Source organism: Chenopodium quinoa, unplaced genomic scaffold (assembly GCF_001683475.1).
Source record: "Chenopodium quinoa cultivar QQ74 unplaced genomic scaffold, ASM168347v1, whole genome shotgun sequence".
In the NCBI taxonomy this organism is placed as follows: Eukaryota; Viridiplantae; Streptophyta; class Magnoliopsida; order Caryophyllales; family Amaranthaceae; genus Chenopodium; species Chenopodium quinoa.
Window position 1 is genome coordinate 1,424,058 of NW_018745448.1, and position 72,089 is coordinate 1,496,146.

General features: G+C 36.1%; 1 protein-coding gene and 2 long non-coding RNA genes across 5 annotated transcripts; 2 read left to right on the top strand and 1 right to left on the bottom strand.

Moving 5' to 3' along the window:
• Positions 1 to 31,588: 31,588 nt before the first annotated feature.
• On the bottom strand, positions 31,589 to 34,423 carry LOC110713711. 3 transcript variants are annotated; one of them, XR_002510045.1, is made up of 6 exons: positions 34,259 to 34,423; positions 33,391 to 33,658; positions 33,135 to 33,244; positions 32,964 to 33,026; positions 31,899 to 32,296; positions 31,589 to 31,816 (listed from the first exon to the last, which is right to left on the bottom strand). It is a non-coding gene; the product is annotated as an uncharacterized LOC110713711 (long non-coding RNA). The 3 variants fall into 3 exon arrangements; XR_002510046.1 differs by having other exon boundaries at positions 33,391 to 33,435; positions 34,259 to 34,422; XR_002510047.1 differs by lacking the exon at positions 32,964 to 33,026.
• A 216-nt stretch (positions 34,424 to 34,639) lies between these two features.
• LOC110713632 lies at positions 34,640 to 45,235 on the top strand. Its single transcript, XR_002510015.1, has 7 exons — positions 34,640 to 35,410; positions 38,485 to 38,625; positions 38,810 to 39,585; positions 39,677 to 39,780; positions 39,871 to 40,748; positions 40,863 to 44,182; positions 44,283 to 45,235. It is a non-coding gene; the product is annotated as an uncharacterized LOC110713632 (long non-coding RNA).
• A 59-nt stretch (positions 45,236 to 45,294) lies between these two features.
• LOC110713578 (uroporphyrinogen decarboxylase 1, chloroplastic-like) lies at positions 45,295 to 49,931 on the top strand. The gene is made up of 9 exons (XM_021892026.1): positions 45,295 to 45,356; positions 45,586 to 45,877; positions 45,966 to 46,250; positions 47,281 to 47,428; positions 47,663 to 47,901; positions 48,014 to 48,314; positions 48,389 to 48,656; positions 48,738 to 48,917; positions 48,989 to 49,931. The coding sequence occupies exons 1-4, from the start codon at positions 45,295 to 45,297 to the stop codon at positions 47,416 to 47,418; spliced, it is 777 nt and encodes a 258-aa protein (XP_021747718.1). The 3' UTR covers positions 47,419 to 47,428; positions 47,663 to 47,901; positions 48,014 to 48,314; positions 48,389 to 48,656; positions 48,738 to 48,917; positions 48,989 to 49,931.
• The last annotated feature ends 22,158 nt before the right edge of the window (positions 49,932 to 72,089 follow it).

Genomic DNA, 72,089 nt, shown 5'->3' on the forward strand with positions numbered 1-72,089 from the left:
TGTTCAAATAATGTATTTATAGAAAGTTTCTTTTAAATTAAATGAATTTGGAAAGAAAAGTATTTTGGCAAATTCATCTTGTGAATTTAAAATTGGAAAAATTAATTGAATTTATTCAATTAATGACTGAATAATGAAATCTTTTAAAGTCCCTCACATCGCTTCATTAATTATAAAAGCTTATTTCACCTACCTCTTTCACCTCAATGTCAAATCAATTAACCCCTTTCCAGTAAAAAATCCTCTTGAATTTTAAAACCATCTCTAGAACAACAATGGTCATCATTGCTGAAATCGTCTCATCAGAAAACTCTCAAAGCTTCGAAAACACCATTCAAGAGGAAACATTGCCTTTAGCCATGGTGAACCACAAACCTTCTTCAACTTCAACCAAAACCCCTGAGAATCCTAAAACCTCATCTCAAAAACCTAAAGAAGTGGAAAGTAAGATTAATCAAGAAGAGTCATTTGTTTCAAGTGTCCTTCAAAGGCTGAAAGAGTGGAAAGAAAAGAAACAAAGAGGGAATTCTTTTGAGGAGCAAATTGAATAAGTTGACGAGTTTGCTCAAGAGAAACATTCAAAAGAGACGAAAGAAGATGACGAAGAAGGAGGAGATATGAGTGAGGGAGAGGAAGATAAAGAAGATCCCAACATTTCATAAAAGGAAGAATCAGAATAGGAAGATGAAGAAGATGAGGTAATTGATCAGGCCGAACTTGAGTCACAGGCAGGGAGGTATGTTGTAGGACATAGTATTGATCTAGATTGGTGTAGGAAAGCTAGATTCCTAGAGTTTCTTGATTTTATTAAGTTTCAAGGCTGGGAATACTTGTTGTCAAAAGTTTCAGCAAACTATTTGTATCCAATTTCTATGACCGAGTTCTGTCAAAATTTTCAAGCAAAATTAGGGGTAATTTCTAGTGTAGTTGATGGTGTAAAATTTGAATTAAATGTTGAAACCCTAGGTAAAATTCTGAAAACTCCGACAGAGGGGTATGAAACATACATTAAGGGAAAAGCTAGTGTCAAAGTAGGAAATTACTTGACTGGTGACATTGTTGAAGCCCTAGGTGGTCAAAGGGGGAAGAAGATCATGAGTCACAATGATTTGAACCCGTTAAACAAGCTGTTGTTCAACTTAGTTAAGAAAACCATCTTGCCAAGAACTGCAAAGAAGGGAGAGGCATGCTTGATGGATATGGCAGTAATTTTTTGTATGTCTAAGAAAATTAAAGTTAATTTCCCTGCATTGATGTATCAGCACTTAGCACATTGTGTTCCAAGTAGGACAAAAGTGGGCTATGGAGCCATTTTGTCAACTGTGTTTGAAAATGCTAGAGTGGTTCTGAAGGGTAGGTATGGTGCTCTGGCTGAGAAGCCAAAGAATGTCCTAAATGAGGAAACACTAGCTGAACTGAGTCTGGAGGTAGTAAAAGGAAAAATTCAAAGAATAGAGAAGGGAGAGAAAAAGAAAGAAAAGGTGACAGGGAAGAGAAAAGAGAAAGAGGTGTCTGAGCAACCTGCAAGGAAGAGCAGGAGGATATCTGCCAGTTTTGTTCCTCAGACAAGCATGGAATAGCCTCTAGAGTTGGATGTTGAGGAGGGTATCCTCGATGGGCAAGTTGCAAAATTAGTGGACATGATTGAAAGAGTTGAGAAGAAAATGAAGGATTCTGCTGGAAAACTTCAGTTGTTAACTTTGGAAAAGCTAGTGTAGGAGCAGGGAAAGGAGTTAAAAGAGCTCAAGAAGCTGGTGCTGAAACAGGAAAAGGAACTTTAAGAGCAAAAGAAGTTTAAGAAAGAACAGGACAAGGCTCTACAAGAACAAAAGGAGGAGTTCCTTCTGAAACTCAAGAGTCTTGAAGATAATCTGGAAGCTTCTTCGTAACAAACAAAGGAGGACTACAAGAAAATTCTGGAGTTCCTTGAAACCTAGCCTATCATACCCTTTCTAGCCTATATCCAAGCCTAGCCTATTTTATGTTTCTCTATTTCAGTCATGAACAATTTTAATTTCTGTTTTAGTGTTTGAACAATTAATTTTGGTTGTAAATTTTCTAAAATTGTTTAACATGAAAATAGATCTTTTGGTTTTAATGAATAGTTGGAACTTTGCTTATAGTTGTGTTGATAAGTGACTTTTATGTCACTGTTAGGGTGTTTATTGAGTCGTTTTCCGGCTTATTTTTCCAATAATTTAACCCTATTTATCCTTTATTTCTTTTATTCGCTTATTTTCTTATTTTCCTTATTCGTTCTCTATTTTGAGTATTTTTGCATTTTTATTAGTTTTTAGTTTATTTTTGTAGTTTTAGTTAATAATTTCCCGCTTCTCTCATTTTATTTATTTTCTTTTAGTTTTTAGTTTGTTTTATTTTATTTTATTTTATTTCTTTTTATTTTATTATTTCTTTAGTTTTAGCATTTTATTTTACTTTATTTATCTTGTTTTATTTTATTTTAGTTTTTGTCCCTATTTCTCTCGGTTTTCTTGGTTTGTGTAGGATTGTGCTCGGAGGTCCAAGGTTTGAGGTTCAATATTCGTGTCACAAGTTTTGAGTCATAAATGGAGTCTCGAATTCAAGCCAAGCATCATTCACAAGCTGCTGCCCCTAACCAACCTACTGCTGCCAACTTATCATACACCCCACTAGCACCTAAACCTACACCACACACTCTTCACCTCAATTCCCCTGCTCCCAGCTTCCTCACGTATTCCCACACCTCCAATCACCACCACGCAAACCACCAGCCTCCTACAGCAGCCCTGCTGCCAGCCGCAACTCATACCAGCCCACCTTACCACCACCGCGTAACAGAGCAGCCACCTCCAGCCACCAACCCGTCAATAACAACAACATCAACTAAATCCACCACTCTCACCAGCCACCAAAATCACAACCACATTCATCCACCCTTAACACCATTCCCCTGCTCCCATAAACCGCACCTTCCAAACATAGCCACCGTCACAATCAACCACCCAAACCACCGTCCACCAAAAGCCGTATCAACCAACATCAACACCCCACATTCCCTCACATCAACCACTCTCACAACCGTGCACATCACCACCAATTACCAACCTATCCGCAGCGCAACTCGAACCACCTCACCTCCAACTCACCTCAAATTCATCTCCATTCACCACCTCCAACTCACCTCAAATTCATATCCATTCACCACCTCCAACCAAACCCACGCAAACACCACCCACGCTGCTCCCAGACACCACAATTACCTCGCCTCCAGTCCGCCACATACAACACCACCTACCAATAAAAGAAGCCGCTCCAATCGAACCTTCGAATTCGCCCAAATTAGCATCTGTAGCAACCCAGACCACCGCGGGCGTGCAGCCCTGTCAGAAGGCGCACAAATTGGAGTCCAAAATCGAGTTGAGGCAGTAGCTTTGCGCGACCTGTGCGGGCGCACAATTGTGGGTTAATCACGAGCTTTTCACGTGATTTTTATGAAAATTGGACGACCACGATTTCTTCAATTAATCCAAAGGCCAAGAATTTGGTGATGCTAGATGATTGTGGTTGATGAATGGTGGTGATTGAGTGATAATTATTGATGATGATGGAGTATGAACGGTGATGATGATGCGTGAATGGAGGATGAAAGTTCAGAGCAACCATGAGAAAGGGGGAATTGGGGGGTCTGATGAATCATGGGTTTGGGTTGGAATTTTGGGGGTTTTTTGTGTTTTGTTTTCATTTTTATTTCCTTTTTATTTATTTTAGTTTCGTTATTTTAATTATTTTATTTAGTTTCATTTTCATTTTATTTTCTTTTGTTTTATTTTAAGCCTTGTATTATAAATACCCCTTTTGGGGTTATTTTCTGAAAACTTTCAATCAAAATTTTATTTTAGATAGATTAGATTAATTTTGCCTAATTTTATTTTCTCTCTCTTAGGGTTAGTTTAGGAGTAGTGTAGAGAGAGAAAGCTTGGATTTCCATGGAGTTTTTGAGAGGTTGAAGAAGCAACTTTGTAGAACTTCTTCTCATTTATTCAATGAGCACTTTCTAAATTTCTCTCATCTTTATTTCTTTGCTTAATTATTAGTTTTATGCTTTTTGTTTGTTGATTTGAGTAGATTAATTAGTTTTTTTGTTTAATCTTGTTTTTATTCTTATTTTACCTTGTTTTCCATGTCTTTCTTCATTATGTTAGCTTAGGTCTTGTTCTAGGGAATTGGATGAAGGTTATATTAATGAATTGAATGATTGATTGTGATTAGTATGAAATTGTTTCTTGATTATTGTGTATGGGTGATTCTTTTATGGATTAGAATCTTTCTAGCTAATCGATTCTATGCTCTTAATTGTGCTTTCAATCAATTGTGCGAGAGTGAGTTGGTTGAGAGCCCTAAATTCTTCCATACCTTTGCTAGGCTAATTGCACGAGAGTAAATTAGTTTAGTAGGATAATTAACATGCTTAATTGTGCGAGAGTGAGTTAAATGTGTTGATATTCCTAATCAAGGTCATTTTCATCTATTTGTATGATGTTGTTTAATATATTGGTGTGATTGGATTCCACTTTCCCTAGTTTTAGTTAATTGCTCTTAGTAGTGTTTAGTTTAACCTCTCTCTATCTCACAACCTTTCCTACTAGTCTAGTTAGCACAAATTAATACACTTAGTCCTTTTGGGTTCGACCCTTTACTTGCCACTAACTAGTTTAGTGTAAGTTTAGGTATTATAAATTTCTAATTTGGTTAGGGTTAGTAGTCCCAACGACCTACTTTTACCCGCGATCATGTGTGTATATGTATGTAATGAACACTTATACAGGAAAGTTGAACTTGCTTAAGGTAACTTAGCAGCGCTGCCTTCAGTTTCCCAAACTCGATGAATTGCTTGTGGGGCTGTGGCTAGATGCTCAATAACTTGTTAAACAGGACTTTTTGATAATGCCAAAAGGGGGGAAACGAAGAAGCAAACTTGGAGGCTAAAGTTGTTCTTGGTTCAGGTTGAGAAAGTATCAGAAATTTCTCTGATATGATGCTGTAGTAGTTTTGTTCATTTCTGTTTTGTTTGCTTTGTTTATTTTTGTTTTGTTTTGTTCTTTCTGTTTCTGTTTTTATTTCAGTGTGTGTTTACTTTTAGTCAATAAACCAAAAACACAAAAATACGACCTTCTATTTTGTTTAACTTGTTTCTAGAGTTTGCTTAAGTTTGTCATCATCAATAGGGGGAAATTGTTGAAGCATAAAGGTTTTGATGATGAGGAACTTAAACTAAAGAAAACTCAACTAATAAAGGTTTTCAAGTGTTTGATTAGTTTAAGTGAAGTCGATCGTGGCGATGGAAGAAATAGCTGGAACTAAGAAAACATGAAAAGATCTTTATTGAAGGAGTTAAACAAATCAGAAGAAGATTTCTCTAACAAGAACTAGTTCTCTAACAAGAACCGAGTTTCCTAACAGGAACTTGAAGACAGCGAGCTTAAGTTCTTTGGTGGAACTTAATAAGCTTGGAGCCCAAGTAACCTACCTGAACAAAAGCGCGGCGCAGCAATTATATTTAGTTAAGGACCCGGCTGGCAGGTTGCCAAACCATTGTTGGGCAATGCCCATCAATGTAGCCGGGAAGCATCGACACCAAGTGGCATCATCCAACCCTTGTAAGTACACGAGGTTGGTGTATGCCAAGAGGTGATCTTCCGGGTTGGTGGTACCGTCATAGGTACCTACCAACACATTTTTAACCTTGGTCGGCTGTGCTGCTCGATTATCTCCCGGGTGAACGCAGAAGGTTGTTCACTCAGGCGGAGCAGACGGAGCTGCCAATCCAATGGCGGGACATTGTTGTATGTCGCTTGCCCTCTAAAGAAGGTCGGCTGCATGAAATAAGGAGGATACTGACCGTAGACCTGAGAAGGTACATATGGTGCAGTCCCAATCATCCAAGGGCCAGAATGGACGGTATTACCGTCTGTCTGGCTCTCATGCAAGGAAGGTGCATTCCTTACAGAGGTGTTGTTGAAGCTGTCTGGAAAGTTCGACATAGAAGCCGACTCAGACAACTGTTGATTCCTCTTGCGGGTGATGATCTCTCGGGCATCAAGAGTTGATTGTTTGCTTCCCACCGGCTGTTGAGTCCGGCGGGGATTGTTGGTATTCCTCTTAGGGAGAAGAATTTTAGACGAATCAATGGTCCCGGATGCCTTCTCCTTTGGATGGGGAGTTGGCTGCCGATCTCTGACTGACTTCCCCTTCTTCAGTGGGTTTTTTTTTGCCGCCTGACCCCTACTCGGGCCAACCCGACTCTTAGAGATCAGATCTTTGATTTCACCCATGAAACTTGTCATGAACTTCATGAGTTCGTCTCGGGTGACGGGAGCTGATCCACCTGCCGTGTGGGTTTCCCCTTCCAGCTACCCAGGAGGTCGATTTGTACCCGCCTGGGTGGCACCTCGCTCCAGAGTGTCTCTGGGCCGGATGCGCTTGGTTATCAGAGAGCCATCATCGGCTGTATAGGTTTCAACCTGAGGATCTTCATCCTCTTAGTCTGTGAAAACTTCAAAGTTATCGCCCAGACGCTTAGGGGTTGGTACAGACTCTTGAACCATCTTCGAGGTACTCTCCCCACAAACGACGCCAATGTTTTGGATATTTTTGTCCATTGGGAGAGTTACGTCACAAAGATTGGTCCGGCTGAGTTGTACGTGCAAAACAACGGAGACTCCGGGTGGTTGGAGCTCCGCCTCCGAAGATCAAGTTAGTAACTTGAAAGGGAATAAAGAGTTCAGAAATTTAGGTGGGGATCTTCTTGGATTCCAAGCTCAGGTGTTTCTCTGATGAGAGAGAGTGTGGGTGTAAAAAATGATTGAACGTGTCCCCAAAGTGGGGAAATATCTCCCTATTTATAGGGTCTTTGGAGAATGTGCCCCTATCTAGGACACTTAACTAGATTTTAGTGGGTTGTACCGTTTTACGGCGCTTCTAGGGATTTGGGCCCTTGAAGGCCGCCATTTCAGAGGTTTATCCAAGGGGGCCATGTGTCATGAGAATATTAGGCCACGTGGGCCATCCTGAATTCGACACGTGTCCTCCTCTTATTGGTCCACGTGTCTAGGGTATTTTTACCCTAAACACCTAGCGCTAGTGCCAACGTCTGGCGCTATAGCTAAATATGCGGCGCTAGCAATATCTTAGCGGCGCCAGACTGTCCATCTACTTGGTGCGGTTGTTCTAACCTCTTGCAATATATTTTGGGTTCCTTGGTACGCCAGTTAGCCCCTCTAAGCAATTGACATGATTCAAATCGGTTTTAATTACAATTACATAAAGTGATTGATCTGGTGAATGATCGTCTTACTTAGCTTAAAGCGCCTAAGCATTGGCTCATTATAAAGCACCGACATAATGGTTCATGTAGCAAAGTTATTGAAGCATAAAGGTTTTGATGATGAGGAACTTAAATTAAAGCAAACTCAACTAATAAAGGTTTTCAAGTGTTTTGATTAGTTTAGGTAAAGTTGATCGTGGTGATGGAAGAAGTAGCTAGAACTAAGAATACATGAAAAGATTTTTATTGAAGGAGTTAAACAAATATGAAGAAGAGTTCTCTAACAAGAACTAGTTCTCTAACAAACTGAGTTCCCTAACAGGAACGTTCCCTAACAGGAACTTGAAGACAGCAAGCTTAAGTTCTTTGGTGGAACTTAATAAGCTTGGAGCCCAAGTAACCTACCTGAACAAAAGCGCGGCGCAGCAATTATATTTAGTTAAGGTTTTTATCTTCTAGATTATTGTTAATATGATAAGTAGGTTATTACACGAAATTTATTAGAAGCATGACAAGTTGACTTGGTAAATAAAATAATATGGAAAATATAAACGATAAATTTTAAGAAAATATTTTCTAAAAAGATTATTTTCTTTAAATCAGTTTGTTAAAAAGAAAAATCTTTTTAAGAAATATCTTTTTAATATTATTTTATGGAAAAGATTTTATTCCACTTGATTTACATAAAACTGTGTTTAAAGATAAGTTAAGTTAACTTATTTATCTTGTAGAAAAACCTTCTTTCTATATAAGTGATACTTGTATAAATAGTAGAGAGTAAAATGGTTTAGGTTTTTGTGAGTTTATGCATTGAGAAATCACAGTGCTATAATTGAGTAAGTTTACCAAGCTTTTAACTTGTCATATTAGTTTCGGATTTAGTCCATTGCTTACCTATGATACTAGGTGTCGTACACTTGTATTGGGTTGGGTTATTTGGGTGAATTTATTGTTTGCTTTACATACAGTTTTGTAAGCTTCTAGATGAGGCTGAGAGTTCTGTACTTAGGTGGTGCAAGCAGTTTGTACTTTGGCAGTACATGTAGTACTTTGGTGGTACGAGTGAATCTAAGCTAAGTGTGGTACTTAGGTTGGGTAGGATAGGGTCCTATCAAGTAGCAAGTCCAGTGAGGATCTTGTGAAAATAAAGGTTTGTGTCTAATAGGTTGTAACTTGGTGTTTGCCCTATTATAGTGAAGTTTGTGTGTTTTAAATCCCTAAGGAAGGGTCGAGGTTTTACTTCCAGTTAGGCCCTGATAGGTTTCCTCGTAAAATCTGTGTGTTCTAGCAAGTTCTTATATGCATTGTTTATTAATCCGCAAAAAGTAGTCATTTCGAACTCAATACAATTCAGCCACTCTTGTATTAATCGTCTCAACTAACAAAAGCACCGACATAATGGTTCATAATGGTTCACAATTTAGAAGGCACCGACATACAGGTTCAAAATTCAGCAAAAGGCACCGACATACAGGTTCAAAAGCAGCAGAAGCGCCGACGTACAAGCATAACGGAAGCAAAGTTCAAGTGAGCTTTTAAAGATCGACAAGCGTGGGTCTTCGGTAATTTTCTTTGGAATATTATCGCAACAAATGAGGATATCTTCAAGCGAGGATATCTTCGGCAGGATTCCCTAGCTTGCGGAGAGTTGTCACAAACAACTGAAGGTGATTTCAAGCGAAGTTGTCTTCGATCGTGTTCCCTAGCTTGCAGAAGATGGTCACAAAATGTTAGTAGGTCGTTTTAAGCGAAGAAATCTTCGATGGGGTTCTCTAGCTTGCAGAAGTCTATCATAGAGGAATTGGAGGCAGTTACAAGCGTGGCAGTCTGCAGGCGGCATTCTCTAGCTTGCAGGAGATCGTCAAAAAATATAAAAATACGGTAATACGGCAATAAATCAGTTACTTTCAGAGACGTGTGCTCGACGATGCAAGATACGCGTTTCTTAACTCTCTTATCTGTTTAACTAACGCTGGTTTGCAGGTATCGGCGTTGCAAGAATGATTTAGGATCGCCGAACGTTCTGAATCATTCTCCGTCCCTATCGATACTTTGACTTTTGTTTTCGAAACTTGCTTTCTCCAAACTCAGTCAAAGTAGGGGCTTCTGTAGACACCCATTTTTGTCTCCCCAAAACCAAACCCGATTTAGGGAAAGTTGTCAATGCTTCGTAACAATCCATCCTTGGAAGTGTTGCCACGATGAAGCGACAATCCATATCTCGAAAAATTTGCCAAAATTCAATTTTGGGAAAAGTTGTCAATTCTTTGTAACAATCAGTCATAAGAACTAAGCTACTATCGATAATCCACATCTTGGAATATAACTCTTGAAAGCAATCCTCGGAAATTCGCCAACGCTATGCAACAATTCTTTTAGGAAAATATTTCCACAATTGACAATCCGCGTCTTGGAACATTTACAAAAAAGAGTCGGCCAACAATCCACTTCGGAAAAATTTGCCACTTATTGAAATGAATGACAATCCACGTTGAGGAACCTTTGCCGTAATTTATGATGAATAGAGACCTACAACAATCCTTTGGGAAATTTTGCCATAGGGAACTAGGTGTATGACAATCCAATCTCTGAAAACTTGCAAGCGATGACAATCCGAACTTGGAAAAAATTTCCAAACAGAGAAGGAGCACGACAATCCACGCTTGAAAACTTTGCTAGAGATGACAATCCAATCTTGAAAAAGTTGTCGTTAAAGAAGATGCACGACAATCCATTTTTGGAAATATTGTCAGTTGGAGATGACAATCCAATCTTGGAAAAGTTGTCGTTGAAGAAGAAGCACGACAATCCATTTATGGAAATACTGTCATTTGGATATGACAATCCAATTTTTGGAAAAATTTTTGTTTAAGAAGAATGCGCGACATTCATATTTGGAAATATTGTCGTTTAAGTGCTTGCTTTTAAAGCGATACGTTGGTGCTTGTAATGAGCCAGTGTTTTAGGCGCTTAAGCTAAGTGAGACAATTTTTTGTCAAGTCAATCACTTACTATGATTGTAATCGAGCCGACTACTAACCATGTCAATTTGCTTATAGGGGCTTATTGGCGTACCAAGGAACCCGAAATTGCTGAAAGAGGTTGAAATAACTGCTCTGAGTGGTTGAGCGTTCTGTCGTCGCTGCAATGCCTCTGGCGCTGCGATTTGGCTCTGTCGCAAGACGTTGGGATCTAGCGCCAGGCGCTGAAATCTGTTGCCAGACGCTAGATGTTTTCGTCTGGCGCTGGAGTAGTGTCTTCCCTATCCTTCTACACCTGTATTTATCTTTGACTATAGGACTTTGCTAATCTCTTTAATTATTTTAGGGTCGACCTAAGGTTTAATGTCGCTTGACTCATTGACTTGAAACGACTCAGGGCATGAACTTGACTTAATGATGACTCACTTCGTGTGACTCGAGTCATGTATACATTGAGTCATGTCGTGTTATCACATTGAGTCATGTCATGTTATCACATTGACTCGTGTGTGCATAGTGTTGACTTAATGTGATAACACGACATGACTCAATGTATACATGACTCGTGTGTGCATTGTTATGTGATCGTGCGACTAGAAAATGCAAAAAAGAAAAAAATTTCCGTCATTTTTGTGGAGGTTGCTGAGTCGAAGTGAAGTTTTTTTAATGGTGCATGTTGAATGAGCTTAATCCGTTAATGTTGTCTATCACAGTACAAGGATTGCAACATCTTAGACCATCCTAGTTGACTCGATAATGAAAGTATATAGGTAACTTAGGCGCAAAGGCTAAGTACTTCATACTTGATGATGCAATGATGATTGATGAGCGATGTTGATATGACAAGGCATGCTTAAGCGTTGGGTTAAGATTCCATGACAAAGGGTTCCTAAGGGAAGTATTTTTGGTCAGGTATCTGTGTAGTCTGTGAAAGTGACACTAAAGTTAGGCCGCAAGGGCTAAGTGTGTGGGAAAATATTATTTCAAGAAGAGTCAAATGATGGTGACTCTTTTGGCTAGGTAAGCTAATGATGTAAGGATCAAGCCCCCAAGTCTAGCTGTAAGTAGATAGGGATGAGCATAAGGGATCCCTTGATATGATCATGGTGTGAGTGTGTGAATGTGAATGTGAATATAAATGCATGTTTATTACGCCCGCACCTCGATGTGAGGTTGCCTACGTATCCGTAAGGAATCAGGCCGAACGTAGCTCTAGCCGAACCTCGCACAAGTGTGTGTATACCTCAAAAAGGTCTTTATAAGGGTTGTAACGTGGTTAGGCTAAAGGTTTGAAGAAGAAGGGGATAAAAGGCTCAATACCCTAGATAAGCCCCCAAGGTGTGCAACTTTGCTTTTGAAATATTTGTATTTTCATGCTTGAGCCTTTTTACTCTTTTTTTTAGCTTTATTTATTTTTGCTCTCTTCTTTTTATTTTTTTACTTTTGCATTTTTTTATATTTATAAGTGTGGGCAATCCCGATCATGCGGTCTATCACTCACTTGGTATTCATGTTTCTCAGCCACAATACCGAACACTTAATAAGAGACGCAATATGAGACGTGTTCATATCGAAGACATGTTCATGTCAAAGACATTGGAACACTTGCCCTTTTGTATACTTTATTTATTTTTTATTGCTTATTTTTTTCTATTTTAATCATTTGAAATTACTCAAGCTTTTTTTTTTAAAAAAAAATGTACACTACAAGAATCGGGTCAAATAACGACGAACCTTTTCCGACGGACCTAAAAATCCGTCGGAAAAATCCATATTTCCGACGGATTTATTTTCCGTTGGATAATTCTGACGAATTTAAAAATTCCGTCGGAAATCCGTCGGAAATTTCCGACAGAAAATAAATCCGTCGAAATAATTGGACGTTTCGACAAAATACTCCGTCGCAAAAGGTCATTTCCGACGGAAAAATATTCCGTCGGAAATTTTCGAGGGAAAAATCCGTCGGAACATGTAATTAAAAAAAAAGGAAAAAAAATATAAATTTACTGCCTAGCCATAATCTTTTCTATCCGCCCCTTTTCTTTTTCCCACACTTCTCTTTCCTCTCTTTCTCTCTCCTCATCCCCCTCCTTTCCGTTCTTCTCTTTCTCTCTCCTGCGTCCGCCCCTTCTCTCCTTCTTTCCTCTCTTTTCGATCATCTTCTCTTTCTTCATTTTCATCACTTCTTTCTTCTATCACCACCAACAACAACATCACTGCCATCACCACCACCAACAACCAACATCACTACCATCACCACCACCAACAACAACAACACTACAACCACCGTGCAACAACAACGACGACTGCAACAACACCGGCGACCACAACAACAACGGAGACCACAAGAAGAACGACGAGCACTACAAGATCTATTTTAATTTGGTTTAGGTTGTAGATCTAGTTAATTTTTTTTTATGTAATTGTAATGTTAATTTACAAATTTTATTAGATAATTTTATAATTATAAATTCCTTTAATTTTTGTGGTTTAATTATCGTTTTTTGGAATTTTCGTTATCAAATTCTTGTTTAATATGTAGATTTAGTGGTTTTGATTTATTTGTGTGGTATTTTTCGATTTTATTGTCTCAATTTTCATTTTTTTGGGTTGATTTTCGATTATTGGGGTTATTTTTGGTTTTTTTTTCGCTAAGTTGTGTTTTTGGGGTTCATTTTTGTTGTGGTGGTGGTGTTTGAAGGTGGGAAGGGGCTGGTGTGGGTGTCGGTGGTGGTGTTTGAAGGTGGGATAAGGGCTGGTGTGGGTGTCGGTGGTGGTTGGTGTCGGTGTAGTGGGGTTTGGTGGTGTGGGGTGGTTACTGGTGATGTGGGCTGGTGGTGGGGGTGGTGGGAGGCTTTTTTTTTGTTTTTTTAAAATAATTTTCCGACGGAAATTCTGTCGCAACATACCGACGGAATACAGTCCGCCGAAAACTTGCGACGGACTTTATCGGGCCTAGAAATCACTTTCTACGGATTGAATTTTGTCGGAATAGTGTTTCCGATGGAAATTTTGTCGGAAAAGGCCCTTTTTCCTACAACATGTATTGCGACAACTAGTTCCGACGGAATACAGGGTGTTTCCGACGGATTTTTTCCGTCGTTATTTTCCTGTTTTCTAGTAGTGGCATAAGTTATACACCATCCTATCCCAAGGTTAGGTAGATGTAGGTTGAAAAATGAAAGGTCTATCGTTAAATGAGGCTCAAAGTGGTTTATGTAGAAAGGATTGTAAATTAGAAGGGTGAAAGGTGATATGATGTGGCTACAAGGGGTGCCTCAAATCATTAGTATACCTTGTGCTTAATTTGACATGGATTTTTTTTTTTTTTTGCAATGCAATGCAATGATCATATGCAAGGAAATAAATGCTCATTTTATTTAAAAAGTGAAGGTGTAAGGAATATTTCAAGCGTTAATCCCTAACTTGTACCCCACTGTGATCATACACTAAAGTACGGTGGCTCCAAAGGGAAAGAAGATAGATCAAACGAGTCGCCAACAAGTTTTAGGAACTTGTAAACCGTTCACGAGGTGAAGGTTACACCCCTTAACGATCCAAGAGATCGTCAACTCCAATAAGGTATTGAACCAAATAGGGTTCAGGGATGAAGGTACTAATCCAACCTAAAAGAGATTGAACCTGCCCTAATAATAGGCCACTACTTTATTCTGATCGTATTTATGTGCGCTTTCTGACTAACATACAATCAATAGGATTAACCCTAAACCTGTTTAATCTATGTTGGTTGAATATTAATGCAAAAACAAATCTATTATTGGCGAGCACTTGAAATAATCAAATTAACCCTAAACAAGATTATTAATTATCTTATTAATCTTGATTACAAGTACAAATTCCCTTTAAACATGCATAAATGGCGTGATCAAGCAATAACAATAAAATCATCAAGAAACATAATAAATAATCATAATAATAATTAAAATAAATTATAACAATAATAATTATATTCATGTTAATATTAAAGCATAGCTAGATCCTAGGCATGATACTAACGAGATAAATAACAAATCGTAGCATGTCGCTAAGCAATAAAAATCAAAGCTTTAACCCTAACGTGATACTAACATGAATATTAGGAAAAGAAAATAGGAAGCATCATAGAAATCATAATTAATATAAGCAAATCACCCTAAATATCATACTAAAGAAAGCATCCTCACATGATACTAGGAACATCCTAAACATGATACTAGGAATTAAAATAATAACCTAAGCATGATTTCTATACCAAAAATATCAATAAATCAATTAAAGCACTTACTTGGATGCCTCGTACCTCTTTCTAATAACAAAATACACACGTTAGTAACTTAAAGGAAAATATAAAATCAAAGAATTAAATTAAATAATTAAAAAAGAGATTTGGGACCAAACCCTCAGAAATTAAAACCTTTCACGTCTAGGGCGAAGACAACTTCGAATATGGCTAGGTGTATCTAATTCTAAGGAATGCGTAATTTTTATATTTGAGAGAAGGCTAGTTTAGAAAAGAGAGAGAGAGTGAGTAATCAAGAGAATCTTGATGAGAGTTGGTGAAAATTGGTGAATAGAAAGAATAAGAATGGATGAGAATTGATGAATGAAAACGAAGTTTTTTACGACGCTATTTATAGAGAAAATCAGCCAAAAAGATAAAAAACCAAAACATAGTTCTGACGCTGATAAAAACTGATTAGCGCCAATGCCGGCCATTGGCACCAGACGCCAACATTAGTGCCAGGCGCTAACGCTAGCGCCAGGCGCTAATGTCTGTCGTTAGGCCCTAATCCCTTTTTTGATGCGTTTTGTAAAATCAGATAGAAATTGGCGTACAGGAGGACAAAATCGTATTTTCCTCAAAAATGTTCTTTGATTCTAATTAAAACTCTAAAAAGTCAATAAAAGTTAACTTATCAATGCTAATTGAATTAGGAATGAAAAGAACCTTCTAGAAGAATCTAGAAGACTAAAACCATTCCTAATTGCATAAGGAATTATAAATCCATATTAGGCCCTCCTCAAGTTCATTGGGCCGCATATAAGGCTCAAACCGGGCCCAGTTCAGTAATTTGGCCACAACTTCCTCGATATTTATGGGAATTAGGCTTATAATATATCGGTTGAAAGCTCTTTTCAACCCCTATCCAACTACACTATTATTAGACTCATATCATGGACCAACCAAACTGGATTGGCTGTTTTCTTAAAATAGGTTTTCAAAAAACAGAGAGAAGAGAAAAGAAATTAAAACTATCCACAACACTAAACTTTTCACACTTTCACTTCATTCGATTACGATTCGACGTGAAAGGTACTCATCAGCGGGTTTGTTTTTGGGGAGACACAAATGGGTGTCTACAGAAGCCCCCACTTTGACTGAGTTTGGAGAAACGCAAGTTTCGAAAACAAAAGTCAAAGTAGCGATAGGGACGGAGAATGATTCAGAACGTTCTGCGATCCTAAATCACTTCTTGTAACGCCAATACCTGCAAACTGGCGTTAGTTAAACAGATAAGAGAGTTAAAAACGCGTATCTTGCACCGTCAAGCACACGTCTCGGAAAGTAACCGATTTGCTGCCGTTTTACTGCTGTGATGACCTTCTGCCAAGAGAATTCCATCCCGCTTGAAAACCGCTACGCTTGTAACTGCTTCCAATATTGAAGATTGCTTCGCTTGAAACGATCCTCTTCCGCTTTTGTGACCATCGTCCACGTCTAAGGTAAGATGATCGAAGACAACTTCGCTTAAAATTACCTTCAGTTGTTTGTGACAACCCTCCACAATCTAGGGAACGCCATCTTGCTTGTTTTGATAATCACTCGTCTCTGAACAAAGAGCTTCTTTTGGATATGTTCACGCGTCTCTGAACAAAGAGCTTCCTTTTTTTTGTTGGATATGTCCACGCGCCTCTGAACAAAGAGCTTCTTTTTCTAATATGTCCACGCATCGCTGAACAATAGAGCTCGAAATACATGTCCACGCTTCTCTGAACAAAGAGCTTAATTTTTGATATGAAATTCTGAATGATGTGTCCACGCATCTCTGAACAAAAGAGCTTTGAATGATATGCCCACGCGTCTCTGAACAAAGAGCTTGAATGATATGCCCACGCGTCTCTGGAGCAAAAGAGCTTTAATGATATGTCCACGCGTCTGGAGCAAAAGAGCTTTGATGATATGTCCACGCGTCTCTGAACAAGGAGCTTGATAGTATGTCCACACGTCTCTGGACAAAGAGCTTGATTGTTTATTGCGATAATATTCTGAAGAAAAATTTCCGAAGACCAACGCTTGTCGATCTCTAAAGCTCGCTTGAACTTTGCTTGCGCTAAAACCAGTATGTCGATGTCTCCGTGATGAGCCAATTCTTAGGCGCTTTAAGCTAAGTGAGACGATCTTTCATCAGGTCAATCACTTATTGTGATTGTAATCAAATTGACAATCATGTCAAATTGCTTAAAGGGGCTATTTGGCGTACCAAGGAACCCGAAATTGTTGTATGAGGTCGAAATCATCTTTCTGAGAGGCTTCGAGCTCTGTCGCTGTTGAAACATCTCTGGCGCCAAGAATTGGCTCTGTCACCAAACACTGTGATCTAGCGCCAGGCGCTAAACACTATTGCCAGACGCTAGATGTTTTCGTCTGGCGCTGGAGTAGGGTCTTCCCTATTCTGCTGCACTTGTATTTTTTTTTACCATAGAACTTTGCTAATTTCTTTAATTATAGTAGGATTGACCTAAGGTTTAATGTCGCTTGACTCATTAACTTGACACAACTCAAGGTATAAACTTGACTTGCTGTGATTGACTTGAGGTTGACTCGACTCGAAGAGTTTGACATAATGTGTTAGACTCAAATCAAAGTGATATGACACGACATGACTCATGTGTGCATTGTAATGTGATCGTGCGACTCGAAAATACAAAAAAAGCAAAAAATTTCCATCATTTTTGTCGAGGGTACCGACTTTCTCCCGAAAAAGAAAGACGCGAAAAAAAAAGAATCGAAGTGTTTGAAGGTGCATGTTGAATGAGCTTAGTCAAATGTTGTTTGATACTATCTCTCAAGGTGCAAGGATTAATCTATCCTAGGCTATTCAAGTGGTTGACTCAATGATGAAAGTATTTAGATAACTTAGACACAGAGGCTATGCACTTTATACTTTGTGATGCAATAACGATTATGATTGATGAGGGATGTTGATATGACAAGGCATGCTTCAACGGTGTGTTAAGATTCCATGACAAAGGGTTCCTAAGGGAAGTATATTTGGTCATGTATCTGTGACGTGTGTGAAAGTGACACTAAAGTTAGGCCGCAAGGGCTAAGTGTGTGGAAATATACTGAAAAGAGTCAAATAATGGTGACTCTTAAGCTAGGTAAGCTAATGATATAAGGATCAAGCCCCAAAGTCTAGCTCTAAGTAAATAGGGATGAGCATAGGGAATCCCTTCATATGATCATGGTGTGAGTGTGTGAATGTGAATATGAATGCATTTTTATTACGGCCGCACCTCGATGTGAGGTTGCCTACGTATCCGTTAGGAATCAGGCCAAACATAGCTCTAGCAGAACCTCGCACAAGTGTGTGTATACCTCAAAAGGTATTTTTAAGGGTTGTAACGTGGTTAGGCTAAAGGTTGAAGAAGAAGGGGATAAAAGGCTCAAGACCCTCGATAAGCCCCCAAGGTGTGCAATCTTGCTTTTGAATCTTTATTTTTTTATGCTTGAGGTTTCTCACTCTTTTTTTTTTATTTCTTTTTGCTTTAGAATTTATTTTATTTTAATAAGTGTGGGCAATCCCGATCATGCGGTCTATAACTCACTTGGCATTCATGTTTCTCAGGCACAGTACCGAGCACTCGATAAGAGACGTAATCTAAGACGTGTTCTTATCAAAGACGTTTTCATATCAAAGACATTGGAACACTTGCCCTTTTGTACACTTTTATTATTATTTTTATTTTTTGAAATCACTCAAGCTTTTGAGATTGCATAAGTTACACACCATCCCATCCCAAGGTTAGGTAGATGTGGGTTGAAAAAAGAAAGGTCTATCGTTAGACGAGGCTCAAAGTGGTTTATGAAGAAAGGATTGTAAATTAGAAAGGTGAAAGGAGATATGATGTGGCTACAAGGGGTGCCTCAAATCATTGGTATACATCGTGCTTAGTTTGACATGATTTTTTTTTTTTTTTTTTTTTATGTAATGAAACAATCATATGCAAGAAAATAAATTCTCATTTTATTAAAAAGGGGAAAAGAAAGAATCTACAAAATTAATCTAAGGGAAAAGGAAGGTTCATATGCTAGACTTATTGGGGAAAGGGTAAATAAAGAAAAAGAAAAAAGATGTCATGAAATCTCGTCGTTGAAACTCGCCTCATATCCTGTGTTGTTTACTTTATCATCACTCGCTCTTCTTGTTAACTGGAGGTATGGGAAGCTTGTTATTATCAATCAAATGTTGGATAGCCTCCTTTAGCCTCCAACAGCTCTAAGTAGCATGAACCCTACCTTGATGGTACTTGCAGCGCGCATTTGGATTCCAACTAGGAAATCTCTTCTCAAGTGGGGGATCTTGAAGAGGTCCAATAGGAGTAATGAGTCCCTTGGCATGGAGTCGATTGAAACCATCATCGTAGCCAATTCCAATTGGGGTAAAATCCTTTTTTTGTTGCTTTCTAAATCCTCGATTATCCATGGCTAAGATCTCATTAAGGAAGAAAGTATCAACACTGTTACTAGAGTTGGTCTTTTCGGAAGAAGAAGGATAGTCGTTCTTTTTCCCTTTACAACCACTGTTACTATCTATCGTTACTAATCTTGTCCTTCTTGTCGCGCAGAGGAACATGAAGGAGATTTGAATCAATGAAGTCTTGAACACGATCCTTGAGGGCGAGACACTTTTCGGTAGTGTGACCGCGACCTCTATGGTATCTACAATAGGAATTTGGATTGCAATTAGGAAAACGTTTTTCATGTGGAGAGTCTTGACTGGGACCAATGGAGTGAATATGACCTCGATCGTGAAGACAGTCAAAAGCTTCATTGTAAGTCATTCCTATTGGTGTGTATTCTCCAATGGTCCATTTTGCCCGTGGCTTAGGAGCATTGAGTTCTTCATTAAACCCTTGGTGAGAATTTTGTTCAATGACCATCACCCGATTTTCTAGTCCTTCTAGCACATTCAAGATCATGGCAATGACATCTTGCAGTTTTCGGACGTCCTCTTTTAGACTTGACGAGTCTTCCCTGGTATTATCTAAGAAAAGACTTTCATCCTCCTCAATCATGGTCACTTCATCGAGAGAGGTTATATAAGCTGTCTCAATCATGGGCTATCCTACAGGTGTGATAAGAAGTGATGGATCGAAGGATTTTTGATCTTCTTAGATGGCTAGAATCTCGGAAGTTTCATTGTTATCGATCAGATCTTGAATATCTTCTTTGAGTTTCCAACACTCCTCAGTATCGTGACCCTTTCCTTGGTGATATTTGCAGTGCTTATTAGGGTCCCACTTGGGTGGCCTGGCTTCTAGAACTGGATCTTTGATGAGCCCTATGGGCATGACTAGTCCTTTTTGATGTAGCTTCTCGAAAGCTGTTTCATAACTCATACTAAGTGGAGTGAACACCCTTTTTGACCTTTGGATTCGTGATTTAGAGGCGTTCGTGGCATGTACCTCATTAATGGGAGAGGAAGAAGAAGAATGGTCGTTCTTCTTTCCTCTCGCACTATTATATTTCAGAAGGTCATCTTCAATGTCAATGCCTATGTTATACACAACCTTGAAAGTATTCAAGTTGTGTTGGTACTTTAAGTGCCTTGAATACTTCCCTTGGAGATTCTTGATAAACATCCTCACAGATTCTTTTTCAATAGGAGCCTTGACCATATTAGCGGAAGTTTCCGTCCATTTGTTGAAGAAAGAAGTGAATCCTTCGTTTTCCTTTTGTTTTAACATCTCAAGTTGTCTGTGGTCTGTTTCGTCTTGGATGTTGCATTTATATCTATCTATGAAAGCACTTGTTATCGACTCCCAAGAAGAGGTTCTTTCTTTGTCAAGGGAAAAGATCCATTGTTTACAAATGGTCTCAAGAGATAGTGAGAACAGAGAGGGGAAAACCTTCTTATCGATACCTTTAATGCTCATTATGGTTTCAAAAGCTCTTAGATGAAAGTAAGGGTTATTTGTTGCCTTGAATTTTTGGATGTAAGTGGCATTGAACTTATGCGGAAGAAGTTCCTTGTCCAGCGAGATCCCTTGTGAACTAATGCCCTGAAATTTATAGTCACTAGATAGCTTGCTCAAGCTTTCTTGCATGAGGTTCATTTGTTGTTGCTTCACAGGGTCATCAATTTTGAGGGTTAAAGCCTTTAACACCTCAGTTACGTCATTCAATTGATTCCTAAGTTCATTGACCTCTTCTTGACTTGCCATTATCTTTTTAGCCTTCCTCTTTTAACGAATTGGTTTATCAAAAAGTGAGACTAGAATAAAGAGGTTGTCCTTGATTAATCGCCCTTCTCTCCTCGAACAAGTACTGTGGAAAAGGAATTTGGGGATACTCATTGTTAATTATTATTTGACTCAAACTTTATTCAACATGCAATGGATGGAGGAAGTGAAGAAAGATTGGAATAAAATGTCAAGAAAAATGATGTAGATGGAGGGATATGAAGAATTAGGAATAGAATGTACCCCCAACTCAAATGACAAAAAAAAACCGATTCATGCATGAACCTAAGACATGGTCATGGTGATATGTACTCAAAGTGTGTGCTAAGACTAGTGAGTGTAGGTTACATACTTGGACTCGTGTGTAAGACCATGGGACTTAGTGCCTAACATCAATTAATGACTTAAAAAAGTATTATTGATAGTAGAATTTAACCGAATTAAATAGCAAACTGGTTAATTAGACACACAGTGATGACTCGATTAATAATCCGAACTGTCGTCAAAACGACAGAGCTGGCGCCTCTCTTTGTAGTGTAGCGCCAGACGGTAGAGTTGTCGCCAGGCGCCACACTCCACTGAGTGGCGCTACATTTCAGGCTTTGGCGCCATTACTGGTGCTTCAGTCTGAGACTGTTTTCGGTGTTATTAATCAACAAGGGTATGCCTAAAGTCGTACTAGGTCAGTTCCGGTTAATATATTAGACTTTATTTACTCAAATTAATACATTAATTAATTAATTAATTACGCAAAGTTCTTTTAGTCATTAATTTATTTAATCTCAGCACAAGTCAACAAACGGTTAAGAAAACATAGTATATGCACAACAAATAATGCACAATTAGTCAAGTATGCACAATATGAAGCAATGAGTTTGCAACCTAACCATGGCTCTAGTTCTCTAAAGTTCGGGATATGGTTTAGTCAATAGAGGGTCCATGGTTAATTGTCCAGATGCACCGCGCGGAAGCCTAACCGTGAAGGGTTGGCGCGAGTGGATGGGACACCGCGAGTTTTAGAAAAAACTCACTTCCATGGTTTGGTGAATTCAACATTCTCGGATGTGCTCTTTGTTGCTCAGAGCGTTCAATCAGGTAGATGGAGCATGAATTCCCAGGGGGTTATGTCCATATGTAGAACATATATGGATGTCAGAAAGGTGAGAAAAAACTCAATTAGGAAGTAGGATCGAGCAAACAATACGAAAAACTTGTCGAAATTAGAACGTATATTTCTGGCTCGGTATTGGAAGAATTTGGCGCCAACAAACATAGATTCGCGCCAGGTTTTAGCTGTAGAGCCTGGCGACAGAACTGTCGTCTGGCGCTACAGTTAAAAGTCCGGCGCTAATACTCTGGTCTCCGACGCTAATTCCTACATGCCTCAGCAGCTTTCTGTGCTCGAAAAAATTTTCCAGTTTCGCGCAGTGTTATTTCGGTCCTAGTTGTGAAAGATATTTCTCAAATTTCCTATGTGTAAAATCCTATGTTTTAACTCATTACGGATGGTCTTTCCAATGACATCTTTTTAATGCATATGACAATAATGTTAATCAAAATTACGCACATGAAATACTTAGAACGTTTCGAGTCTCATCCACTCATTCTAAATCATTGCCAAAATAAAATTTAGGAATTAAAAAACAAATCCTCCCCAGTGGAGTCGCTAAAAACTGTAGGGAATATTTCTAGCGTTAATCCCTAACTTGAACCCCACTGTGATCATACACTAAAGTAAGGTGGCGTCCAAAGGGAAAGCAGATAGAGCAAAAGAGTCGCCAACAAGTTTTAGGAACTTGTAAACCGTTCACGAGGTGAAGGATACACCCCTTAACGATCCAAGAGATCGTCAACTCCAATAAGCTCTTGAACCAAATAGGGTTCGGGGATGAAGGTACAAATCCAACCTAAAAGAGATTGAACCTGCCCTAATAATAGGCCTCTAATTTATTCTGATCGTATTCATGTGCGCTTTCTGACTAACATACAATCAGTAGGATTAACCCTAAACCTGTTTAATCTATGTTGGTTGAATATTAATGCACAAACAAATCTATTATTGGCAATCACTTGAATTAATCAAATTAACCCTAAACAAGATTATTAATTATCTTATTAATCGTGATTACAAGTACAAATTCCTTTTAAACATGCATAAAAGGCGTGATCAAGCAATAACAATAAAATCATCAAGCAACATAATTAATAATCATAATAATAATTAATATAAATTATAACAATAATAATAATTATATTCATGTTAATATTAAAGCATAGCTAGATCCTAGGCATGATACTAACGAGATTAATAACAAATCCTTGCATGTCGCTTGTAATACCCCGTATTTTTAATGTATTTTATAAATTATTTATTTAATTATAAAATATATTTTGGGTCAAACTATTTTAATTATTTATATTTGGGTCAATAAGTATTTAATCCAAACGTAGCCCATCTTTATTATGAACCCAATCATCCTATTTTTACTTTTGGGCCACCTACTTCATCATTTAAGTCCATTATTTTTATGAAGCCCAAACCTACCCTAACCTACTCTACACTATAAATACTCTACTTATCCCCAAAATTTTACCACCCAAAAAGGTCAAATGGTCAAAGTAAGCTATTTTCTTTTTATTCTTTCTTTCTTCTTTTCCTTTTTCCTTTTCTTATTCTTTCTTTTTCTTCTTGCATTTACGTGGGTTTTGGGTGACATAAACCCACCCAAATTTCAGCCTTTTTGCTGCCACATCATCACACCGACCACCACCTGCCGGGCTCTGTCGACTACCGCCGGCGACGTGGCTGCCGCGCGCCCAGTCGGCGTTCCATCCTCCACTTCTTGATTTCTCTCTCCTCTTCTATTTAAATGGTGGGTTATAATTATATATGTGGGTTTTTGATTTTAATAGTTCTAAATGTGTTTATTAGTATAAAAAAAACATGTTATAATGATTTAAAACTATAATTTCAGATTTTTATTATTGACATTATTTTCAGATTTAATAAATTATAAAGTTAGGGTTTTTAATTCATTCGAGACTTGATTTTTAGGGTTTTTTATGAACAATTGATTTAGGGCTTTTATAGTAATGATGTTTTGAAATTTTGGTGATTATAACTACTTATTAGTTTAAATTAATTCCAGATTATTTTGAACACGTAAATTCATATTTTAATTATTAGATTTCCGTTCGTTAATATTAATCCCGTTTTAATCCCGATCAGGTTCTAAACTCCTCCGATTTTGATAAAAAAAAGTAGCGTTTTTCGAGTGGAAACAGCGTTTTAAGAAAGACTCACTACTTTTGGTAGTGAGCACTACCCTTGGTAGTGAGCACTACCCTATCGTGGCCAAATTCAGCCTCTAAATACGATTTTCAAGCAGTTTTTGATTTTTAACGAAGTTTTTTTATGCTTTAAATTTTATCTTTGAGTTTAAAAGGGGTAAGAGATAATTTATTGTTTCTATGGATAATTTAAGTATAAAGATGTATTTTGATGAAGTTTTAAAGGATTTTTGATTAGTTTAAAATGTTGGAATTTTATTTAAAGTAGTATAATTGTGATTTTTAATAAAAGGGTGTGATTATCCATTAAAAAGGAGTTTAATTAGGGGTTTTTAAATAATTTTCAGATTATTATAAGTTATTTAAAGTGAGTTTAAGTTGCTGGAAATTGTGTATACAAGGGTAATTTCCCTTTATGTAGGAGACTTGGTTCGAGAATTGTTGTAGAGTACTCAGTTATTTTAAGAGCTTATTTGAGGTACGTACGCATACTTCGCATATTTTGGTGATGTAGAATCATGCTAGGTTTGATTTCAATTAATTACAAGTAGTATCATGCTAAGGTTTATGTATGGAATTGTGAATTTATGATGTTTGTGATTGAATTGGGAAGAATGAATTATTTGTGATGGTTATAGATTGGAAGATTATATTTTGGGCATGTTATGTTTGAACCACATTTTTATTTATGGCATGTTAGAAGGTATGATTAATTAAACTACATGTTTAATTATGTTTGAAATATTGAAAAGGAATTTTATTATGGTTCAAATAATTTTTATTGATGCTTTAAGCATGAGGAAGGAGCTGTATAAGTGTCTATGTACACAAGGAATAAATAGTATGTTGGTGTCTTTGTGCACTTAAGGTGTTTTTAACACCGAGGGATAGGATTTTTGGCGCATTATGCGTTTAAGGTGTCTTTCACACTGAGGTAGAATTAAAAAGGGTTCAACAATAAATAATATGTGGTCACTAATTATTCAAGAATTAAATTGGTATGTTTGTTTGATTGTATAATTATTGTTGATTGACTTATTATGCTTTGAGAGTCATCACCAAGTCTAATAATCTGTAAATAACGTAAAGTGAAAGAGATTACGCACCAAAACTCTTGGAACGTATATACCTTGAGTATGAACAATGGGAGGAGTTATGGGGTTTTATATTTAACCATAACTTCCAATCGAGTACAGGACGCTGTATATTCCCTTTTTATTATTTATTATTATGCGCAGGAATTCCGCCACCTTTGTGTGTTTTTGTCGCTGGTACGGTTAGCTCCCGTGCCAGTTAACCTCAAATTTATTTGGGGGAGGTTAATAGGTGGAAACCCGTTCGATGCGTAATCAATGCAAAATGAATTAATTAGGGTCTAGTCATTGTGTTGTGTTGATTGGTGTGTTTGTGAACAGGTGCAATGAGATAAGTGTGTGTGTTGATAGGTGAAAGCATGTTACTGAGGCTATTCTACGCTTATGTACTTAGCTTTGCTGATTGTGTGTGTCTGTGTTTTTGGCCATGTCTTTATCTTGGCCCTACGATGACCCATTTTTAATGGAGAGTAGTGGAAACAAATAAAGATAAACTTTTCAGGTATTGAAGCATGATCATGATGGGGCATGAGTGAAGAGTGAATCCTACTAGTTTTCATTAGATTACAATGTGTTTTATGCTTTATTTATTTATGATATATATGATGTGTGGACTAACATAAAGGTTTGATTTGGGAACGGTTTTTGAATAAGGGCCTTTAATGGTTCCAACTTGTAGTTTGATTTTATTTGACTTGTTCGTTTGGTTTTAAACTTTATTTTCGTTTGGTTGACTTTGGGTTGACTTGTTTAATCGGTTTTTAATTTTGAGTCTTCCGCTGTGTATCTTTGATAATTTCCTTAGCCGTTTTCACGGTGGTGGTAATGTCGTAGTTATTCCTAAATCGTATTTTTTATAAGAGTAGAATGGGTATTTAAAGGAAAGGAATTTCTAGGGTGTTACATCGCTAAGCAATAAAAATCAAAGCTTTAACCCTAACAGGATAATAACATGAATATTAGGAAAAGAAAATAGGAAGCATCATAGAAATCATAATTGATATAAGCAAATCACCCTAAATATCATACTAAAGAAAGCATCCTAACATGATACTAGGAACATCCTAACATGATACTAGGAATTAAAATAATAACCTAAGCATGATTTCTATATCAATAAATAAATTAAAGCACTTACTTGGATGCCTTGTACCTCTTTCTAATAACAAAATACACACGTTAGTAACTTCAAGGAAAATATAAAATCAAAGAATTAAATTAAATAATTGAAAAAGAGATTTGGGACCAAACCCTCAGAAATTAAAACCTTTCACGTCTAGGTCGAAGGCAACTTCGAATATGGCTAAGTGTATCTAAGTCTAAGGAATGCGGAATTTTTATATTTGAGAGAAGGCTAGATTAGAAAAGAGCGAGAGAGAGAGAGTAACCAAGAGAATCTTGATGAGAGTTGGTGAAAATTGGTGAATAGAAAGAATAAGAATTGATGAATGAAAACGAAGTTTTTTACGACGCTATTTATAGAGAAAATCAACCGAAAAGATAAAAATCCAAAACAGAGTTCTTACGCGGATAAAAATTGATTAGCGCCAACGCCGGCCATTGGCACCAGACGCCAACATTAGTGCCAGGCGCTAACGCTAGCGCCAGGCGCTAATGTCTGTCGTTAGGCTCTAATCCCTTTTTTGATGCGTTTTGTAAAATCAGATAGAAATTGGCGTACAGGAGGACAAAATCGTATTTTCCTCAAAAATGTTCTTTGATTCTAATTAAAACTCTAAAAAGTCAACAAAAGTCAATTTATCAATGCTAATTGAATTAAGGAATGAAAAGAACCTTCTAGAAGAATCTAGAAGACTAAAACCATTCTTAATTGCATTAGGAATGATAAATCCATATAAGGCCCTCCTCTAGATCATTGGGCCGCATATAAGGCTCAAATCGGGCCCAGTTCAGTAATTTGGCCATAACTTTCTCAATATTCATCGGAATTGGGCTTATAATATATCGTTGGAAAGCTCTTTTCAAGCCCTATCCAACTACATGATTATTGGACCCATATCATGGACCCACCAAACTGGATTGGCTGTTTTCTTAAAATAGGTTTTAAAAAACAGAGAGAATCGAAAAGAAATTAAAACTATCCGCAACACTAAACTTTCCACACTTTCACTTCATTCGATTACGATTCGACGTGAAAAGTACTCATCACCGGGTTTGGTTTTGAGGAGACACAAATGGGTGTCTACAGAAGGGTAAAAATAAAAATCTAAGAAATAAATCCAAGAAGGATGAAGGGTACCTATGCTAGACTTATTGGGGAAAGGGTTTGAAAAAAACAAGAAGAAAGCATAAAATCTTGGTGAGAAGCTTGCCTTGTGCATTTGTTTCATCATTACCCTCATTTTTTAATTTTGTTTGTCAATCACATGACTCAAACTCGATTCAACATACATGGATGAAAGAAGGTAGGAAGAATGAAGGTTGGCTAGACTATGTGACTAGACTCAAGCAAAGACTAAATTAAGACTTCACGTATATGCATTAAACTGGACAGGCTGTGGTATTTTAGTCATAACTTTTGATCTGTGACTCTGATTGTGATGAAACCAACGCCAAATTAAAGATAAAACTCTAGGCTACAGATCCATAGGTTGTACAACTCGTAGTTCTTCTTAGAAAACAGGCTATGATCAAAACAAATTGACGCTTGTGCACTATACGGGAATAAAAATCCGGGTTGACTTAAAGGAACTATGACTCGATTTTAAACATATTTATTAGCTCAAATCAATTAATTAATTAATAAAAAAATTCCTTTAGTCATTAATCAGTTTATTTAATCTTAAAACAAGTCAAATAAACGATTAGGAAAAACACATAGAGTATGCACAACCAATAATGCACAATTAGTCAAGTAGGCACGATATGATGCAATGAGTTTGCAACCTAACCATGGCTCTAGTTCTCTAATTTTCGGGATATGGGTTAGTCAAAGAGGGCCCATGGTTAATTGTCCGGATGCACCGCGCGAAAGTCTAACCGTGAATGGTTGGCGCGAGTGGATGGGACACCGCGAGTTTAGAAAAACTCGCTTCTATGGTTTGGTGAATTCAACATTCTCGGATGTACCCTTTGCTGCTCAGAGCGTTCAATCAGGTAGATGGAGGATGAATTCCCAGGGCGTTATGTCCATATGTAGAACACATAAGGTTTGAAAAATGAGAAAAACTCAATCAGGAAGTAGGATCGAGCAAACATTGCTAAAAACTGGTCAAAATTGGAACGCATTTCTGGCTCGGTATTAGAAGAACTTGGCGCAAGCAAACAGAGGCCAGCGCCACTTTTTGGCTTTAGTGAATGGCGACAGAAGCTGTCGCCTGGCGCTAACGTCAAAATGTTGGCGCTAATCTTTGTTTGCTTACGCTAGTTCCTACATGCCTCAACAGCTTTCTGTGCTCGATAAAATTTTCCAGTTTCGCGCAGCATTAATTCGATCCTAGTTGTGAAAGATATTCCTCAAATTTCCTACGTGTAAAAATCCTATGTTTTAACTCATTACGGATGGTCTTTCCAATGAGATCTTTTTTATGCATATGACAATAATGTTAATCAAAATTACGCACATAAAATACTTAGAACTTTTCAAGTCTCATCCACTCATTCTAAATAATTGCCAAAATAAATTACAAGATTTAAAATAGAAATCCTCCCAGTGGAGTCGCCAAAAAACTGTAGGGAATATTTCAAGAATTACCCCTAGCTTGAACCCCACTGTGATCATACACTAAAGTACGGTGGCGTTCAAAGGGAAAGAAGATAGAGCAAAAGAGTCGCCAACAAGTTTTAGGAACTTGTAAACCGTTCACAGGGTGAAGGTTACACCCTTAACGATCCAGGAGATCGTCAACTCCAATAGGTCTGGAACCATGGATGGTAGTTCGGGGATGAAGGTATAAATCCAACCTAAAAGAGATTGAACCTGCCCTAATAATAGGCCTCTACTTTAACCATGACCTCTCTCTTTCTGTCTCTAACTTGCTTTTACATTCAAAATTCTGCATTCACAAGATCTAGAAACACCTAGCCATATTCGAAGTTGCCTTCGCCCTATACGTGAAAGATTTAATTTCTGAGGGTTTGGTCCCAAATCTCTATTTCAATTATTTAATTTAATTGTTTGTTTATTATTTTCCTTGAAGTTACTAACGTGTGTATTTTGTTATTAGAAAGAGGTACGAGACATCCAATTAAGTGCTTTAATTGATTTATTGATATTATGATATAGAAATCATGTCTAGGTTGTTATTATGATTCCTATTGTCATGTTAGGGTGTTTTGATCTTCCTAGTATCATGTTTAGGGTAACAACTATAATTTTAATATCAAATATGACAATTATGATTATTATGACGCTTCCTATTCTTTTCCTAATATTCATGTTAGTATCATGCTAGGGTTAAAGCTATGATCTTTAATGTTTAGTGACATGTTAGGGTTTGTTATTAATCTTGTTAGTATCATACCTAGGATTTTGTCTAGTACTAATGTATGAGAAATTGTGTTTGTAAAAGGGCTGGTTTAGAAAGAGGGAGAGAATCAAGAAATTCTTGATGAGAGTTGGTGATATTTGAGAATATTTGATGATTGAAAAAAGGGATATATGACTTCTATATATAGAGAAAAAAGAGAGTCGAAGAATAAGAAATGAATCCGAATTCGAATTCGAATCGAAATAGAACTCCATGGACAGCAGTTTTTGAGTCCAAATAAGGCATATGATATGTTGTTGGAAATCTCTTGAAGTATAATTTCCAACCCAATTAGAATCAGATTAAAATATTTTTTATATAAAAAGACATGGCCGAAATAGTAGGATAGTGTCAGTTTTGGATAGAGTTTCATATCTTTTTCGTTATAGCTCGGAATTAATATATTATAATATATCATTAGAAAGATAATTTCAATATCTATCCAAACATATAAAATTTGGATAAATATTATGATTCAAGAAAATAAAATCTGAATATCTTTGAACATCTTTAAATTCGAATAGAATTAGGATTTAAGAAAAAGGAAAGTTTTTATTTAACTTAAATTCTTTAATCTTATCTTTTAAAAAAGGATAATTAAGATATTTTAGAAACTTATAGAAGGTTCTAATTAATCCCAATTACTTTAGAAATAGGATTATACTTTTGGACCCTCCACATGATCATTGGGTTGTAGGTAAAACCGGTTTTGGTCCGGTTTAGTATTTTGGCCATAACGTCCTCATTATTCATCGGAATTGGGCTTATAATGTATCGTTGGAAAGGTCTATTCAAGCCCCATCCAACTACACCATTATTGAATCCATAGCATGGACCAAACTAAACAAGAATGCACGTTTTTCAAAAATAGGGTAAGAAAAGAAATATTTTCAAGAACAAAAAAAAAGATATTTTAATAAAAACATCCTCATCACTAGACTTTTCACACTTTCGCTTTGTTCGATAATCAAATGACATGAAAGGTATACATCATTGGGTTTGGTTTTGGGGAGACACATTTGGGTGTATACAGCCCTAGACGTGAAAGGTTTGATATTTATGAGGGTTTGGTCCCAAATCTCTCTTTTAATTATTTAATTTAATTATTTTATTTTATTATTTTCCTTGAAGTTACTAACGTGTTTATTTTGTTATAAAAAAGAGGTACGAGACATCCAAGTAAGTGCTTTAATTGTTCACATTGTTATTATGATATAGAAATCATGCTTAGGTTGTTATTATGATTCCTAGTGTTATGTTAGGGTGTTTTAATCTTCCTAATATAATACCTAGGGTAACTTTAATATCAAGTATGATTAAAAGTATGATGCTTCTTATGATTAATATTCATGTTAGTATCATGTTAGGGTTAAAGCTTTGATTTTTATTGTTTAGTGACATGCTAGGGTTTGTTATTAATCTTGTTAGTATCATGCCTAGGATCTTGCTATTATTATGCTTTAGCGTTAATATGATTCTGTTAATTATGATTAATTTTATTATTATGATTATAATTATTATTATTATGATTATTATTGCTTGATGCTATTTTTATTATTATTGCTTGATCACGCCTATTATGCATGTTTAAAGGGAATTGGTACTTATAATCACGCTTAATAAGATAATTAATAATCTTGTTAGGGTTAATATGATTATAATTCAAGTGATCGCCAATAATAGTTTTATTTGTACATTAATATTCAACCAACATAGATAAACAAGTTTAGGGTTGATCCTATTGATTGCATGTTAGTCAGAAAGCGCACATGGATACGATCAGAATAAAGTGGAGGCCTATTATTAGGGAAGGTTCAATCTCTTTTAGGTTTGATTTGTACCTTCATCCCCGAATTTCCAGTCATGGTTCCAGACCTATTAGAGTTGATGATCTCCTGGATCGTTAAGGGGTGTAACCTTCACCTCGTGAACGGTTTACAAGTTCCTAAAACTTGTTGGCAACTCTTTTTCTCTATCTTCTTTCCCTTTGGACGCCACCGTACTTTAGTGTATGACCACAGTGGGGTTCAAGCTAGAGATAATGCTTGAAATATTCCCTACAGGTACCAAATCAATCTTTTCCACCATCTCATCACAAACTACACATTTGTGTGTTGAAGTACCCACTGCAGCAATCCTCATGGATACAACCTTTCAATTGCCTTTCTTGAGGCTATTCGCTTAGTCCTAGACCCATAAAAGAAAAGGAGATATTTTAAAGGTTGAATTGAAGAGAGCTGTTAATGTTATGAAATGTTAGAGATCTTACATCGTAGAACTTGAGGCTCTTAAGGAAGTACACTTGTTTCCTCTTCCGAGCAAGGGCCTCCAAAATCAAATGTTTTCTCCTGCATTGCTCATCTGGTACCTTGAGGCCACCAATCCCAAGCCATGTTTGATCAAGAAACATAGGGTCTGGTTCCAAAACTGCAGTAGCTTGGAATACTCCAGAGGTAATGTAACACTACGACGAACTATTTCTGTCTTTCCACAAACTTCTTTCACAACAGTAACATCAAGACTTTTCTCAAAAGTCTTATCAGAATGAGTATCACAGTCTGATTCTTTTTTGGTCCGACCAAAACTACCACAAGTGATGCCTCGCTCAGACTGATATCCAATGCCGTTGCAAGAGTTGTAAGGAAAATTGTAAAAGGCATAGGCCATCTGTATTATTAGGCATCAGATAAGTCAATTCTATATTGCTAACAGTCTAGCAGTAACATAAACTTTTACAACTATAAGATTTAAAAAATGACATTAAGTCATCCATCAGTCTACTAGTTATTGAAAGAGACTACAACACACAACATGCCCTTCCAGTTCCAAATAAAATGATATGTGTAGATTAACCATATTTTTGGGGGGGAAGATGAATTGGAGGGATATAACGGGGTTTAGAGGGAAAATGTCATGGGCTGGTTCGCTGGCCGGAGTTAGACCAGTCAAACACCACTTTTGGTAGCAACACCTTGTAACCAATAATTAACCCCAATCTTAAGATGAAGTATATTTCACAATAATTGACCCCTCTTGTCCACACCCCCAGTTCCTTCGGGAATAATAAGAAAATGAAGAAAATGAAATATCAACGAGATCTAAAAGTTAAGGTGTTAGAACGTCATTGTAGATGCCTTTGAGACCTAACATTTAGGTATCACTAGAGGTTATTTTGACAAACAAGTACTATGTACTTTCAAGGCCTAACATCCCTGCCATTTGCTTAACAAAGCTAGGGTTCCTAATGCCTAACTATTTCCAGGTATAACCATTTTCAATGAGACACTGGTATAACTGTAGACATTTTAAGAGTAATAAGGGAGTAAAGTCATACCTAGATTTGTTCCTACGAGAATTATTAGAACACCAGTGCATAATGCCTGAGCATAGGAATCCACTAAAATAGGAATAAAAAAATCCATGAGCTAATTAAAATAGCACAACACCAATTCATGTGGTATAAGCCACAAATTGAGGGAAGAGCAGAATAATGAAGTAGTCTCACTTTTTTGGCAAAATTTTCATAATTAGCTTTGCTAATCAACGAGAACGCTAAAATTAAAACATCAGCTCCACGATAGCTCAAAGGTCTCAGTCTATTGTAATCTTCTTTCCCTATAACACACAATTACAATACAGTCAAACACACTTGTCTTAATACTCATTATCTAAAATCATAATAACATTTTGAGGAAAGGTAAGCGAATACGAATAATAGGAAAGATATGAAAATCATAGAGGGGTAGCAGCATGTGGTGTACCTGCACCCTAGGTTGACTGTGTTCCCATCAACGACAACATTAGCACTGAAGTTATCAAAAAATGTAGGTACATAGTCATGTTTTAATCGAGAAATCAAAAGGTGAACATGTAGCCAAATAGACCAGGGAAACAACTAATTTGTAAGAGGCAGAATACAACAGGGGACAAGAAAAATTGGAGCAATATTGTCTAAAAAAGGTGAACATTTAGCACTCTTGCACACAGAACCCCCGTTTCGATCAACTCAAAGAAATCCGAGAAAAGCACCTACATACAAATATGGCACTTTCAATTCAAAAGTACTTAGTTAAATAGTTAGCAATTAAACATAGACCTTTTAAATTTTCACTAATCTTAGACAAGGGAGTTTCCTTTGGAGAAGCAACCTAAGACTTCATAGAAGCTGCACTCTTAACAAAACCCACAAAGTCAGACCTTTTGAGATACAATTTGCCCCTGTAAGCAGCAAGGTGAACATAAAAAGAGATGCAGCTCCTAGAAGTATAACAAAGTGATTGAATCAAAAAAACCAACTGAACACAACAACATACCACTAATTTAGAGAAATCAAACAAAATAAAATACAAAACACTAATTCAAATAGATAAAAACGAAGACCTCATATGAAATAATACAGAAAATTCGAATCACATCAAAATCACACAAATTATTATCACCAAAAATGAAAGTAGAGCATAAAATTACCAAAATAATGAGTAATCATTATCTTGATTAAAAAAACGCAAAATTACAACCAAAAAATAACAAAAACAAACCCTAATTATTTCAAACTCAAAAATCAAGATTTCAAAAAACAAAACCCTGATTGAATAAAGAGAACAAAGAAAAACAAATCAAATATCTTACTTGATCAGAAATATCATGGAACGAAGATCCAAGAACAAAATTTCAAAGAAATTAATGTGCGAAGAATAAAAGATAAATATCACAGTAAGAGATCGAAGTTAAAGAGAGAAAATGTGGAAGAAGAGAAAGAAAGAAAATGAAGCGGCGCCTGAAAAAGAAGGGAGGTCATTCAACTAACAAAATTACAAAAATACACTTAATGAAATGGAAAAAGGCGGGTGAAGCATCAGCCGTTGGATTAAGAGCGATCAACAGTCACGATGAGTTTCTATTATAGGACTTGGTTCTCACATGATCTCGATTATATATATATATATATATATATATATACTTTATAAAAAGTGGAAAGTTGTTCTTATAAATGCTCGGACCTACCTTTAAAATTGTTTTTTTACCTTATTACCCCCTTCAACTTTCTTTGTCCTCTCCATGTGTCTTCATCTCTGTTGAAATTGCCGACCAAAAGTAAGCTAAATTCTACAATTCTCAAATTTAATTTCACATTTTCAATTGATTTCAAGAAAAAATGATACCAAATTGGCCAACACAAGTTGATATGAGCTCCAATGAAGTGCTGAATTTTTATTTTACATTTTCAATTCAAGAAAAATTGATACAAGAAATGAAGCGGTCGTAGAATAATTGGCCAACAAAAATTGATATGAGCTCCATTGAAGTGCTGAATTTTTATTTTACATTTCAATTCAAGAAAAATTGATACAAGAAATAAAGTGGTCGGAGAAGGTGGAGAATGGTGCGCGGTGGTCGTGCTGTGGCTGGTGGCTTAGGGCGGTAGATTGGAGTGGCGATTGGTGTTGGCTGTAAGAAGAGGTGATGCGATGTTGTTATTGTGGGTTGCGGATGGTTTAATGGTGGGAATGCGAGGTGGCTGTGAGTTGCAATTTGCGGTGTAAAATATAAGAAGGTCCATTCAAATTGGGTCCTTGAGAAGTTGATAAAAGAAATGACCTCAAAGCAGCATTTCGTGGTCCATCCGTTGGTGTCGACCACGGTGAGGAAGGGGGTAGGACAGCATAGCCTCCTGTCGAGGGGGAGGCGGGGGAAGATGACGGCCGGACTTTATGGGAGGTGGGTCACCGGTTTCTCCGGCAACTCTTTCTCTCTCCTCTCGATATAGTGCAAAAATACAAGGTTTGTACTCCTGCACTAACAAAATATTAGTTCTGAATTGTGGCCTAGAGTTGGTTTAGTATTGATTTATACTCACAATTTTACCACCAATCAGAGATGGAGTATGTTCTTCTTTTCATAGTTTAGTATTGATTAAGAGTAATTAGTTCATAAATAATTGAATATGGCTTTTTAATCGCATTGGTGTAATTATATGTGATTTTTGGTTTATATGGACTAGTTTGGACTTCCCCTTTCTCTCTTACTCCGGTTATGCATGTCTTGGCCATGATAATCTCTATGGTCAAGAAGCAAATTGATGCGATTTTTGAAAAAGGTGATATAAGAAGCTCTTGAAACTTTGGCTCTAATCTCCCTTTAACTATCAGTAATTTGCTCTGATCTCTACTGTCTTGCATTTTGTTTTTACTTGAACTTTGATTTTTTAAAAATAAATAGGTTTTGATTATTAGTCATATGTGTTTTTTTTCTTAGTCTTTAGATTTTAAAAAACTTAATTGTAGCTAAAAAACTTTGATTTTCACATTTGCTACCACCTAAAACGCCTCGCTTCAGATTTGCTATCTATTAAATTTTTTTTTTTTTCACTTTGCTACCACCTAAATCAGACTTTGTTAAAAAACACTACTACTTAACGGAATCCGTTAGGATTTCCGTTAAGTTTATTTAAAAAAAAAAAAAGAAAAATTAAAAAAAAAATAAAAAAAACCAGCAACCCCACCCACCCCCTCCCCTAATCTGCCACCCTCTCCCTCCCCTAACCTGCCACCCTCCCCCTCCCCCCTTCCGGCGGCCGGCGCCTAAAGATTCGGCCGGCGCCGGCGACCTCACCCCCTCCCTTTTCCCCACCCAAAATTGACAATCCTAAGCCGACACCCCCAAACCCAGACCACCACCGCCACCGTAACCCCCAAAACCCATACCAACACCACCGTAACCCCCTTTCCCCTTCCCTCCACCGGAAATCGGCCCCCCTTCCCTGATTCCCCCACCGAAATCGACCCCCTCCCCTTCCCCTACCCTTTTCGGCCGTCCCTAACCCTAAACCACCACCCCAAAACCACCCTAAACGAAAACCACCCTAAAACCACCACAACCAAAACCCTAAAATTCGTTTAGGGTGGTTTTGGGTGGTGGTTTAGGGTTAGGGACGGCCGAAAAGGGTAGGGGAAGGGGAGGGGGTCGATTTCGGTGGGGGAATCAGGGGAGGGGGGTCGATTTCCGGTGGAGGGAAGGGGAAAGGGGGGGATTGGATGCGCATAGGGTAGGGGAAAGGGAGGGGGTGGGTTCGCGCGGCGACGCCGGCAGGGGGAGAGGGGAGGTGAGGGGTGGCTGCAAGGTGGTTGGAGGGGTGGCTAAACGGTGGAGTGGGCCCACTAACGGAAATAGTAACAGAATAAGGCATGTGGTAGTGATTTTTAACAAACTCTGTTTTAGGTGGTAGTAAAATAAAATAAAAAATTTAAACAGGTAGCAAATGTGAAGCGTGGTGTTTTTAGTGGTAGCAAATGTGAAAATTTCCTTGTGAAAAATCAAACATATCAAAACTTAGATTTCTTAGGAAATCTAAAATTCAATGATACTTGGTGAAGGCATAAGGCTGATCGAAGCTAATGAGCAAAGAAATATGGTATGGAGGGAATATTATGTTACTCTATAAGCTACACCACATACTTCTTTGATACTCTCAGAATTTGTCAACAGCTGTGCCATATTTAGAAGGATGTCCTTCACATAACATGAATAATTGATGAGTACTTATATTTTAAGATATTCCTTAATTGAATTTCCAAACTTTATATTAGTATGTCATCTTTAGGTACTCTAAGAAATACTATAGGAATTCTAACAATAGAATTTTCCAGATTTCTTGCTCTGTCAAACAGTATTAATAGATTAGTTTGATCAGTCATCTTAAGAGACTACTTAATTACTTCTTCTGTCAAACAGATACATATATACAAAGTATGTAGTCTGTTAAAACTATAAATAAAAATAAAAATAAATGTTTTATAAAAATGTTAAATACAAGATAGAAATTCACCTTAAATTTGATTTACATGGTATAGTCTCCTCAGCAATGTAATCTCTAGACCTCTTGTGATATGATCATATGATTTTCTGTGTCAGAAACAAAAATTCTGCATACAAGTCAATTGTTTAATAATGTGCTGAAAATCAATTATATGTCAACTATATTGGAAAAAACACAGTTTTCTGTGTCAGAAACAAAAATTCTGCATACAAGTCAATTGTTTAATAATGTGCTGAAAATCAATTATATGCCAACTATATTAGAAACGTTTCTATGTCAACTATATTGGAAAAAACACAGTTTTTTTTTTAAAAAAAAAATATACAGATTTGAACCACTGTATTTCCTTTGTGTAACTGTATCTATGTCTTTTCCCAATGCCGGGCTGAAGTTTTATTTGGAGTGTTTATTTTTCCCTTCATTCATAAATATGTTTAAAAAATATGTATTTGTGTTAGTTCATGAAAGAATAGAAAACTATTTTGTTGGAGTTGACTATGAAATATAATGTTATTTTTCCCAAAAAAAAAAGTACCATGCCAAACGAGTTGGCAAATTCTTGTTATCCAATGTCTTCTCTCTCTATTTTCCTTTGCATAAACTTATTGAATTGGAGGCATTTGTTGTCTTTGTATTATCTGCTGGTATTGAAGCACATCACTTGATTGATGCTTAGTTATACATATGAAGTAGGACTTTTAGTTCATAGTTGTGTATATCAATGGCATGTTTGTCAATTAGTGTGAACCTTTTGTCCAATTTTTATGTGTAAAAGTACATCATTTGGTTTCATAAGTGAAGGCTTTGGGTAAACTAAATGCTTAGATAAATTCAAATTCTGATATTAAACGCTTACATCATTTGGTTTCATGTAGCGGCTATATAGAGTGCCTTGATATACACAAAGTCTGATATTGTTTTCAAGGTTAATTGAGTACTAAATTTCTATCCTCCCTTCATCAAGCTTCTGTCACTACGTGACAAAAATGTGTGATTTCAAGTTATTTATTGTCACGGCTTTTTTGCCTCTGTGATGTAGATTGGACTCCACAAAGGATCTAGCTCTTTTACTGAGGCACGTGCTGCTGGGTTCAGTGAAGAGAATAACACTTTAGGTGAGATGTGGGAGACTATTTTCGAAAGTGATCTTCTGATGCTGCTGATTTCTGACTCTGCTCAGGTTTATGTCTCTCTGCAATCTTGCTCCTCCAGCGTGGAAGCTTTATTTTTCACATTTCTCAATTGCATATTTGAATTAGTTCTCTGTTATTTATGAACTTGTACTGTAAATCGTATCCGTGGTTTCAGCTGAATGTTTTATGATGGTTAAATTAACTTTACCCTTTCCTTTGTCTACATTTCAGGCTGACAACTATGAAAAGATTTTCTCCCACATGAAACCAAACATCATTCTTAAGTTGTCTTATAGATTTCTTTTGGGGCATCTGCAGTCTTTGGGAAAGGACTTTCCCAAGAATTTAGTGTGATTACTGTATGCCCAAACGAAATGGGGCCTTCTGTAAGGAGGTTGTATGTCTAGGGTAAAGACGTCAATGGTGCTGGAATAAACTCTAGCTTTGTCGTTCACCCGGTTTGGGTCTTTTTTTTTATTCTTGCTAATGCATTGTTGGTGGTCTGCCTTTCCTAATGCTTGAATTTGCACTCGCTATAATTAGAATTTACTATTTCTTTGCTTGTAGGATGTCGATGGTAAGGCTACAAATGTAGTACTTGGCTGGTCAGTTGTACTATTCTTTTCTATCAAAGAAGATAAATTATCTACAATTTTTCAGTTATTGTTAATTTTAACTTCTATCTATAATTGGTGACTCAGTTAAATGGATGAATTTGAAAGGTCTACTCAATTAATAAGTAATTAAATGAGAGATAGAATAATTCCATGACAACATTAGTTACTGCCTACTGAAGAACCAAAAGGTTGTTGATGTAGGAGTATGGTACAAAATAACTACGGTGAAAGGTGGAAGAAAGAAAGAAGGAATTCAAGGGAATAATCAAAGGTTAAAAGAAAGCAAGAAAGCAAGAGTACAAATCGGAGCCATTTACAAGCAGCAGGTTCCCGAATTGACTCTCTTTTTACTTGTCCAACAACTGAAATTATAATTTCTATATGTGATGGGTAAGCACAATTTTTCTTTTACCCCATGAATTCCCTTTTTTTTAAATCGAGAAACTTCATATTACTTAAATAAGGTCGTTTCATATTGTAGCAAATTTCCTAGATATCCTATTACATCAAAGACAAGAATGTGTGCTAAAAAACGGGCGATTTTGGGGATTCCAAAACCTAAACGCCAAAAGCAATCAAAGGCAGGTGAATCTCTCTAAATAATAAGCTATGCATTTGTCTGAGTTTTTAAAGAATTGTTTCGACTGAATGTTTATTTAAAACTGTTTATAGCAGGTGCTGCAATAAATGTTTGCCAATCGCTGCCTACTAAGTCCATGGAGTTGTCTGCCCCTCATTTTTGTGATAAGTGTCGTGCCAAAAAGCTAGCCTTTGAGTCATTGCATTTTTTTGCTGTGATGGTGAAGTTGAAATTGCTTCTAATGCTTTACCCCCTGAATTAGATAAACTTTATACTTCTAATGACGATGATTCAGATCATTTTCAGACATATTCTCGCCTTTATAATAACCTCGTTGCTTTTAGCTCAATTGGTGGATCAATGGATGGGGATATTCATAAAGGAATATATGCTTTGAAGGTTCATGGCCAAATTTATCATAATATTCCTGACCTGTTGCCTGATAATGAACCACTAAAATATATACTACTTTACTTCTACGATGCTATGTTTGAGGCAGAAAATAGATATAGTCTTTTTCCAAACTTACGTCCGAGTATAATTTCCTTGAGCATGGCTATTATGCTTTTGAATCCATATGCCAAGTTTTTCATGTCTCTTCGAGAGATTGAAGTCACTAAAGAGACTGAAATCAGGCTTAATAAACACCCCGTTCTTGATCAACGTGTTTACAATGCTCCGACGTCCGAAGAAGTAGCTGTGATATGGAGTGAAGGTACTTAATTTAGCCAAAGCAACAGCCCACATATCATTGTTCATGGGAAATCAAACAAGACCCATAGGATATATCATTATTATGGATGTTACGATTCGCTACAATACCCGCTTCTATTTCCTTTAGGTGACTGTGGGTGGCATCACGGTTTACTAAAAATGTCTGACGGAAGACTGTCCCAGGTGGAAGACCTTTCAAATATTTTCATTTCAGATAATGTTCAAGAGGCATCTGATTTGGTAACTGAAGAAGGTTCTGGTAAGACAACAAATTGTGACTAATTACACCAAAAATATGTTATTTAATTTATGTCATTCCCATATTAATATCATCTAAATGTAACTATTTTTATAAAAACTAATGGAATTGCAGCTGCTGCTCGGGGAAAGAAGGGCAAGCTTATTTCTTGCAGGGAGTACTATGCATACAAGTTTCAAATGCATGCTGGAAATTTCATCCTATGGGCTGGGCGGCTGTTCTTGCAATATATTGTAGACATGTATGTGAAGATAGAGAATACTCGGCTGGATTTCTTTAGACAAAATCAGTCACAAATTAGAGCTGAGCTATATCAGGGTTTAGTATATACACGTGAAGGCAGTGAAGCAAATGCATCGAATGTAGGTTAGTGTGTTATCCTCCCTCCTTCCTTTTTTGGGGGGCCTCGTGATATGCAACGGTGTTATCTCAATGCTATCGCTCTTGTACAACGTTTTGGGAAACCGGACTTATTCATAACAATGACCTGCAACTCAAATTGGCAAGAAATCAAAGCAGAGCTGGCACACGGGGAAAAAGCACAAAACCGACTCGATCTTCTCGCTTGTGTTTTTAGAGAAAAGCTTATAGAACTGAAAAAAATAAAAGAAGAACAAGGGTTTGGAGAGGTGGCTGCATTCATATGTAGTTGAGCTCCAAAAACGTGGCTTGCCACATGTCGTATGCTCATTATTTTAAAGCCGGAATTTAAGATAAAGCATCCAGAATTATTTGACAAGTACGTGTCTGCCAAAATTCCTCCCCATGAAAACCCACACTAACGAAAAGTGGTCTTAAACCATATGATACATGGCCCATGTGGGAAGGATAACCCTGAATGCCCATGCATGAAGCATAGAGGAATGGAAGGGAAGTGCAAATACGACTAACCTAAGTCTTGTTATGATATTACAACAAGCCATGAATGTGGGTATCCTGAATACAGACGCTGGGACACAGGTGAGTCTATTGTGATTAGATTGAAAAGGTTGGAAAACCGTTGGGTCGTTCCATATAACCCTTATCTATCTGCCTTATTCGACTGCCACTTGAATGTGTAGGTATGTTCAACAATTCAAGCAGTTAAGTACCTTTACAAATACGTTTATAAAGGACATGATCGGGTATCATATAACGTACAAGCTTCATCAGGCCCTGTAAATAAGATTGAGCAATTTCAAGCAGGCCGTTGGGTATCCCCTTGTGAAGCCGCATGGAGAATCTTTGGGTTTGACCTGTTTGAAATGAGCCCCCCAGTAGTAACACTGCAAATTCACCTGCCTAATCAGGACAGTGTGAGTTTCTCTCCCAATGAACAACTAGCCTCTGTTGTTTCAGATAGGCACCGAGCCCGTACTTCATTAACTGAGTTCTTTAGAATGAACAACACAATCCCAAACATACCAAAATACACATATGCAGAATTTTGTGAGCATTATGTGTGGAATCATGCTACAAAAACATGGTCTAAGCGGGCTAATTTGCGAACTGCAATAGGACGTCTGACTTTTGTGGCTCCATCCGAAGGGGAAAGATATTTTCTCAGGCTGCTACTAATCAATGTAAGGGGACCAAAATCCTTTGAAGATTTACGAACGGTCAACGGCCAACTTTTTGCAACATTTTAGAAAGCAGCCTTGAAACTTGGTCTTCTGGCAGAAGATGACGCCGTTGATAAATGTATGGAAGAGGCTGTTACTGCACATATGCCAAAATCTTTGCGTAAATTATTTGCTACAATATTGATTTTCGGAATGCCAAGAGATCCCCTAGCCCTTTGGCAGAAGTACTACATTCATTTGTCCGAAGATATCAGGCACCAAAATCCAGGAATGGAAGACAAAGTGAAGGCTCTTACTGTGGAAGAGGTAGAGCGTTTCTTAGAAGAAATGGGGAAAAATTTGGAAGAATTTGGCCTAGGGGTGTTGATAAGCAATGTAGACTCCGGACTACGGTAAACAAAGGATATTGCTGATGCACTCAATGCCACAATACCGGTTGAATACATTGAAGCCATTGACAAGCTCAACCTTGCCCAACGCGATGCCTTTGATTGCATCATTAAACATGTGCAGCTTAACAAACCCGGTTCATTTTTCGTTGACGGTCCGGGAGGCAATGGCAAGATATACCTTTACTGTGCATTGTATGCTGCTGTTAGAAAAATGGGCAAAATAGTTCTTCCAACATCTACGTCCGGAATTGCTGCCTCAAACATAGTGACTGGGAGGACAGCCCATTCGCATTTTAAAATCCCCCTTAATCATATAGCTTCCATGTCTTGCAATGTATCTAAATAAAGCAGCTTAGCTGGTCTTCTACGAGAAAGCTCCTTGATTATTTGGGATGAAGCATCAATGGCAATCAAGGAAAATGTAGAGTTATTAGACTTAGGGATTTATGTGATAGGCGTACAGCTTTTGGTGGCAAGGTTGTCGTCTTCGGTGGGGACCTTCGGCAAGTATTGCCTGTGGTACCAAAAAAATCACAAAAAGAAGTCGTACAAGCAAGCTTAGTCTCTTCTTATCTATGGCATGGTTTCAAACGAATACGCCTGAGTCAAAACATGCGAGCCCGAACAGATCCTGCATTCTCTAATTTCTTGCTTGCTTTAAGGGACGGTCGTATGCAAACAGAAGAGATAGCTAACATTCATCTACCAAGACAACTGGTTGTGCCATTTGAGGATGAAAACTACTCTCTGGACTAGCTTCTCAGCCAAATATTCCCGGAACTTACCGCAGGTGGTTTCAGTTCCAGCATCTTCGCTGAATGTGCAATCTTGGCTCCCCTCAATGATGATGTTGATGATATAAATACTTTGCTAATTGCAAAACACCCTGGTCAGGCTGTAACCTACAAGAGTTTTGATGTGTTAATTGATGAAAATTGCAAAATTTACAAAACTGAATTCCTAATCGCTTTATGCCCCGGAGGAATGAGTCCACATGCATGAATGGGTTCTAAAGGAAAATTGCCCCGTTATTCTGCTGAGGAACCTTGTTCCAGCCTCTGGCTTATGCAATGGGACACGACTCATATGCAAAAGATTCTACCCCAACATGATTGAGTGTGTAATTGCAACTGGCCATCATACTGGTGAATATGTATTTCTGCCACGCATTGACTTGCGGCCCTGTGCCTCAACTAATTACCCGTTCTAGTTCCAGCGAAAACAATTCCCAATCACTTTTTTTTGCTATGACAATCAACAAGGACTAGGGACAAACACTCACTCAAATAGGGATATACCTTAGACGACCTTGCTTCTCTCATGGACAATTATATGTTTCCTTTTCTCGGGCCTGGAATTCTAAACATGTAAGGGTACTGACCAAGCCTACAACTGAAGATCAGCAGGTGTACAGTGCAAAAAATGTTATTTCGTTTGAGATCTTACTACGATCAGGTGTTACACAGCAATCTCCTTCAAGGTCAGTATAATTATAGCCTCTTGATTTATATTATTTTTTATAATGCATGTTGTTCACCAAATGTGTACTTGCTAAAGTGAAACCCATTCTTTTATGACAGGAACAACTAAAATAGGAACTTCGGTCTGCTTATCTGCACGATGTCCCCTAAACAAAATTTCAGTCAATTTAAAATTTCAAATGAAGGAGAATATTTCAATAAACTTAGTTCAGCTTTAAATTAAACAAAATGTTATTGTTTCTTGAAACAACCTATTACTTCTTTTTCTGAAAATGACAAGCAACTACTTCCTAATTGGTGTGTGTTTTGTTAAGATTTCTACTTGGAATGATATCTACTTGTGGTTATGATGCAAATCAGTTGAGATGATAAACACAAATACTGGTAGCCCTACCTTTTTGGCATAAAATGTCGGGTTAGCTTTAGTTGCAGCTTGTGGATTTGTTGTATCAGAAGTAAGGTAAAATCTGGGGAAAGGTAGGAATTACATGAGAGTATAGCAACTACTCGATCCTCTAAGCAAAGCAATAGGCCATTTGATCCAATATTTGAGAGGAAATTCTCTTATGTTTTCTTATTTCACAGTTTTCTTTCCCCGTAAAATATATAGCTTCGTGCTTCTTTTCCCTCAAACGTTCTGTCAAAATTTAATAGTATCAATGATCTTACGCTTACAAATTTAAAAGCTAGAGCCTAAGCCCTAGAGGTTATGAAGATAAGAAACATATACTTAACCACTTGTAATATCTTCCTTTATATATAACCAACTTCTCTAGCTGAAAATTTGAACATTTTGACACATTTATTGTTGAGGACGATTTCAGTTTCATTTCTCAGAATGGACTCACTACTGTCATAATTCCTGTAGGATGGTGGATAGCCACTAACCCGACACCCCCTAAGCCTTTTGTGGGAGGGTCTTCGCAGGCCTTGGACAACGCCTTCACTTGGGCACATTATGTCTTTTTCTGTTTTTCCCTTCTATGTTCTGTTCACAATGATTTACTAATTTGTGAATTAGGTACTTATGGTGTTATTTGCGTGTATCGAACCTGCAGAAAATATGGTATCCAGGTTATAGTTTACCTGCACGCAGCACCCGGTTCACAAAATGGGAATGAACATAATGGGACTACAAATGGATCTCTTGAATGGGGAAAAACTGATGCTACTGTACAGCAGAGTGTTGCTGTTATCGACATCTTAGCTTCCAGGTAGTTTATCAAAACTGGAAGGTTCAGATTCTTATATTATAATTTCCACTTTTGAAATCCTGTTTACATATACATATAGCCATTGTCTAACTGCACAATCTCATTTGACTTCAGATACGCAAAAAACTCTAACTTGCTAGCAATTGTGGTTAGGGATTGTTTGAAATTTGTTTGCTAAATGTTTATAGAAAGCTCACAGAGAAATACCCATCCTTGAGAGAGAGATCAGAGACAACTTATCTTATTGTGAAAATTTCCTTGCAGCCTTGGGAAGCATTTCGCACTGATAGGGTTATAATATTTTCTGACATACTCACTCCTCTTCCTGCTGCTTTTGGGGTTCCTTTTGACATAGAAGAAGTCAGAGGCCCTGTCATCCAGTCACCTATTCGTGATGAAGATGCCTTGAAAGAATTGCATCCAATTGACTTGGAAAAGCTTAATTCTGTTGGCGAATCTCTTAAAATTTTGCGCAATGAGGTGAATGCTATTTTCATCATGACCCTTATGTAAATCCCTCGTGATGTATGGATCTCTACTGTTACTAAATGCACTGCCTTCTCCTTAGGTTGGTGACAAGGCTGCTGTTCTGGGTTTTGTGGGTGCACCCTGGACTATAGCAACATACATAGTGAAAGGGGGTACTACTCGCACCTACACCACAATAAAAAGTATGTACCACACATCACCTTATGTCCTCGAGACTCTTCTGTCACACATAACGGAGGCAATTACTGACTACGTGATTTACCAAGTTAAGTATGGAGCTCACTGTATTCAAATATTTGATTCATGGGGTGGAGAATTACCACCACATATGCGGGAACACTGGTCTAAGCCTTACATTAAACAGGTAAGTCTCCAGTCTGTTTTCTACAATTTATCAGTTTATGACTAGATCATTATTCATTTGTTGGCTTGTGCTTTTGAACTTTTTCTATTTTTTTACACCAAGAGACTTGGATTATTGTTTAGAAGTTTTTTTCTAGGGGTGATTAACTCTTATTTATCTGCTAAGCCAGAAAAATTTGATGTTGGCCTTTATACTGTCTTTAACCGATTAATTTTTTAAAGCTAAACAAGATAAGAACTTTTGTCAAATCTTAAGCCCACGTCCCACTGATTTGTAAACCTATGTAGATTATGTATATTTGTTTAACAAAAGCTTTAACATGACTTGACAAACATTTACTACCTCCTCATTCCTTCTTTTTACAGTCATTTTTAGTATCATGGAAGCATCCTATGCTTCAAGTATGTGCAATTTGATCCTTAATCATCAATGTAGACTTTTTAGAATAACTGATCAATGTAATTGATGAGTAGACTTTAACCAATTTAAGGTTCATATAGTGGGAATAGAAAAAGTCTGTAGATTTATGCTATTCCATGTCTTACAACGTTTTTTTAGCAAAATGTCACACAACCAGAACTGCCAACCATATAAACCATTAGGCTGTTAAATTGAGAGGTTATAGTACATTTATTGCGCAACATCTTCTGTTAACAACCAGTCAAAGGAAGCTTCCAATACTACTGAAACATAATTAGCAATAATTAGTCCTAATTACAAATTACTACAGTACAATTATTTTCAAATTCTGAGCATTTACTTCCTATTATCAATACAATTAAATTCTAATTAAAACCAAGGTCAGGAACCGCAAAAGTGTGAAACTGAAACATTGGTCTTAAACAACACCATATATCTATATATATGTGGTTTATTCTTTGTCATTTCCACCAACGCCATCCAAAGTCTCCTTCACTTTTAAAAAAGGTCAGTATTGTTCAATAAACAAGTATTATATCACATTGGTCAGATCCATATCGTTTCATAACTTACACTTTCTGTTTTGCAATGTACATATATGTTGATGTAGAGTTTAATCATGAAGCTTGAACAAACTTCACTCGGGAAACTAACTCCAAGCACCAAAGCATACAAAGTAAGAGCCAAAGTGATAGAAAAGTCACAGCCACAACAATCACCAAACAAGCTTCCAACGCCTTGTAATTGAGGATACTGAGGTATGTTCACTTTATTACTAGGCACTAAAAGCACTAATATAAAATTTACAATTGCTTGTAATTCTGCTATCTGCTATAAAACAAAAAAAAAAAGAGGAAATAAAATCTCATTCACAGATTTAATCAACAACCAAATTACAAAAAAAAAAGGGCAACTCACAAAAAATCACTTACATATTAATAGGTAGAATATATATATAAACAATTCACATAACACTACTGTAAGCTATGCAGGGTAACCATCTTGGAGGTACTCTTTTTGGTGATGAAATAGATACTTTTAAGGACGTCCTACAACTAGGGAAAGAATATGAGATCGCAAATGCTCCACTGAAACCAATAGATCCAAAGTACCAAAAAAGAGAAAATGACTGCCAGATGACATTCGGCGATGCCAACTGCGGGTCCATTTCTGCCAAATTATATCTTCATCAACTCAACTCCAAAAACCAGCTTTAAAAATGAATGCTTCGGTAAGTAAAGTGCAAACCCACATCAACTTTATTAGTAACGACACTTTATGTAGCACTCACTAACCGTATGTAACCTGTCACACATATTTGCTCGCTGTTGTCCTTTACATAGAAGAGGTCAGGAAAGTACCAACATCAGGAGGAAACATGATGGATGTACATGAAATCATAGTCACTGACCAAAGGTACATAAACAATGACAATAATAACCTAATATAACAATGTATTCCACCACTTATACAAAACTCCAAAACTATCCATGACTCTATATGGCATGATAAACAACACTGAACAACCGCTCACCATCTCAATGTGGGGAGGCCTTGCTGTTATTGACACTGAGAAGCTGGCAGGTGGGGTGCTAAGCCCAATAGTTGCAGCCTTCACTCACTTACGACCCACCACATATAAAGGTAGCCTATCATTTCTTCTCAAATTGTTAACATACCTTAACACACTGCATAATTTAAAACCTTTAAACATGTAGGGTTCTCCCTTGCAAGCTCAATGTCAACTACTATCATCTCAGATCCTACGGGGGAAGAAGCATATGCTCTTTGAACATGTTAAGCAATGAAAAACTCGATGCACTTACAATATGTAATGCTAATCAACTGTACTAAATTTGTTTAAAACATCCTAGGATGAAAGAAAAACAAGAAATGCTTCTTGACCAAGCAATAAAAATACTGCACATCAGAACACCATCAAGAACAACAGCAGCCAAAACTATTAGTGAAATTGAGCAGAAAAATGTAAGGACAACAACCCTTACCCCGCTACATAACCAATACCTACCTATTAACAGATAACTGATGCATTTTCATACATCGCAGGCTGGAAACACAATGCAAGAAGAACGCCATTAGATACATGCCACTATCCCTGATGCTCAGTTGGAAAACCTGATTGCTTACCAAGGATGTAACAACTGTGGAAAGCATTGCCAAGAAGCAAGGGACACAACCTTCAAATGCCTACACTGCTCAAAAAAAAAAAATTACCGCCACAGTCAGGTAAGAATCAATTTTAATCAACCAAATCTACAACAACAATAACCAGAATACTAATGTCCCTTTACACACAGGGTAAATTTCACAATCGATGTGAGTGACGCCACTAGGACTCTAAGACTCACTGCTTTTCGCAACTGCTTTTGCTGAAGACTGCGAAAAGCTCATTGGTCTCCCTAATTTTGAGATATATGAGAAGAAATACTCAACAAAAAACATTACCTTCATTATCAGACAGGGTGATTGGCCGGAATTTGAAGAAATAGCTACCAACCTGAGGACGAAGACCATACATTTCCAAATTGCACCAACAATTTCTCTCACTAGAATCGGGGTCCTCAAATGGGCTACAAGAAGATCGAAATTTGACTAAACATGCAACGGCTACAAGAAAAAAGCAACAAGCAGTTGTTTCTCCTTAAACAGCCCCTTATCCTTAGCTATATAATTATATTGCTTTAGTACTACCAAGGAAAAAAAAAACAAAGAACGTGTCCTATAAGGACACTCTTTGCAAAACATTATATATATCTATGTACTTAGTAATATTAGGCTTCAACTAAATTTATGTGCCATGTAAGAACTCTTTTATTGACATCAAATAATAAATGGCAAGTTAGGCTATTATACAACAACACCTTTTGTAAGCTCAATTACAAGATCATTGCACCACTCCAACATGATAGTCAGAACACCAACTTAACGCACCAAAAACATACAACTTTGGTTGTAATATACTATACAATTCACACACACAACTAATTTACAATTGCCTTTACAAAACACCAACACACACCCGATTGATTTAAAAAGATAAAATCTAACAGAAAATGTAAGTATTAAGCCAATAACAAACAACACAATATAAACAAGAAAGGGCAAGCCGCTTTGCGCGCATCGCGTGCATTGGCTCCCCTAGTATATATATACATATGTGAGAACCAAGGTGAATAATAGGAAATAGGAACTAATTTCATCCATTGATCGCACTCCATCTCATGACTCACGTTGCACCCGCTCTAATTAATGACATTCTCGTAATTTTGCAGTTTTCAAACTTTTTTCCAGTTTTCTTTATCTTTTAAGGCAATTTCATTTACTTTAAGACTAATTTCATTTAATTTTACTAAATTTTCATTTACTTTTGAGGAATGAAACTGGAAACTACTTTATAAAGTTAAAATATTACAAAAACGTCATTAATAACACAGGAAGCATGTGAGCCATCCGATTATTATTATTATTATTATTATTATTATTATTATTATTATTATTATTATTATTATTATTATTATTATTATTATATACACTTATATATATAATAATAAATAGTTAAAGATCATTAATCCGTAGTAAAAAATCACTTATCAATAGTCAATAAATAGTTCTGTTCAGTTTAGTTCAGCTCTTATAAATTCAGTTCAGTTCAACTCTAATAAGTTCAGTTCAGTTCAATTCAATTCAGTTCAATTCAGCTCAGTTCAGTAAATCAGAACATGCCCTAAGACTGTATTTTTGCTATGTCTAACATGGACAAATATGGATACGTACACTTCCATGTCACAAACTCAATTTAATATTAATTTAATAAACAGAGTTTGCAAGAGAAACTAACGTTCGTTTTCTCCATGTTGTTCAAATATAATGAACTAAGTTGAACTGAACTAAACTGAACTGATTGGAGCTGAATTGAACTGAACATAACTGATTGGAGCTAAACTGAACTGAACCGGCTGAACTAAATAGAGCTGAACTGAATATTATATGAGAGAAGGAAAATTAAGAGATGAACTAAACTGATTGGAGCTAAACTGAACTGAATTGAACTAAAACTAAGCTGAAATGAACAAGCCCTTAAGTGTTGCTTCCTCATCCTCCATTGAATCTCCCTCCTCCTTCCACCTCTATTGAAGCTTCCTCCTATAGCCTCCTCCGTGTTATTCTTTCCCGATCCCAATAATATTTGACATCATCTTCGAAAATCAATTAAAGAAAAATGCTTCAATAGAAGACATGGTCACCTTGTTATTTGGGTTGTTTATCGATGGTGAGGGAGGGGTGGAGTGTAGTTTTTCAATGGTGAGGGAATGGAGGGGCTTAGTTTTCATCAATAGGAAGAAGGGTTTCTCGATAACGGTACGACGAAGGAGATGTAAGAAGTGGTTTTAGTGGTGGGCCGGGGGAGGAGAAGGGGCCAAGGGAGAGATTGTAGGTCCTCCCAAAATTTGAATTATTTTTAAAAAATTAAAGTTAAAATCAAGTGGGCAAAAAAGTAGGGATTAATAAAATTAATTTTTCTAATAAAATAAATAAATTTACTTGACTTTTTTTTTTTAAATATAACATTTATCCACTATTGTTAAATCTCATTGTTTTTATAGAAATAAACAATTTTTTTCTCCGTTTTCTAAAATTCATTTAATTTGTTCACCTTTATAAAAAACTAGGTAGTACGCCCGTGCAATGTTCGGAATGTTTGTTAACTCAATACATCTATATTAAAATATATGGATATTATATAAATTTAGTATCCAAACTTAGTAATTTAAATTACAATTATTTTACTATTTAGTAATTAGCTATAATATGAACATCATCACCGTCCGAAAACTTGGGAGAGAATGTATTAGTACCAACGATTTCTTCACATACGCCAAAATTTTAGAACCCTTTGAATAAAAAATTCAAATGAATTAAACTTGTTTCATATATATAATAGGCAAAAACTGATAAACGCCCTGGGACGTTGGATAAGATAATTAAAAGTAGAAATAATAACTTGAGATAAACATTAATTACAATGATGAACACGTAAATTTGGCATGTATTCCCAATTAATATCATTTTAGTAAATATTTTAAAGGGGTATCCAACAGCCTGGGAGCATTCGTTAGAGAGAGTGAGCTACGTAGGATTTAATTTTTTTTAGCGCGCCATGTAGGATAATAAATTTTAGTGCTAACCAAATAAATACAAGATTATTAATTTCTTTTAGAATTAAATAATTTAAATGACATGTAAGCAAAATTGGCGAAAGCGATTTTCTAGTTTAAATTAGGCAAAATTGGTAAAAATCACCTTTTTTGTCCAACTTTTTTGAAAAAAACCACCTTTTATGTTTTTTTATTTACTAAAACACCTTTTAAGTACCTAAATTCTTGATTGCACCACCCCTAGTTCAAATTTTGACGAAAAATTTAACTAAGACGTCAAAGGGGGCCCACAACTTGTGCTTTTCGCTCCTAAATCATGTATTTTTTTCACTCCCAAAAATATTTGACCCTTCCCTCTATATAAATGCATGACTAAATTGAGTAAAGCTCTAAAAAACCAAACTTAATTTTGCTATAAATATTAAATTGTAGTATTTGTTTATTCTCAAATACTAAATTGAGGTAAATGAAGTGATGGTTGAGATGAAAGGGAAGGTTTTGCTATGGTTGATGATTTGGAAGTGGATGGTCGAGATGCAATCTATTAGATTTGAAATATGGGTGGTGCAATAAAAAATTTAGGTACTTAAAAGGTGGTTTAGTAAATAAAAAAACATAAAAGATGGTTTTTTTCAAAAAAGTTGGACAAAAAAGGTGGTTTATACCAAATTTACCAATAAATTAATTAAATATAAAATTTTATCTTTTGATATTAGTTATTTTATTTAAATATATAAAATATTATCACATATATATAATATTATTTTAAAAAATTCAAACAAACCGTGCATCACACGGGATTTATCTAGTGTAATATTAAAATAAAATATCCACTTTGTGATAATTAATAATGATAATAAAAAAGAAATCATCAACCTTTTGGTCCATTGAGGTCCATAAATGAATTACTCGTACATTAACCTTCTGATTTCCTTCATGGGTGTTAATTTCTTCAATAAGATTAATAGTGGAATCCATCTCCTTTGAATTTTTTTTTTTAAAAAAAGTTAGTGTTAATATATTCGGATTCTTTATTACTTGAATATAATATCAACTGAAAAATGTAGTTTTGGCTAGTATAATACAATAGTAATATTTATAAAAATATACTTTTTTCGTTTTTATTTAGTTGACACGTTCAATTTAGATACACATATTAAGGAGATGAGAAAAAGTGAGAGAGAATGATAAAGCAAGTGGGGTACACTTAAAACGCAAGGTATAAAACTTGAAACATTAGTGTAACAACTTTGATTGGATAAACTTGAATAGAAAACTAACCAACCAGATGGTCCCCAAACAAATAGGGGAGGTGAAAAAAAAAAAAGGACGAAAATGGGTGAGATTATTAAGCTTTTGGAGTAAAAAAAAAATGTATACTTGCTCCATTTATCCATGCGAGGAATTTTAGGAAATCGGAGCAAGTAATAAAATATGGATCAGTGGGGTAGGTGGAAGAATAAAAAATTGTATAAGAAAAAATAGTTGAAAGAATTAGAAGAAAGAGAATATGAAAACAATAAAATATGGTTTATATTGGGTCTACTAGTTGAGAGAAACGAATTAAATAGTTTAAAAGCATTCAAAATAGATGGGCTAAGAATTTTAAAACCACTGAAAATAGAAAGTGTAACAAATATTAAAAAACTGAGGAAGTATCACTTTACTATAGACATATAGTATATTTCTTTATACAAATGTACCAACCCTTGACATAATTCAATATTAGTAAAGGTGTCAATTAGAGTGTTTGGATCTGGTTTGGTAAGTCTGAACGAATTGATTTTATTTCAAACTTAAGTCGTGGTATATTATTATGTTCATATAATTCGAAATTTGAATGGGGTATTTTTCGGATTGATTTCTAGTTGAGTCGATTGGGTGAGGTTTTGATACCTCTTTCTACATACAATTATTAACTATTCTCTCCGTCCCTTATTTTTTAGCTCATTTGACTTTTTACGGTCTCCAATACGTGTCTTCAAATGTATATATCAGTAAAGGCTATACATACAATTGTTATATGTGGTCTCTACATATAATTTTAATTTGTCATGTTTTTATTGGCTAGAATTATGGGCCCAAGTTCCGTTAAAATTCAATTTATATTTGACTCTTAGAGTATCCACAATGGCTAGCAACATGTGTTTGTAGCTAGTAATTGTCACATCATTATTTTCTTAATTATAATAAGCTAGCATCTAAGCTACAACCTTCGCAATTATTATCTATTTATTTTTGTAATTGGGAATAATAATAATAAACCAAAAATAAAAACAAATTAAAAATAAACATAAACATATACATACAAATATTAATTAAACAAATCAATATAAGTGCATTGGGTGGAGCAAAACCTTGTAGCTCCATGGAGCTACAAAGTTTGGCCTTAACTACAACCAGCTCTACAATGGTGAGCATGTATCTCCACAATGGTGAATATGTAGCTACAACTATTTATAAATTGCTAGCAAGTCCTTTTATGCTACCACCGAGTATGCTCTTAGTTTCTCCCTTCTTTTGATGATATGTCAAATTTATAATGGTGTTGTATGTAGGGACAACATACAATGGTTATATGTGCATCAGTCTATCAGCTCTCATATATATATATATCCAATTCTATACACATACAAATTATAAAAATTTAATATTAATAAAATTTATAATGATATAATTCTAACAAGATTTCACTTAAATATTTATCACTTATAACTTATCGAGAATTCATAGTCTAAGTAATAAAAATTTGACCCATATTTTACAATGGTGCAAAATTAAGGGATAAAATGAGTACTAAAGCCCTATTTGATTCACCTTAATTTTGCTAAACTGAAATTATTTTTACTGAACTGAAATTATTTTTACTTAACTGAACTTATTTTTACTCAACTGAACTTAATTTTACTGAACTGATATTATTTTTACTAAACTTAAATTATTTTTACTGAACTTAAATTATTTTTACTGATTTTCTATTATAATTCTTCTTTAAGAAAACTGAATTTTGCTGAAGTGAACTTATTTTTACTGAACTGAAATTATTTTTACTGAACTGAAATTGATTTTACTGAAATGAACTTATTTTTACTGAACTGAAATTATTTTTACTTAATATTATTTTTTTAAAATGAAGAGAACATGGCCTAAGTCCATAATTTTTAGTTTATCGAGTATAAAAAGGCATTGGACAAAAGACAACATAATTGAGAAGTAAATTCTAAATTTGCATTGTAGAGAAGGATTGAACTAGAAGTTCTGTCAAGAAGAAGAAAAAAAAAAAAAAAAAGTGTCTAACTACGAAAACCCCTTTGGCGCCACTTCACATATGTCTAACCTCTGATGTTGATATGCTATTAATTAATTAGGAGTATTTCGTTATCATAATCTTATGAATTATTTTGTCTGTATTTTTAGTTGATTGTCACTTTCAAATCGATTAGCCACAAACCTTTTGGATTCCTAATGCAACAGTGCAAGACCACATGTTCTTGATTTTAGTTTATTTAATTTTATTTATTTTTTTATTAAAAAGAAAAAAATTATTTTATTTATTTATTTATTTTAGAGTTCTACTTTCACTGTTAAAATTTTCAGAGTAGAAATCAAATTAAGGGCTTGTTATCATTGACTGAACACATTTTAACTGAACTGAATTGAAATGAACTGAGCTGAACTGAACTGAACTCAACTCAACTGAGCTGAACTTAACTTATTAATTAGTGATTTTTAACTACGAATTAGTGATCTTTGATTATTTAATATTATACATATGTGTATATACAAATATACATATTAAAATATTTAAGAAAAATATACCATATAATAAAAAAACCAGGGGTTCGTTTGACATTGTTGCGGTTTTCAGTTTTTTGGTTTTTTGTACTTCCTCCGTTTTTCTTTATTGCATCATAGGGTTTTGGAGGCAAAATTTGGTAGTGGAAAAAAGTAAGAGAGAGAAACGTAAAAATACAAAATTGTCCATGTAATGTAAGATAAAATAAAAAGTAAGGATATGTTGGGTATTTGCAGTGTGAACATAGATATTTTTTATCCTAAAAAGGAAATGATGCAATAATAAGTAAACTTCCTAAAGTAGTAAGTGATGCGATAAAAAAAAACGGAGGAAGTATTTTAAAAGTGTATGATATACGTCATATAATGAATAAAAAATTAGTCAAACTTATTAAAATCATGCTAATTTTGAAAACTGACAACTGAAAAGTAAAAACAAATATTTCTTGTTTCTTGTTTTTTGTTTTTTGTTTTAAAAAAAACTGAAAACTAAAAATAAAAAACAATGTCAAACAAGCCCCTAGTTTTTTATTGCAGTGAAGTTATTATTTTTTTTTTCATTGAATTTGTTATGATGATTGCTAATTGGATTTGTGAGAAATTGATACCATGAGAAATTGATAAACTTTGGCTTACCTTTCAATAGCACTAATCATCAAAATATATAATACAAGCACTGGTCTCCTAAGCTACACTAAAAACGTGTACTACTAAACTTAGGAAACTAAAGATAATACTTGGTAAAACTATCCTAGTGAATCTAAATATTCACCAAATCAAATATCCTCAAATATATCTTAATAAATTTTTTTGTTGATGAATTGATTGCAAATATTATTATTATTATTATTATTATTATTATTATTATTATTATTATTATTATTATTATTATTATTATTATTATTATTATTATTATTACTACTACTACTACTACTACTACTACTACTACTACTACTACTACAATTATTATTACTACTACTACTACTACTATTATTATTATTATTATTATTATTATTATTATTATTATTATTATTATTATTATTATTATTATTATTATTATTATTATCTAAAAACCTATAAAGTCAATCAATTTACAAGAAATTGGTGGGAAGCCGAGATACAATGTGGTCACCCACCCTCTAGTTATAGCAAACCCGATCCTGCGAAAAATGTGAGCAGCTGCACGAGCACCAATATCCTGAGTCTTAGCGAACATATGAACCTGCTTCAGCAACACAATAGCATCCTTCTTTAATTCCCCCAACAAAGAAAAGGAGAAAGGAAGATAACCATAGTCAATACCTCTACAACGCACCCCATACTTGTCCAGCTTCCGCTGAACCGCCGCCGACACAACACGACCAGAAACGAAATCAGACAACCGTGATTGCGTCATTGTAATCATCATCATCATCATCATCATCATCATCATCATTATTAAAACCTACAAATCCAATCAATTTACAAAAAATTGGTAGGGAGCCGAGATACAATCTGGACCCCCACCCCTCTAGATATAGCGAACCCGATCTTATTGAATATGTGAGCAGCTGCACGAGCACCAATATTCTGTGTCTTAGCCAATGTTTGAACCTGTTTCAGCAACGCAATAGCATCCTTATCTAATTCCCCTAACGAAGAAAAGGAGAAAGGAAGAAAACCATAGCCAATAGCCCTGCAACGTACCCCGTATTTGTCACGCACCAATTATTATTATTATTGTTGTTGTTGTTGTTAAAAAATGAAATTTGGCTTTATATCATAAACAATATCATTAGACTTAAATTAAAGTGAACTAAACTGAACTGATTAGAGATGAAAATAAACGTATGAGAACAGACCCTAAAAATATGTTTAATTACATTTTAACGTCCTTTTCTATATCTTCCACTTAACACTTCCCCTATCATATGTACAAAAATAAAATAGTAATATCGTAGTAATAAAAAAACATTGATTTTACCGTGTCCGGTGCATAGAAAACTGCCTTCGGTCATGAATAATATATTCCACGCTTAGTACAGGTATGCTCTAGTATTATAGAAGTTGATAATAAAAAAATTATAATACATTAAGATAATTAGTGGCGGATCAGAAATTAGGAAATGAGGGTACAAAAATGAAGCCCATTAAATACTGTATTTTTATTTGCCTTTTAAACTTTGAGGTTTCCCCATCCCCCACCCCAAATAATAATGAAAATTGATAATGTATATTGAGGCAAATAAAAAAAAAAGCAATTAAATCAAGTACTCAATATAATTAATCACACCTATATTTCTTAGGTAGCATTGTAGTTACTAGTTAGTAACATATGTGTGAAGTATATTAGATATTAGGTTACTCCCTCCGTCCCTAAATTACATTCCTCCTTTTCATTTTTGGTATTCCAAAATTACATTCCTCCTTTCTATTTTTGATAAGTGTTTTTTAATAAATCAAATCTCTTTTTCTGTTTTATATTTAATACTTTCTCACTCATCCTTACCTAATCTCAGCTCACTCATAATCCTTGTGCCAAATTACAATGAATATGATTGGTTAAAAATTTTCAATTAGGAGCATGTGATTGTTCCTTTTTTTCGCAAAGGATTGATGACAAGTCATGAGTAATAACTAATCTTTCTTTGCACTTCCCATTGCATTATCTAATTATTGTTATTTGTCTTATTCTTCCCTCCTTGATTCCCTTGTAAATTTCCAAAGAGGAATGTAATTTAGGGACGAAGGGAGTAGTATTTTTTAATAATTATCTTTAAATTAACATTATATGATTAAATATACATAATTATAATCGATTATATTATAAAAGAGCTTATTTGCCAAAAAGATATTCTAAAATACACATGTGATTGTATATCTATACTATATATTAAAAGGCGTTCCTTTTAAAGGAACGGTGCCATGTGGCACTCTTCAAAGTATGTGTGCTATGTCTTAATGTCACATCATCATCCAAAGTATATGTGTCACATAAGCTAGCCACTTCAATTAACAAAATAAAATATGCTTTGAACAATATTTGAACCCATAACTTCCAATAAATATAGATAATACATTTACCATCTCAACCAACTATCATTAATGTTTTAAGTTTGACATAATATTATATATTCATTTCAATTATTAAGTAAATTAGAGGTAATATAATCCATTTATTTTTCAGAAGATTAATACAGATGTAAAAAAATGACGTTTGAAGCAACGCCCGAAACACTACACACTAATTATACAAATAGTCGAACATAATTAAGTACACAAGCTAGCAACCCGGGGCATCGCCCGGGGTACACACTAGTTGTTCTATGGAAAGCTTGTAAGTTTAAAGTTGACAATATATATTGACATTGTGGATTGATATATCAAATCTTTTATTTATGTATAATAATTGTTCATAGATGGAGTTTTTTTTTTAAAAAATAAAAATTAAAGACACACCAGGGAATGACACGTGTCATTGTTGGTGTGTCTTTTAATATATTGTTATTGATGATTTACAATTTAGTATTGATCGAGATAGTCTTTCATTTGTAAGGAAAAAATTAAAGTATACCGATGACCATCATAAGTTCGTAACATATATAATTTGTTTATGAAATTCAAATTTTTTAAGAGCCATTTTGTTACAATAAGATCTACAGAAAAGAAATTACTGAATACCTCATAGTATTGTTATACATAGAGTACTAGTCCATTGAAATAATATACGAAATGGCATATATATAATACGTACAATTTCATAAGGCAGTGTTCGGAAACAATAATTTCATTTTAAATTCTATATTTCAATTTCGGAAATTGAAATCCTTGCTTTCAATTCCAATTTACTTGTTTGAGAAAACAATAATTTAAATTCATAATTTCAAAGTATCCATTGTGTTTGGCAATACTTTAGAATTTTAATAACAAATTAATTAATTTAATTAATAACCAGTGTATAAAAATCCTCAATTTTTCAGTAACCAAAACAATAACCTTCATCATCATCATCAATTACAAAGAACTTCTACTCACTTCTTATCCAAAAAAATGGTTAATCATATCCAGACTTGAGATTTTGTAGCCCCAAACCCACTGCTTTACATAAGATCTGACGATTTCATTAACCCGTTGTCGAAGCCACCGTCATTAAAGGCGAAGGTGGTGGAGGAAAGATAGAGACTGCTCAATGGAGGAGAGAGAAAGAAAGTTGATGATAGTGCGATAAATGTTTGACGAACTTGACGAGCTTTTGACGAACATAAATATTATCATCATCATGAAGGAAAGGATTTTGATGAAAGGGATGAAATAGGATTAAGTATATACGATAGGTGTTTGAGTATTGGGGCTGGGTTAGGTTGGGAATTCCAAGTGACAAGTTTTAACTTATTATTTCAAATTTTTAGTTTTATGAAGTTTTCTTAAATATTTCAGAATTTGGGCTACATTCAGATTTCAAATTCCAACTCATCCAAACACTATAATTGACCCAATTCCAGAATTTCAAATGAAATTTAGGTATCCAAACAGAGCATAATAGGAATTGAAATTCTCAACGATGACCCCCAACTTATGGTATGTACCAACAGTGACCTCCCTTTTTTTATTATACAAAATGACCTTAGTTAAAAATTTGATCTCACTCATAATCTTATTTCATTAAAAATTAACTATGGTTAGAATTTTATTTAAAGAAACAAAAGAAAAATAAAAAAAAAATAAAACCAAACAACCTAAAACTAGCCGCCACCTGCCAGCCACCATCTCCCTTCCATCGACACTACCCTAGGATCCATCAATCGCTGACAATGCTACCCAGACTCCCCCGATTTCCCGAATACCGCCAAGACAGTGAGGTTCAAATGCTCGACCTTGTTACCATCTTGAATTCGTGTCATGAGTCTTCATTTGGAGCTTTTCACTCACTGTTATACTGTACCTCTCTCTCCTGCATTTAAGCATATTCCTAGGTTCCCTTGAAACGGATTCTGATCATTCTCTTCTCTATTGAATCATCTCAATTAAGATTTAGTTTAATTATTAATTATCAATTACAAAATCCAGGGTTTATCGTTGATTTATTTCTTCAAATTGGGGTTTTCCAAAGGTGGATTGTTTAACTATTGATTGTGTTTACTGAAATTATGAAATTTTATAAAGAGTCTTTTTGTTGATTTTCTTATGTTAGAAGTACTTTATGTGATTTCCGGAGCTTAATTTGATAATTGAGTTAAATTGGATTGCCAAGGTGTAGCACCATTTTTTTGGCTGCGGCAGGTCAACGTTTCAAATGAGGGGGTTCAGAGGATCCGGTCAGGGTGGAGGTGGTGCTGACTACATCTGGTGGGGATGACGGTGAAGGTGGTGGATGGGTGGTTGTTTTTTTTAAAAAAAAAATAAAAAAATAATCATAGTTAGTTTTATTTTAAATCAATAACACTCATTAATGTCATATGTGAGATAATTTTTTTAATTAGGGATATTTTGTATAATAAATAAAAAGGAGGTCACCATTGGTGCGTAGCAGAAGTTGGGGTCACCGTTGAGAATTTCCGTTTCATAATTAGTTTGATATTTAGTATGATACAAAAGTGAAGATGCAAAACGTGGGTAAACAAAGGAGATGAAAATGGACATTAATTGATAAAGAAGAAAAAAATTGGTAAATAAAAGAGACCTAATATTACACATAACTGGTGTTTATGCTAATTTTGGTTAAGTGGGATTGAATAACAAAAATAGGCTACAGATCAACTAAATAAAACCGTGAATGAAAATAATGCAAAAATAAAGAAATGATACAAGGAATTGGTGATGCGGAAAACCCAAAGAAGGTAAAAACCGCGGGTAGAATGTGGTTCTACAAAACTTTCACTATGATAAATATCGAAGGAATGAAGTACAATGTATGCTTAGAGTGTTTGAGCAGCTAAGTTTTTTGATGTGTCTCATGTCGATGGAGCTTGGCCTTTTATAGATGAAGATTAGGGCAAATTCTAGCCGTTTTGAAGTGATTAGGTGCCTCCCTTCTTCCTCAGAACTACCTTTCAAATATCTTTCTTCTGTTGAGCCCACTAAAAGCCGAGCTGTGGATAAACCTGGTCTTCCATAATTATCGCTTTCTAGAAAAGGGGAACAATTATCGTGCCTTTCGTCCATCGGAACTGACTTATCTTCGTTGAAACTTGGTCTTCGTCGTTGACATTAGTGGACTTTCATGGAATTTAACTTACAAAATTTTAGCTATAACAATTTGCCCCTAACTTTTAAATATGGATAGCTATATACATTTTTGGAAATTATTATCGAAAATAAGTAAAAAGCAGGAAGAAGAAAAATTTAAAATTGTAAATTCAAAAAAGAAGTTACTTGGGGGAAGATTTGTCATTGCGCTGAGTGCACTATCTTAAGGAGTCATTTTAACTTCTCACTCTCCATAATCGTCACTTCTTCCCCTTTATTACTACTACACGTTTCCTGCCTCCCCAAAATTACTACACCTTCTCTCTCAATACTCTGGTGATTTCCAGTGTAGGTGGTTAAGGTAGAGTACCTGCTGGTTTTCTGACGAGTTTAGGGGAGGGGTTAGGGTTTTGTAGTGGAGGGAATTTTGGTAAGGCAGTGAACAGTGGTGATTCTCGTTTCTGTGCTTTTGTTAGCTTTAATTGGCAGGTAATTACTTCAATTCTTTGATTTTGTAGTTCAATTTAGCGAATGTCAAGTAAAATTCCCAAAACTAGGTCTAGGTTTTCACTTCGAATTGTTAAAAAAAGATGGTCAATTGTTTCAGAAATAAAAATGGTGACTAAAGCGGAGTAATTAGTGACGCTGCTCTGAAGGATGAGTTGGTGAAGATGGCCGGGTTTCCTGAGAGTGTTTTTTCTCATATTCCTATAAAGGGTAAAAAGGTTGAACATTGCCCCAAGGGTTTCGTCGTATTTTTTAGGTATCCATTCATGGAGACAAGGGCTACGTTTCCGTTCAAACCTCTGACTCGATCTTTCTTTGAATTGTTGGGGCTAAGTCCTAGGCAATTACGCCATCTAGGTGGAGGATTTTGTTAGTTATATAGGAGGTTACCAAATATTGGGAGGATCCATTTACTTAGGAGGATTTTGTAGAAGCTTATGATATAAAGATGAGGAAGGATTGTTTTGTGAGTTTGTTTAAGAAGGGGGAACCTCTAGTGTTTAATACTGACTATAATGACAGGGGTTGGGCTATCATTTTATCTATTAAAAAAGATTTCACTAGGTGTTGACAGAACGTGACTGACGGATGGATGGTCGGAAAATGGTAATTGAATTTTCTGGTACTTTTGTTTCTCATAATTGGAGTTTTATGAATGTTTGATATTTCTTTTAATTGTGCAGAGCTCGGTCTTGATTTTCTTGAACTGTTAGAAAAATTTTCAGCCAAGGTTTAGCGATTCCTCGAAGTCAAAAGGGCAAAAAGGACCTTTGAGAGGACGAAGCACCAATTGTCGGGTCAAAGGCATAGAGGTTCACTAAACGTGTCTCAGAAAGTCGAGGATTTTGAGGAAACAATGTCTACTCATAAGTTCTGACTTACTTTTGTCGGTCATATTATCGTTGTCATTATCCATTTTGTTTATTCGTTGTTCCAGAATCTGCAGCGCAGGGTCTTCGTTGGGGGCAAAACATTTCACAGGTAGAACAGGATGCTTGGATGAGGAGGAAACGAGGACTACCTATGGAGGCTTCATCCCCGCTGTCGGTGGTCGATAGGACGGAACAGCTTCATGCCTTGTCGCCACAAAGAGCAAGTAATGTGCCTGAAACGATATTGTTGTCGTCATCCCCTCCGTTGATGCAACGGAAGGTCGATGACACTCCGGCGGTCTCCAATGTGGAAATGCGCTTTCCTGCCAATTTTCTCCACCTTTGTAAGATGAATCGTCCACTTATGTTTCCCCAACTTAACTAGTTACTTTTCCCTTGTTTCCGAGAACATTTGGCTGGGATGTCTACTCTGGACATTGCGTCGGAAGCTGCCTCTGTTCATATCTACGTATGCTTTCCTTCTCTTTTCTTTTTGATTGTTGTCACATGCGTTGATGTATGATCTTTGTTGGTATTTTTTGTTTTGGGGAGTGTTTGTGAAACTCTTTGGTTTTGGGGAATAGGGTGATAGGAATGGCCAAGGATATGAAAAGTTTGGACAATGATGCAAAGAATCAGGAGGCCAAGACGAAGATAACGACGAGGCAGTTCGTCACTGTGAAGGAGGAGTTAGATGAAATGAAGTTAAAGGTGTAGAATTTGGAGAGTAAGTTGGAGGGACATGAGAGTAAAGTAGAAGAGTAGTCCCAGTAACTATTGAACCCAGCTAACCAATTGTAGGAACAAGCCCATAAAATAGAGGGCAAGGTCGAAGTTATTCGAAGTAAGGAGGACGCTTTGTCGAAGTTACTAGATGATCTTTCTTCGGTTAAGAAAGAGTTGGAGGATGCTTTGGACGACGACACAGAGTTGGAGATAAAGCTTAGGGCTAAAATGATGAAGGAATACCTTGTGGGAAAAGCTTCAGAGTGGTTTCCTCAAGAGGAGATTAACTGTTTTTTGGCCAATGGGGGGACTCTTGTTGAGCTTCGAGAGGATGCTGCAATAACGTTGACTTTAGATTCGGAACCGTCCTTGCCGAACGTTGTCTCTATACTTGTGGTCATCGCCAAAGTCCCGTTGGCAGTCCACAAAGGCTCTCTCTAGATTGCTGAAGGTACCGAGGGGCCGTCTTTGTTGGACGAAGGCGTCGACGACAATGCTCGGGTTGATAAGGTTATCAAGGAGGACGTCGATGATTTGAATGTTGACAAGGTAGATGCTGATGCTTGAAGGCCATCGCTTGTGACGGTTATGCCTTTGCTTAGGTACTTTTGAATATCTTTGTTTCGTTTGAAGACTTTTATTTGTTTTGTACTTTGTTTCCCGTGTTTTGTTCCACTTGACGACAAGTTGTTCTTTTGAACATCTTTGTGATTTTATCGCTATAATTTTCTATGGTACTTCATCTTTTGCTTTTTTTTTTGTCGTCGTATGTATTTGCGCTGCATACGCTGTGTTAATGTGGACCAAAATCATTTTGTAAAAAACAACTAAGTTAAAAATTATATTAAAGGTAGGCGTCGTAAAAATGATAAACTTTCTTTATTTATTATAAATGTACTTAAACACAAAAAAAGATAGAAAACTTAGAAAAAAGATTTTTTTTTTCCTGATTGTTTACTCTAATCATAAAAGGTATTCGTTGAAGGTTGTGTACTCATGTGTTTAGGCCTTTCGTTGTTGCCAATAGCCCTTGCGTCCCAGCGTCAATGCTGAACACTAAAGATTAAGTTCGTAGTTGAGGTATCGGGTTTTTAGCGTCAGATGTTAAGGTCAGATTTGCCCGGGCTAAGGTCAAACCTCTCGAAATGAGACCATTTGAATCTCTAAAGAGGACAGACAGGTTCTACTGTCCATACCATCAATCAAGGGGACATATCATTGAAAACTGTTTTAAATTCAAAGATTTAACTCAGAAGATGATTGATGATAAGAAACTAGTTCAAATCCCACAAGAACAAGACATAAGCATTAACGGGGTTTTGGGGCAACGATGACAAAGACGTCTATCTTAAGGACATGGAAGAACCTCCACTTTCAATGTCATATTCGATAGGTGATTTTTGGGATGAAGAGGATTCACCCATAGACGTCCTCACAAGATCCGGGAGAATGCAACCTCCCATCTCTACACAGCCCATTCCAACCGTGTAACAAGTTCCCATACCTATTGTAGAAGACAATGACATTGTCAAGCGATTCGAAAAGACCAAGGTCGAAATGAACGTATGGAAACTTCTAGCTACGTCTCAAGAACATAGGTTGGCGGTAATGAATGCCTTGGATAAAATAGGGATAGATTCCGACACCACTCCTGAGGGGTTGGCTAACTTCCTTACGAGTGATCTCCCTAATCCTATCAACTTGATCACTTTTTTTTGGCAAAGATTTAACTCTAGAACGTGACAAGCATTACAAGGCACTAAATCTCATAGTAGTCTGCAGGAGGATGAACGTCCTAATGACTCTTGTAGACAATGGATCGACAATTAATGTCTGTCCACTCAGAATTGCTCGGATGTTAGGCATAAGGGATGAAGACTTAACCCGGTCAACAAAAGGAATAAGAGCCTACGACAATACTCGTCGCCAAGCTCTTGGAAAAATCACTACGAATGTAACGACAAGAGCAATAGAACATGCCACTACTTTTCAAGTGGTAGATATTAAGGCTTCCTTCAACTTATTATTGGGACACCCTTGGCTTCATGACCTCAAGGTCGTCCCTTCATCTCTTCACCAACAGGTAAAATCCATAGTTAGAGGAATCCCTATCACAATCGATGCTTCACCTATGAGGATTAAGCTGTTGAAAATCCGATCATTAATGTAGAGCACAATGAGGATGATGAACACTTGTGGGGCTTTAATGAAGAGGTCTCCTTAATCGAGGAGGATGAAAGGACCCCTCTTTGTCACGACCCCCACTCCAATATGACAGTAAATGCTTTTGTCAAGAGGCAGGGGCACTTTCCTGCAATGACTCTAGGAAGGAAAAAGGAGATAGCAAAATAAATGGAATTACCTGGCCTCCCTAAGTTAGATACTTTCGAACTTGGTTTCGAACCAACTCGAGAAGATCTTAAGAGAGCCCAGGAAAGGTCTAAGGCGCGTAGGAACACTCGCACCCAAAAGAAAGAAATTCCGATGGATCAGTATCCTCTTACTCTCAATGGACAGTTCATAAGAGAAGGAAAGGACAATCCATGCTATGAATTTCCCAAACCTTTTGTTGTAAATGGCATAAGGCAACCTGGGTTCTAAATCTTTTCGTATTGCTACTTTCTAGATTAGATCCCAACTCCTATTCACAAGGAGAAAGAACCCTTATGCTTTGACTTTAATGTCATGGGACTACTCTTTGGGCATGAAAAAGATGAGCCAAAATATGTAGAGGATAATTCCTCGCTCATCCAAAAGGTCCTACTAAGCGAGAAATTTGACCCTTCGAAGCTCATCACTCCAGCGGAAGGATTAGTGCAAGGATGGCGCAAGACGGTCAAGGTGACTACTCTGAGTGGAAGAAAAATCTCGATAACAACAAGGCAAGGACCGATGTTTGAAGAGTCATCTGAGTCAGAGTCAGAGGGTTTTCCTCTTACTCCTTGTGTTTTTCATTAACCCAAGATGATGAGCATTGCTTAACTAACGATGAAAATGACCAAGAAATTATTAAAGCAATGGAAACACTTGAAAAGAAAACACTGATAATTGAGGATACTGAGACGGTTGATATCTCAAATGATTCAACCATTAAAAGAGAAGTTAAAATCGGATTAACGCTTAATAAACAAGAAAAACCGATTTAATTAATCTACTCAAAGAATTTATTGATGTATTTGCTTGGGCATATGAAGATATGCAAGGAATTAATAGAGAAATAGCTTAACACACCATGCCACTAATTCTTGGAATGAACCCTGTAAAACAAAAGGTGTGTCGAATGAAACCCGACGTGGCTCTTCAAATAAAAGGAGAAGTTCTAAAACAAATAAATGCAGGTTTAATCAGGGTATCCAAATACCCCGAATGGGTAGCCAACGTGGTCCTAGTTCCGAAGAAGGATGGAAGAGTAAGAATGTGTGTCGACTATCGAGATTTAAATAAGGAAAGTCTAAAGGACGACTTCCCTTTATCACACATCGATATTTTAGTAGATAATACAGCAAATCATGCGCTTCTCTCATTTATAGATGGATACGCGGGATACAATCAAATTTTCATGGCAGAAGAAGACATGGAGAAAACAACATTCATAACACCATGGGGTACTTACTGTTACACGGTAATGCCATTCGGGTTGAAAAACGCGGGTGCTACTTACCAACGAGCAGCAACTGCCTTACTCCACGACGTGATGCACAAAGAGGTTGAAGTGTATGTAGACGACATGATTGTGAAATCAAACAATCGCCCAGGATATCAAGTAGCCTTAAGAAAATTCTTTGAAAGGCTAAAAAAATACAACATGAGGTTGAATCCATCAAAGTGTGCTTTTGGAGTCACCTCAGGCAAGCTCTTGGGGTATGTCATAAGTTCTAGAGGAATCGAGAAAGACCCAACCAAGATCAAGGCAATCATGTCAATGCCACCGCCCAAAATCGAGAAACAAATTCGAGGGTTATTGGCAGGTTGCAATATATAAGTAGGTTCATATCAAAATTAACAACAATATGCGAACCAATATTCAAGAAGCTTAAAAAGAACGTGTCAGTAATATGGGATGACAAGTGTCAAAAAGCCTTTGAAAACACCAAAGCATATCTCGCAAATCCTCCCGTATTAGCGCTAGTACTCCCAGAGATCCCTCTTAGGTTGTATTTAACAGTCACCAAGGAGACAATAGGGGCTATGCGTGCACAAGAAGTAGAAGGTAAAGAAAATGCAATCTATTATCTAAGCAAAAAGATGATCAAGAATGAAGTACGCTACACACCGCTTGAGAAATTATGCCTCGCATCGGTATGGGCCACAACCAAGCTAAGACATTACATGCTCGTGCATACAGTCTTTGTAGTTTCTCGAATGGATCCACTTAAGTATATATTCGAAAAGTCTACACTCAATGGGCGCATATCAAGGTGGATAGTCAATTTAGCCCAGTTCGATGTAAGATTCATGCCTCAAAAGCCTATCAAAGGATCTGTGGTCACGGATTTCCTAGCGGATTTTCCAATATAAGATTCGACGCCGGTACATGACAATGAATTTCTAGACAAAGATTTGATGGTCACAGAAGGTGATACTTGGACTTTATAATTTGATTGAGCCTCAAACCAAAAGGGATGTGGCGTTGGAGTATTATTAGTATCACCTAAAGAAGAGCACGTTCCAATCTCTATAAAGCTAGATTTCGACGTTACCAATAACGCTACTGAATACGAAGCATGCGTGGTAGGCCTTAAAACAACTTTGGCATTAGGAGTAAAGAAATTACGAATATTCGGAGACTCTCCATTGATCATCAACTAGATTTCTAAAAGATGGAAAGTAAGGAGTGAAAGTCTAGCCCCTTACCAAACTTATTTGGAAACTCTCACCAATCAATTAGAAAAGGTAGAATACATATATCTACCTACAAAGGAAAACCAATTTGTTGATGCCTTGAAGAAGAAGAAGAAGAAGAAGAAGAAGAAGAAGAAGAAGAAGAAGAAGAAGAAGAAGAAGAAGAAGAAGAAGAAGAAGAAGAAGAAGAAGAAGAAGAAGAAGAAGAAGAAGAAGAAGAAGAAGAAGAAGAAGAAGAAGAAGAAGAAGAAGAAGAAGAAGAAGAAGAAGAAGAAGAAGAAGAAGAAGAAGAAGAAGAAGAAGAAGAAGAAGAAGAAGAAGAAGAAGAAGAAGAAGAAGAAGAAGAAGAAGAAGAAGAAGAAGAAGAAGAAGAAGAAGAAGAAGAAGAAGAAGAAGAAGAAGAAGAAGAAGAAGAAGAAGAAGAAGAAGAAGAAGAAGAAGAAGAAGAAGAAGAAAGAAGAAGAAGAAGAAGAAGAAGAAGAAGAAGAAGAAGAAAAAAAAAAAAAAAAAAAAAAAAAAAAAAAAAAAAAAAAAAAAAAAAAAAAAAAAAGAAGAAGAAGAAGAAGAAGAAGAAGAAGAAGAAGAAGAAGAAGAAGAAGAAGAAGAAGAAGAAGAAGAAGAAGAATATCCTCCTCATGCTAACAAAAGAGTAAAACGAGCATTAAGACTCTTAACTTCCTAATACGTGCTCATAGACAACGAGTTACATAAAAGGGTACCTAAGGGTTGAGCTCTCTTATGTGTAGGGAAAAAGGATGCCCAAAGAGCTATGAGGATAGTCCACGAAGGCATTTGTGGAACCCATGTTAATGGCAAAATGCTAGTCCAAAAGATAATGCGAGAAGGGTACTATTGAACTACCATGAACAGGGATTGTCATCAATATGTAAAAAGATGTCCTAAATGCCAAATTTATGCCAATTTACAACATGTTCCTCCATCTCTACTTTATATCTACACTTCACCATGGCCATTCTCTACATGGGGAATTGATATTATTGGTAAAATTACCCCTCTTGGGATAGGAGGTCACGAATACATCCTAGTAGCAATTTATTACTTCACAAAGTGGGTTGAAGCACAATCATATGCTAAAATCACTGCAAAACATGTAACACTCTTTATCGAAAGAAATATTATTTGTCGATACGGAGTCCCACATGAGATGATAAGTGACAATGGAACTCACTTTCAAGCTGAATGTGAAGAATTGTTACAAAAAAATGGAGCAGTTGAGGCAGCTAATAAAAATCTAAATACTATCACCGAGAAAATGACAGAAAATTACAAGGATTGGCCTGACAAACTCCATTTCGCACTCTGGGCTAATCGCACGTCAATTTGCACATTAACAGGAAAAACACCATTCTCCTTGGTTTATGGAATGGATGTTGTACAACCTGTAGAGCTAGAGATACCATCTCTACGCATTGCACTAGAAAGTAAACTTGACAAAGTCGAATGGACCAAAGCAAGGTATGAAGAGCTAATTCTCCTTGACGAAAAGCGACTAGAAGCTCAACATCATACCTAATGCTATCAAACCCGTATGGCTAGGCATTTTAATAAGAAATTCAAGACAAGAAACATCAAAGTAGGAGACTTGGTGTTAAAAGCACTAAGGAAAAATGTTTTGGATCCAAGAGGCAAATTTAGGCCTAATTGGTCCGGACCCTATATTGTCAAAACCATCCTATCAGGAGGTGTAGCAAAACTAATAGACATGGATGGCAATGAGTTCTAAAACATGACGAACCTTGACCAACTTAAAAAGTACTACCCATAATTACTTGAGTAGGACACTCAAGAGAGCTACGTTTGGCCTGATTCCTTAGGAAAGGATACGTAGGCAACCCTTTACAGGGTGTGGCAACTTTAATTTTCGCAAACCTCACATCCTAGAAGGAATAGAAATTCGACAGAATAGCAGCGCCACAGATTGAAGTCTGTCGCCGGCCAACAGACTGCAGCGCATAGCGATAGCGCCTGTCGCTCGGTGACAGACAAAAACGCCAGGCGATAGCTTCAAAACGGCGGCGCCGTTCTTCTGGGAATACCTGGGAAAATTTCGGTGTTTTTCTGAAAATTTTCGACTTCCGTACTCGAAAAATTTCTAGAAAATAAAATAATTTAATCTGTTTTCATTGCTTGAATAAATTAAATTTAAAGATCTTGATTTAATTAAAAAGCTGAAATTTCATTAATAAAATTAAATAAAAATTACAGTATTGATGGAATTTAAATAAAAGCTTAATAAAACAAATTAACTTTAAATTTAAACTAAGTCTAATAAATTGGAAGTTAAGCAATGCTTCAATCTTTCTTTTCTTTCTTTGCTCTTTTCCAATTTTTATCTGCATCCTCTTCATCATCCATGACTTTAGCTAGTAGGCATCCTTTAGAGGACCTACATTCGATTTTAGAGTAAATTGTTTATCCCTTAGCTATGACTCTGTGTTTCTTTTCTACCCAAACCTTCTTTTCTGAAGTGTCTACTTTTTTTTCCCCTTTATCCTTTGTAGAGTCTTTCCTCTTAGGCATCATAGGTGTTTTGAATTCAATTTTTTCACCCAAGCATTCCTTAACAGGAATCACTTTGTCACCTAGACAATTCTTCACATTGGTTTTACTCTGATTTTTCTTCATGTCCTTTGTAGACTTATTAAGAAGCCATCTCTTCATATCATTGGGAAAGGAAGGAGGAACCTTTTGGGTAATCACTTCCTATAAAGGTCTAGCACTCCAACATGTGTCAAATTTCTCTACTTCTTGTGAAACGGAGAATTCATTGGGACGGCGGACATCCCCAAAAGGTTGAAGAAGACCGTACTACCTTTTTACCATGTAGGGATAATAAAAAGTCATCTTCGTTAAGCTTGGAAGACGGTAGAAGGGTTGCTTGTTGAAACCAACCATCTTCTATATTTTCCACCACGGGACGACCCACTTGATAGAAAAGTTGCAAGAAGCAAAGACTTACTCCACTCATGGCGCCCCATCTTAGAGAAGCGTTTCTTTCTCCTCACAAAGCAATTTAGAGTATATTTTTCAATATTTTTAGGAGGGCTAATTAATTCTAGTCTCTCTAAAAAAAATCAATGCAAATAAATTAGTATTACTATACAAAAATATGTTTTTTGATTTCAGTAATTAAAAATATTATTTTTTTACCTATAATAAAATTGGAGAGCCTCAAAAACGTGCTTTTGGATTTTTCTTCAATTCATCAACACTAAACATAGTCTCTCCAACAATTAATGGCATTGGTTTTGTTTCAGATTCAATTTGCTCCAAAACAGTTAATATAATTGCTTGACCCTCATTAGTTCAACCAC

Coding starts and splice junctions, on each gene's coding strand:
- LOC110713578 (XM_021892026.1), top strand. CDS start 45,295: ATGGGAATGAACATAATGGGACTACAAATGGATCTCTTGAATGGGGAA. Junction 45,357..45,585: donor GGGGAAAAACTGATGCTACT/GTACAGCAGAGT, acceptor AAATGTTTATAG/AAAGCTCACAGAGAAATACC. Junction 45,878..45,965: donor TTAAAATTTTGCGCAATGAG/GTGAATGCTATT, acceptor CCTTCTCCTTAG/GTTGGTGACAAGGCTGCTGT.